The sequence below is a fragment of the Ovis aries genome, chromosome 12 (assembly GCF_016772045.2).
Source record: "Ovis aries strain OAR_USU_Benz2616 breed Rambouillet chromosome 12, ARS-UI_Ramb_v3.0, whole genome shotgun sequence".
Classification (NCBI taxonomy): Eukaryota; Metazoa; Chordata; class Mammalia; order Artiodactyla; family Bovidae; genus Ovis; species Ovis aries.
The window spans coordinates 10,334,188-10,406,276 of record NC_056065.1 but is presented as its reverse complement, the minus strand read 5'-3'; positions in this window follow the sequence as shown (position 1 = coordinate 10,406,276).

The window sequence follows — 72,089 nt, the reverse complement described above, 5'->3', positions numbered from 1 at the left end:
TACTCAATATTCTGTGATAATCTGTATGACAAAAAAATCTTAGAATGGATATATGTATATGTATAACTGAATTACTTTGCTGTACGCCTAAAACTAGACAACATTGTAAATCAACCACACTCCAGTAAAATTAACGTGTTTTTTAAAAAACAAGCAAATAAATAGCAGTTGGCTCCTGCACACATAAAAACGAAGCTGGTGAGAATTCAATCAATATGTTAGTAATGTTCTTCTTTCCTGTGAGATCTACCTGCTTTTCACTAATTCCTGCACACACAAACACAGTTTCTTTACAGAACAAGCTAGAGAAGTGACTGTTTATATGAACTTTTCTCTGCTTCATTCTCACCCCTTGGCATATTTATAAACTTGGCAGTTATTCAATATTTGTCTAAAAAGTTGTCAGCTACCAATCTAGCTGGTGTTGAAGGCATGCTTTCACGACGCACATGACTGTGGGTGATGTCTCCACCCCATAATATCAGGCTATTTTACCCTTAAACCCAGATTTCTCAGCTGCTCATTCCTTGTTTCAAAATTCCCTGGAAAGCCTCTAACGCTAGAATTCACAACAGTAGTCTGAGCCTTTTCACTGCGGTCATTTAAGATTGCTATTTATTTTCAGTTCAAGGAAATAAACAACGTGTGATCAAGGGAGAACTGGATTTAGGCCATTAAAGCAATTGCGCCTTAATTTTCCAACAACAGTATTGTGATCTTTTCACAAGGCTGGCACAGCTTTTGATGACACTTGGTTTCCCTGTGGTTTCTCCCCATCTCCCTCAAAACAATTTATCTCCTGACTCAGTTACATTTTGATGTCTTCAGCACAGTCACTAAGATACAGTGTTATATAATAGAGTCTAGTGTAATTGGAATGTGTGTATGCATATTGCTTGTTAAGATTATTCCTAAATATTTCTAACATTTTGTTTTATTGTATGAATGGAATTTCCTATCACAATTTTTCAATTAGTCATTGTTTGCTTAAGAAAATATTTCAATATATTCAAATTTCTAATTCAGTGAGTTCTCTTCTATTAATTGATTAAAATATATTTTTTCCAGTTTCTCTTCTTTTTTAGATGTTTACTTTAATTGAAATAGAGGTGACTAACAATGTTATTTTAGTTTCAGTATATAGCAAAAGTGATTCAGTTATGCTATACATGTTTCTATTCTTTTTCAAATTCTTTTCCCAGTTTGGTTGTTAACATATTATTATGTAATGCAGTTCCTTGTGCTATAAGTAGATCCTTGTTGATTTTCCATTTTAAATATAGCAGTGTGCACGTTATCAATCCCAAACTCCCTATCCCTCCTTTTCCTACCCGCTCCCACAACCTTAAATTCATTCTCTAAGTCTGTGAGTCTGTTCCTGTTTCTCTTGATGTTCTTGTGAAACAAGCCTATGTAGGTGCAAATAATTGCAAAAGTCTTCTTTAATTTCCAAGAATTCCCTTATTGCATTGGCCACTATTTCCAACAGCAATTTGCAGTCGACATCCTTATTTTGTTCATATATTTAATGTATTACATTTTATTTTAAAATTTAATTCATAAATCTTTTAGTTATCAATTTTATTTAATAATATTATTTTGAACAATACAGAAATAACACTTTGTAGCGATACCTTTATAAAAGTAGAATTCAGAGTGTAAAGTGAATACATAAAAATTGAACAACTAAATCTGAGGAAATTGTAATTGTATATGATATAAAAGCTTTCACATTTTATCTGCTTTAAAAAATCCACTGTATACTCCAGAATCAATCTCTCCTTATCAAAAGGTCTTACATAGTCATGGGGAATAGATTCCCCTTATTTTATACAACTGTTGATTCTTTTATGTCTGTATTAGCAGTTATTACGTACTTACTGTTTTAGTTATCTCTAAATATTTATGTGCCCTCACTGGATTGTGAAGTGTTCAGAACTATAAACAATGTTCTATGATTTGTATTCATCACGTAATCTATCTTTAGTGCCTTGTACACAGCAGGTATTCAATATGTGTTTATGATGGAGAATACTGTGTTGTTTATTTTGCAAAATTCAGAAAGTCATATAATTGTTATCAGCAGCAGTGTCTGTCTATCCAAATGTGTTGCCCAGTTAATCTTCTGTGAGTCTAAATGGTTCTGGCAAGTTCTGCAAAACCAGCATCATGAAAAATATAAAAAGAGTAGAAAGTATTTTGGGGGACTATTTTTTTTTATAAAATTATATTTTTAATGTGAGTTGAAATGAGCGTAGGTTATAGACTTTTTCCATTTTTCACAATATATTTAAAATAAATTGCTCTGAGCTAGCATTTCTTCCAAGCTATTTTTAAAATACCAGGGCAAATATTTTAAGTAAAACTGTACACTGTATTAATTATAATCTCAACAATAAATACAAGAAGTATCTTGCAGCAAAAAGATATATTTCTTTGTCCAGAGGCATTTATGTTTCTGGCAGAGGTGTTTTAGAGAATCAGGGACTTTCTGCTCAAGGGTGACTTCATTTTTGTCTTTTGACTTAGAGATTTTAGGCTCTGAAACTGACCTCCTGCTAATGCGTCTGGGAGTGAATGGGTATCAGAAGCACAGCCACTTAAGACTAAAGCAATGAAAGATGTGAATTATATTGCTCTTGGAAATGGCAACCCACTCCACTATTCTTGCCCAGAGAATCCCATGGACGGAGGAGCCTGGTGGGCTACAGTCCACAGGGTCGCAAAGAGTCGGACAGGACTGAGAGACTTCACTTTCACTTTCACTTTCCCTGTACAAGAGGCTCAGGGTAGAAAGAAGTGTAAAGCTTATTTCATTTTTTGAACTAGGAAAAAAAAAATATATATATATATATGTAAACAGCCTCTAACTGGACTTTATGACTAGAGTTCTTCCTGATAAACTTTATTTTGACTCAATTTATACATGAGAAATATGAGTTCCAATTAAAACAGCTTATCTAATTTTAGTATTGATAAGGGGCAAGATACCATTATTGATGTGGACCTCAACTCCCCTGATTGCCAATACAGAACACTTTGTGTTAAATGAAGTTCATGGAGTACTGCTTCAACTGTTAATCATATTTACCATTTGCTGAAAAAAAATCTCTGTAAGTAGTTACATAGATTATTTCATCAAATTTTCAGAACAAGTGTTAGCTTTCATACTGATATACTATAAATAGATAAAAAAATGTATTCCAAGAAATTATAGTTAAAGTTTTCCAAGGTCACATAGCTGTTAAGTAGGAAGGTTGAGATACAGTCATTCAGTTCAGTTCAGTTCAGTCACAAGAAAAGTAAATAGCTTATTTATGAAAAGTTTAAAATTTAAGTATATCTGAATTTGGAAATTAAATATTACATATTTAATTTGAAAATTTCTATTACCTGTATAAATAATGAAATAAGTTCCTAAAAATTTCATTATTTTGTGACAATACTGTGTTGTACACATATCTTTATCAGTCATGTGAGGTTTGCAGGAAGGGAAATTTGTTCTGAGTTAATTCTGTGGGAATACCATTTCTAAATTTATACATGCTGTAGCTGAGTGATTATAAGCGAGTAAGCTACAGAACGAGGCTTTCTTCCTCATCAAAAGAACCAGACAAACTTCTAGCATATGGAAGCATTTCTGCACTACAAGTTATTCTGAGAGGGATGCACATGATTTATAAATACTGTCAAATAAAATATGCACTTCCAAATGCGAGTAATATGGCAAAATATATAGCATGGATAAAATGCCCTTCCACACCTTCTTGTAATAACTTCCTGATGCACTTTGCAGTTGGGCCAATTCAAGTTCATATATGACTGCACCATTCGCAATCCATGTGGTCCGGGGTGAGTTACTTGACCTCGCCTGGTCCTCCTTTTTCTTATCTATAAAATGTAAGCAACAGTAACTTCTATATATGGTTGTTGTAAGATTCAAGCTAGATAATATTTGTAAGGCAACTAGCCCTGTGCCTGATATCTATCATTCAAAAATTGTTCATTCTCATCTGTCTTCTGTAAAGCTATTACATGTATTTCTCTTGCATATATATAGGAAAATCCAGGCTGAATTAGGTAACATCAGTGTTTCTAGTTTTCTTGGTAGGAATCTTTATGCCTCTACTTATGAGCAGGATTACCAACACACAAGATATAATCAACATTCATATCTCACCTATTAGGCTGGTGCAAATCCGAAAGGCATTTGATACCACCTCTGTTGGCGGATTGTGAGGACAGCCAAAGATCATAGAGTGTTGGTGTATGTAAAGTGTCAAACCCCTGTGGAGGGCAATTTGACACTTTCTGAAAAAAACTTAGAAATACATACATTCTTGGACTCAGTAATATCTGTATCTCTATATATAGATATATGGAAATTGGCTTACATGATTATGGAGGCTGAGAAGTCCCGTAATCTGCCATCTGTAAGCTGCAGGCCCAGGAAAGCCAGTGATATAATTCAGTTTGCATTCAAGGGCTGGAGAATTAGGGAAGTCAGCGGTGTCAGTTACAGAGTAAGGACTAGATAAAACCAGGTGGGGTGTCCCTGCTCACGCAGCAAGGTAGAAAAGGGATCAATTCCTTCTTCTTCTGCCTTCTGTTCTATTCGGGGCTTCCATATTGGAAGAGATGATCTATTCGACTGAGTCCCCTGATTCAAATGCCAATTTCAACTAGTAACAACTTTATGCAAACTCACCCAGAAATGTTTAATCTGGGAACCCGGCAGCTAGTCCAATTGATGGTTAACCATCACAATGTTTATCTGTGTAAAATACATATGTAAAAAGAAAAATATCTACTTATGTATATAGATATCTCTCAATCTCTTTTCTATCTACCTATATTTATTGGAAGGACTGATGCTGAAGCTGAGGCTCTAATACTTTGGCCACCTGATGCAAAAAGCTGACTTATTGGAAAAGACCCTAATGCTGGGAAAGACTGAGGGTAGGAGAAGAAGGGGGCAACAGAGAATGAGATGGTTGGCTGGCATCACCAAATCAATGGATATGAGTTTGAGCAAGCTCCGGGAGGTGGTAAAGGACGGGGAATCCTGGCATGCTGCAGTCCATGGGGTCACAAAGAGTCGGATATGACTTAGTGACTGAACAATCTATCTACTGTAGCCCTCCCAGGCTCTCTGTCCATGGAATTCTCCAGGCAAGAATACTGAAGTGGGTTGCATCTCCTTATCCAAGGTATCTTCCCGACTCAGGGATCAAACACATGTCTCTCGCATTGCAGGCAGATTCCTTACTGTCTGAGCCACCAGGGAAGCCCCAGCTATCTATCTATCTGACTCCAAATGGTAACAGTGAAATATATCATGGTATAAGTGGAATATATCACAGTTTGATTCTTTACCAGCTGAGCCAACAGAGAAGCGCATGAGTGGGTTGTTTAGGAGGAAAAAATATAACTCATTTAAATTTTCTTGTTAATACAGAAAAGAATTTTGGGGAGATCCACAGGAAATGAATGGGAGTTGAAATGCATAAAAAATATGTGGGAGATAAGTGTAAGAGAAAGGAAAGGGTATTTGATTATAGATGTATAGAATTTGGGCTTCACTGGTGGCTCAGAGGGTAAAGTGTCTGCCTGCAATGCGGGAGACCTGGGTTCGATCCCTGGGTTGGGAAAATCCCCTGGAGAAGGAAATGGCAACCCACTCCAGTATTCTTGCCTGGAGAATTCTATGGACCGAGGAGGTTGGTAGGCTACAGTCCACGGGGTCGCAAAGAGTCAGACACGACTGAACGACTTCACTTTCTTTTCTTTCTTCTTTCTTTCTATATAGAATTTGAAAATTAAAGAGAGGTAGAAAATCAGTAGGAGGCCTCTCAAGCAGCACGCTAGAAACCGGATACCTTACCAACGTGGCCACTCGGATAGTAAATACTTTGTTTAAAGCATGTGGATACAGCTTAAATCTTTTAGTTTTCCTTTTTAAAAAATGAATAGTTTGAACTTCATAGTGCGTTGCATATTATGTAAAACTTTAATTGTTTGAAAATGGGTTTCTTTTTGGCACATTTTACTTTTTTTGTTTTAAATGTTTTTTTATTGTGGTAAAAGTCACATAATATAAAACATACTTAACCGTACACTTCAGTGGCATTATATATATTCCCATTTTTGTGCAACTCTCATTATCCTTCTCCTGAACTCTTCACCCTCCCAAACTAAAACTCAGACTGAATTAAGCACTAACTCCCTCTTTCCCCTCCACAGTCCCCCTCCCAACGCCCCTGGCATTTACTCTTATACTTTCTGAATCTATGAATTTGACTAGTCTAGGTGTCTTGTATAAGTGGAATCAGACAGCCCTTGTCTGCACCCAGTAGATACTGGGATGCATTTTTAAGCTTAATATACATCCTACAGATTGCACCTTCTTCACTTTCCCCCCCTATGATATACAGTAGGTTCTCATTAGTTATCTCTTTCTGACACATGTAATGTTTATACAGAACCAAATGCAAGTATTCAACTCATGAAGATAAAGTGTACATCAAGTGAGGCAATGTGCTTTTGTTTATAAAACGAGATATATCTATAACTTGGTTAGTCCCTTCGGTGACTTTGTTGAATTAGCATTTGTTAAGTAGAGCCTAGCGGTGTTGGATGGTGAGCTTGGGTTTAGTAAAATGCCACAAACGAATAGGAATGCCTATGTGTTCAGTCGTGTCTGACTCTTTGCAGCACCCTGGATTTTGCCACCCCATGGACTGCAGCCCACCAGGCTCCTCCTTCCTTCCATAGAGTTCTCCAGGCAAGAATACTGGAGTGGGTGGCCATTTCCTACTCCAGGGGATCATCCTGACCCAGAGATTGAACCTGTGTCTCTTGCATCTCCTGCATGGGCAGGCAGATTCTTGATCACTGTGCCACTTAGGAAGCCCCTTATTAGTCAGAGGTCTTGGAAGAAGTACCAGTTAAACCTTGAGAAGGGTCACATGGGGAGACCAAGGCAGGGTGCAGGCAGAGAGAGAGAGGACCTGGGGAGAATGCCTCATTAGGATCCGAAGTTGGAGGACTTTGGACTTCCTGGGCCAAAGCTGGATTGATCAGTTCAAACCAAAAAGAGTGGGGCTCTGATAAGTACTGTGGGAGTCTTATCTAAAAACCACACAATGGAGGGATCTGGGAGGCAGCAAGACCATTCCTCACAAAGGCCTTTGGGCAGGGCAAGTCGTATCAGGAACTTGATTCCAAAGCCCACATCGTATCCTTAACCACTTCATAATGAATACTAAGCAGAATGTGTATGTTGATATTCAAGAGTCAAAAAATATTTAAAGACAAAACAAATCTCCAGACTTCCTTGGTGGCCCAGTGGTTAAGACTCCGGGCTCCCAATGCAGGAGGCATCCCTGGTCGGGTAGCAAGTTCTCACATGCTGTGCAGCATGGCCAAAAGGTTAAAAAAAAAAAAGTCTCTAAGACTCTGGCCATATTTCTTTCTGTTGTTGTTGTTGCTGGAATATTGTTGTAACTCCTGTTCCTTAAAATAAGGTGACCATTATCTGAGATTACAGACATTTGACCATGCTGTAAATCCTGTTCTCTGTAGTACTTGTGGGATCAACAGTGAAAGGAGGAAAATCAGTATTTAATAAGGGGCCACTCTGAGACTAACATGATACTAAATATTTTTCAAGTCATTTCACTTAATGTTCACAGTCATTTAGATAATATCTATTACCACTGTAATGCAAATTGTTACAGAAAGAGGATAAGTAAGCCTCTTTAGGGCCTGTAGACTGTGTTGATGGAGGAGGAATTCAAGTCTATTTTCTATTAAAGCCTTGTTTCCACCACACTTCATGATAGTCTCTATACATATGTAGTAATCTTTTTCTTAATTTTCTACTCAAATATAAAGACATATAAAGTATGTGTTTTAGATAAGACCCTTGAGAGTCCCTTGGACAGTAAGGAGATCAAACCAGTCAATCCTAAAGGAAATCAACCCTGAATATTCACTGAAGGACAGATGTTGAAGCTGAAGCTCCAGTACTTTGGCCACCTGATATGAAGAAACTCATTAGAAAAGACCTGTTACTGGGAAAGATTGAGGGCAGGAGAAGGGGGCAGCTGAAGACAAGATGGTTGGATGGCATCACCAACTCAATGGACATGAGTTTGAGCAAACTCTGGGGAGAGTGAAGGACAGGGAAGCCTGGTGTGTTGCAGTTTACGGGATCACAAAGAGTTGGACATGACTTCATGACTGAACAACAATTTAAAATATGTATTTACGTTTCACCAAATAAGGAGTTTTAGAGACCAAATAGAACACGTTCTCAACTTTTAAAACATCTTTTTTGGAAGTTGTTAGAAACTTGGATCAGCTTTTCTCAGAGGAGGAACATGACAAATCATAATTAAGATGTCTGGTTAGTCCACAAAAGCTGATAATGTAGCTGGCCAAATAGGCTCATAGGACCATACAACTTAACAGCTATTTTGGAAAAAGAAGAAAACAAAAATAAAAACTTCATATCCCCATTGTGATGTCTGGGGAAATGACTTTTTATCTCATCCCTAAGTTTGGGAACCCATCTCTTCCCATCTCCATAGTTTGTTCAGGGAACAAACTCCCTTCCAGGATAAGTATCTGTGAGAGCAGAGAGGGAACATGTATGTATCAGGGGAGAAGAAATAGAGGGCAAAGTGTCTCATGCTGATGCTCACGTGTTTAGGTCTGATGAGTGTTTCTAAAATGTTTCTGTGAAAAACTATGATTATAAAAATGTTTCTGTATCTCAAAGGTAAAAGTTAAAAATGTCAAATAAAAATATATATTCCAGCAGCAGTGGCTTTTATAAAGGGGCAGGCCCACTTAGAGGTGAAGTGTTCATAAAAAGAAGCCTGCTTGGGGTTATTTAATCTATTTTAAAACCTTCTATCTGTTTTATGATTACCCAGAGGTTGGGTCAAGTAAAGCAATCATATTATAGGTAACTGAATTTTCCTCCTTTCTACGAAAGGAACATATTGAGGCAATTAAATAGACAATATAAAATAGCTGAGAAACAGCTCAAAATGAAAAAAAAAATACACTGAAGAGTAGGAAAGACAGCACTCTTGGTTGCCAAATAGTTTTAAGTGTTACGGAATGAAGGCCATCGGAAACATTTCCTTTATAATGAACAGCTGCTAGCTGAAATCAAACTTTGTGTGTACACAAAAAGCTTTTGCCATGGTCTTTGTGTGGGTGGAATAATAGTCAAAATGATTCTAATAATCGAAATGAAGTAGGCTGTACAGTTCCCAACTGCCGCAACAAAAACATTTTGGGAAATTGGATCTTTCACACGGCTGAAACATGTAGCAATTTGTTTTTATGGAAATTACATTTATAAGCTCAGTGTTAAACTGAAAGCAAGGTCCTAGCCTAGACCTCTCTTCAAGATTTCACATATCCAAGTAAATTAACCTACTGAAATTCTTCATTTGTTTTAATTGGTTCACTTAAGAAGTTGCAAAAGCCTTTATTAAAGAACTTTCTGTAAGGTTCTTTGCATCTGTATATGGTCTGGGTAGACTCTATCATTCATTACCCTGTGGCCATGTTTCCAAATATAGTTAATAAGGAGCAGACCCTACTATCACCATTTGATATGTAAATATAACTGGGGGAAAGGGACGTGTTTGTGTGTGTGTGAAAGAGCTGCTGAAGTATTTTAGTTCATCAGAGAGACTAGAATTGTGAACCTGCTTGTTTTGCGTCCTCTAAGACCAACTTCTAAGGACAGAGTCAAGCAGGCTCACTATCCAGTGTTTTTGGTTAGGATCAACTACAGTCATTGCGAGGGGTCCAGAGGACAAGGCGGGCTTCAGGCGGGCACCTAACCCCCTTGTTTCTTCCTGCTGGGCTGGAGTTTGCCAGTGGCTGGCCCCGTTCCTCTGCCAGAGGGTTCTGTCATATGTCTCCAGCTATCTCTGGGTCTGGTGTCTGCACAGAGGACAGTGAGGACCCAGGGAGGGGACAGCCATCCACAGGCTGAGCAGAAGTTCCTGGAGCTGGTCTTTCCCTCACAGCCTTCAGAAGGAACTAACCTGCTTGACCTCTGACTTCTGGCTTCCAGGACTGTAGGAAAGTAAATGTGTCCATATCTGTAAGTTCCACATCAGCTGATTCAACCAACTGTGGGTCAAAAATATTTTTGGGGAAAAAAAAAATCCCAGAAATTTCCAAAGAGTAAAACTTGTATTTGCTGTGCACCAGCAACTATTTACATAGTATTTATATTGTATCAAATATTACAAGTCATCTAGAGAAGATTGAAAGTATATGGGAGGCTATGCATAGATTATATGCAAATATTGTGCCTTTATATATAAGATGCTTGAGCATCCCTAGATTTTGGTACCCGGATCCAAGGATACGAGAGATAACTGTGTGTGATTTAAGTCCCATAGTCTGTGGTATTTTGTTTTGGGAGCCTTTATAAACCACTACAGATTCTTCTCATTGCCCTTTCAGACCTAGGCATGGTAACAGCTTTCTGAGTCTGGATGTTGAAAATGAACTTGACATAGGCTGATATACCATGAAAGGTTGTTGAACATGAACCACAACATCCAGTATATTCATGTGCAAATGTTTTAGGAGAATGTAATAACCTAAGATTGCTTAAAGATTTAGGAGAAAGCCTCACGATGCCTGAGTGTATTCATAATAAGAAAAAATTTGAGCTATTAAACTTTGTTACTTTTCTAGAGAAAGCTTTCTGATATGTATGGTCCTCTCTTTTCAATTTTTGTATTATTCAAAAGAAGGAGTTTTAAATTTCTTACAGTGTTTCTTAAAGTAATTTCTGTGTTCTATTATTTTGCTGCAGTGAGATCTAGGGTTTGACTGAGTTAAATGCTCAATTTGGGTGACTAAATGACATTTTCAAAAACTGATTAAAAGTTGTGAATAACATTAAAAATGACCACATAGAAACCGCACTGTCGAAGTTTCTACCTTACTTCTAGATTTTGGAAGATTAAATCATTTCCCGATTGATTTACTTATTTGATTTTTTTTTTTTAACTATAGATGAAGTGAAAACATGCAGTCTGTGTTAGGTTTGTTTCTGATGTTGTCCATAAAAGTAGAGACCTCTGTGAATGTCTGTTGTAAACAGGATATTACAAACTAAAGTAAATGCAAATACAATTAAAGCAGACATTGTTAAAACATTTTAGGAATCAAAATTTTGCCCTGACATTTACTTTAGGTGGTGTAGGGACTTGATTACCTAAAGGGTTTTCCTATTCAAAAACAACAATAACAGCCTCTTGGGGAAATAAGAAAATAATATTCTTTATAGTATATTGATAGTCTTATGAAAATAAGTTAAAGAGAAAAAAAGAAAAACAACTAAGGTGTTGTTGTCTAGTCACTAAGTCCTGTCTGACTGCGCAGCCGCATGAACTGTAGCCTTCTAGTCCCTCTGTCCATGGGATTTCCCAGGCAAGATACTGGAGCCAGTTGCCATTTCCTCCCCCAGGGTATCTTCCCATCCCAGGGATAGAACCCACATCTCCTGCATCTCTTGAATTGGCAGGCAGATTCTTTACCACTGAGCCACCAGGGAAACCCACTATAAAAGCAAAAAATGAAAGTAACAGAGCAATGAGCACTAAGCATTTGTATCTGTATTCAGTGATGATGGAGCCTTTCGACAGAGCACCACAAGCCTAGGCGACACCTGCATTAGTCAAGAGAAGGCTCCACGTGCTGGAAACATTTCGTAGGAAGGCAGAATATCTAGCTTCTGGATGAAACAATTGCAAATTTCTGTGCATAAAAGAATCTTCCATTTAGATACTTAGCATTCATACAAACTAAGATTACAGAATAACCATACATAAACTGTTATTTTTTTAAAGAGAGAAAAATAAGGGGGAAAAACAGCTAGAATGAAAGATTTGCCTTTATTGGCGAGATATGAAAATAAAAGTAGTCAAACTCTTAGAAATACAAAATCAAGATGCATTGGACATGTGAATAAAATGATGGAAAGCAGGTTAGATTTAGCTAAAAAGAAAACAGTTTCATCAGAAGATGAATCAGAGGAAATACTCAGAGCAGAGCTAAAAGAAATAAGGATACGTAAAATGTGGAAAACAGATAAAGAGGTACATAAAAACTCAACAACTTCTATATAACTCTTACCAAAATTGAATCAAGAAGAAATAGAAAATCTGAATTACTCCTGTTAAAGGAATTAAATTTGTAACAATAAATAAAAATATTCCCAGGAAGAAATCTTCAGAATAAGGTGATTTCATTGGTGAAATCATTGGTGCATCTTCACAGACATTTAAGAAAGAAATAACATAAGCTTTGCAGAAAATCTTTAGAAAACAGAAGAACTTTTTCTAGCATATTTTATTAGGCTAACGTAACATCTATAAATAAATTTGACACATAATGAAAATAAAAGAAAAATTACAGATCAATATTCCTATTCACATAGAAGTAAATACATTCAACAAAATTTTAGCAAGTAAAATTCAGCAATATTAACAAGGATAGTAAGCCCTGATAAAAATAGAATTCATTACTAAATTTAGTTAAAGCACAGACTAGCGGTCAACAATGAAAAACAATGTTATTTCTAGATAGTAGCAAAAATAAATTAGGAAAAATACTGAGCTGTACCAATAAAATACCATTAACATCATAAATTACTTTGAAATATAATTGATAAAGAAGTCCAAGCCCTTTACCCAAGACAGAATAAAACAATGAAGAATAAAGATGTTGTTCAGTCACCCAGTCATGTCTAACTCTTTGCAAACCCATAGACTGCAGTACACCAGGCCTCCCTGTCCTTCATCATCTCCTAGAGTTTGCCCAAGTTCATGTCCGTTGCATCGGTGATGCTGTCCAGCCATCTCATCCTCTGATGCTCTCTTCTCCTTCTGCCCTCAATCTTTCCCAGGATCAGGGACTTTTCCAATGAGTTGGCTGTTAGCATCAGATAAGGAAAATACTGGAGCTTCAGCTTCAGCATCAGTCCTTCCAGTATTCAGGGCTGATTTCCCATAAGATTGACTGGTTTGATTTAGCTGTCCAAGGGTCTTTCAGAAGTGATCTCCAACATCAGAGTCCAAAGGCATCAATTCTTTAGCATTCTGCCCTCTTTAGGGTCCAGCTCTCACAACTGAACGTGACTGCTGGTAAGATCATAGCTTTGATTATATGTTCCTTTATCGGCAGAGTAATGTCTCTCCTTTTTAACACACTGTCTAGGTTTGTCACCATTTTCCTGCCAAAAAGCAATTTTCTTCTGATTTCATGGCTACAGTCACTCTCTGCAGTGATTTTAGAGTCTAAAAAGAGGAAATTTGTCACTACTTCCACACTTTTCTCTTCTATTTGCCACGAGGTAATGGGGTTGGAAACCATGATCTTAGTTGTTTTTTTTTTTTTTTTTTAATTTAGTTTTAAGCTGGCTCTTTCACTGTCTTCATTTTCTGCCATTAGAGTGGTATTATGCACATATCTAAGGTTATTGTTTCTCCTGACTGTCTTGATTCCAGCTTGTAACTCATCCAGCCTGGCATTTGTCATGACGTGCTCAGCATGTAGGTTAAACAAACAGGGTGATAGCAGACAGCCTTCTTGTACTCCTTCCCAAACTTGAACCAATCAGTTATTCTGTACAGAGTTCTAACTGTTACTGCTTGACCCGTATTCAGGTTTCTCAGGAGACGGGTAAGAGGGTCTGGTATTCCTATCTCTTTAAGAGCTTTCCATGGTTTCTTATGATCCACACAGTCAACGGCTTTAGTGTAGTCAATGAAATAGAGGTAGAAGTTCTTCTGGAAATCCATAGCTTTCTCTATGATCCAGCAGATGTTAGCAATTTTATCTCTGGTTCCTCTTCCTTTTCTAAACCCAGTTTGGACATCTGGAAGTTCTTGGTTCACATAATGTCAAAGCTTAGCATGCAAGATTTTAAGCATGACCCTACTAGAATGAGAGATGAGTGCAGTTGTCCAGTGGTTAGCACATTCTTTAGTAATACCTTTCTTGGGTATAAATAAAATAAAGAAGCCTAAATAAATGGATAACTACACCATATTTACTTTTTATTGTAATCAATAGCATTGAGTTCAGTATTCTCAAAATTGATCTATAGATTCAAAACTGTCTTTAGGCTTTCAAAAAAGGGCCAACACACTTTTTTCTTTTAAAGTTTGTTAAATGTATTCTAAAATTTGTATGAAATATCTTCAAGACTTTCCTAATAATTTTGAGAAGGAACAATTTTGAAAAGGAATAAGGTTGTAGAATATATAAAACCTCATCTGAAGCTGTATTTCTCAGGTGGTTCAGTGGTAAAAAATCTGCCTGTTAGTGTAGGAGACACGGGTTCAATTCCTGGGTCTGGAAGATCCCCTGGAAGAGGAAATGGCAAGCCACTCCAGTATTCTTGCCTGGACAATCTCACTGGACAGAGGAACCTGGCTGGCTATGGGGTCACAAAGAGTCTGATGTGACCGAGCAGTCATGCACACCCATCTGAAGCTGTGCCATAAAGCTATAACATGTGGCATTTGTATGAGGATAGTCAGTTAGGTAGATGAAACAGAATTAAGTCCAGAAATTAACTCACACTTAATATGGTCAAGAAAAAATACAATATTATCTATTTACTCAGAAAATGCAAATCAATATTACAATTAGATATCACTTCACATCCACTAGAATTGATACAGTTAAAATAATTGGCAGTATTAAGTGCTGACCAAAACATAGAGCTACTTAAACACTTGTATCACTGACCAGATTGTGAAATGATATAACTACTTTCGAAAATGCATTGGCAATGCCTTTGTAAATTTAAACTTATACTTACCACATATTTCAACACTTATACTTCTTGTAAATAACCAAAATAAATGCAAATGTGTGTCTACAAAAGGAGTTGCACTCGGTATTCACAGCATCTTAATTCGTAAGAGCCAAGTACTGGAAACAAGCCAAATGTACAGCACCAGGTGTATGCATAAGCAAATTGTGGTACATTCACACGATGGAATATAAATGGGCAGTAGAACAAGTGAATGTTTGATAAGACAGCAATAACTGGGCAATGGAAATCAGAATCGGATTTTGCATATTTCATTTGAAATTTTAGAATAGGTAAAGCTAATCTATTAAAAGCAAATATACCTGTGATTAATTGGGGCACAGGTTTGGTGGAACTGATTGTAAATGGACAGGAAAATTTTTTTACATAATAAAAATGTTCTATACATCTACTGAGCTAGTGGTTAGAAGGATTTAACCATTTGTCAAAAACTCATCAGACTATATACATAAAATGTGTTCTTTATATTATATGTTAACTAAACCTCAATAGTGGTGATAAAAGCAAACAGCTAAGGGAAGTAATGGAGAAGGCAATGGCACCCCACTCCAGTACTCTTGCCTGGAAAATCCCATGGACAGAGGGAGGCTGGTGGGCTGCAGTCCATGGGGTCACACAGAGTCGGACACGACTGAAGCGACTTAGCAGCAGCAGCAAGGGAAGTAAGATAGATTCTCTACAAAGAAAGGACAGTTGTACTCAGTGTCAAAGTTTTCAGTGTCAAAGAATGAAACTAGATAAAGTGGAAAATAGCCTTAAAATCTTCTGAAAAAATAACCATCAACTCAAATTGTGTATTCAGCAAAAGTATCTCTCAAGAACAAGGGCAATAAGGACATTTTCAGATAAACAAAAACTAAGACTACCCACAGAGCTTCACTAGAGGAACTTCCAAAGGATATACTTTAGTAAAAGAAAGAAAAAGAAACAATGAGCCCTGAAAATGAGTCTGAAATTCTAGAAGCATTTTTGATAAAGAAATTGGTAACCATATGGGTATCAGAACACATGTTATTTGTATGAAGTAATGTTGTAATGTTCAAATTGAGCTAGGCTAAAGAGACAAAGATGGCACCCCCTTATGGCAGAAAGCAAAGAAGAACTAAAGAGCCTCTTGATGAAAGTGAAAGAGGAGAGTTAAAAAGTTGGTTTAAAACTCAACATTCAGAAAACTGAGATCCTGGCACCTGGTCCCATCACTTGATGGCAGATAGATGGGGAAACAATGGAAACAGTGACAGACTTTATTTTGGGGGGCTCCAAAATCACTGCAGATGGTAACTGCAGCCATGAAATTAAAAGACACTTACTCCTTGGAAGGAAAGTTATGACCAACCTAGACAGCATATTAAAAAGCAGAGACATTACTTTGCCCACAAAGGTCCATCTAGTCAAAGCTGTGATTTTTCCAGTAGTCTTGTATGGATGTGAGAGTTGGACTCTGAAGAAAGCTGAGCTCCAAAGAATTGATGCTTTTGAACTGTGGTGTTGGAGAAGACTCTTGAGAAGCTCTTGGACTGCAAGGAGATCCAACCAGGCAATCCTAAAGGAAATCAGTACTGAATACTCATGACTGATGCTGAGGCTGAAACTCCAATACTTTGGTCACCGAATGTGAAGAACTTCACCTTCCAGTGAAGGTCTTTTCATTAGACCTTCATGCTGGGAAAGATTGAAGCTGGGAGGAGAAGGGAATGACAGAGGATGAGCTGTTGGATGACATCACTGACTCAATGGACATGAGTTTGAGTAAGCTCTGGGAGTTGTTGATGGACAGGGAAACCTGGCATTCTGCAGTCCATGGGGTCGCAAAGAGTCAGACACGACTGAGTGATGGAACCGAACCAATCTGAAAAATACAGGAAAATTTCAAGTAGAAATAATTATTTATCAACAATAATGGATAAAAGCACTTATCAAACAGAAGTGGATCCCAGTGAAAGCAGTTCAAAGACTTTTTTTTTTAACCAAGGACTATTTTCTATAATACAGAAAGGAGTGGTTGTAGAAAAAGTAATAAAGTTAAAATTTAGAAAACCTGTCATCCAAATTGAGAGTGGGAAAAGAGCCTTATAGTAATGAAATAAATAACAACTCATTATAACAAGAGAAGGAAAAGAAGCAAAATAGCTACAGAAGCTATTTTTCAAGTAGGAAATCAATAGAAACTCGAAAGAAGGATGAGCAAGATGTGGAAGGAGCCAAGGGTGAGCATGGCTCAAGAGGTCAGGAGAGACCCACAGTCAGATGGAAGAGGCAGAAAAAGAGGAGGGGAAAAGGGGGGGAGGTTTTCAGGAGGTGCAGACTCTGGGGGTGAGGGGCAGACAGGCGGAGAGATGGAATACAAAGGTATTAGCACTTTAAATGTTTGCATTCTTAAATTAGGAAGTCAGTAAGCAGCTATTCATTTTATTATTGCAATTCACATGTCTGTACTATGGTACATATAATGTTATTTGATTCTTTTCTTACACAATAAAAACATATTAAATGTAGGAAAACTTCCATGTCCTCACCACCCAGATCAATAAATATTGGATTTAGTCTTCCTTAGTAAATGGGCACAGAATGAAAATAGATGAGGAAATTTTGTTTTAAGACATTGGGTAACCCTTCTCACAGGGCTTAATGAGTGAGAAGGAAAACTCCACCCCTGAGTGTGCCTTGTAGTGGTCATGATTTTCTACCTCGGGGGACAGGGAGGTGGAGCCCAGAGATAAGTGATCTCATTGGGGGGAAAAAAAAAGAAGAAGAAGAAACTAGAACTTTCAGCACTTGAAAAGAAGGAGCCCAGAAGTCTGTACAGGGTTTCCTTGAGTTTTGACTAAGTATTAGGCTGGGTTTTTTCATTGAGAGGCTTTTGTATACATTTCTTTACAAATACATGTGTGTGCCAAAAAAAGGTTGAAAAAAGAAATGTAAAGTATTAACTGCAAAAAAAAATCTCATATTTGTAGAAAATATAATGATATAACTGAAGTAAACGTAACTGGAGAAGGCCATGGCTATGCACTCTGGTATTCTTGCCTGGAAAATCCCATGGATAGAGGAGCCTGGCAGGCTACAGTCCATGGGGCTGCAAAAGAGTTGGACATGATTGAAGGAACTGAGTGGAAGAAAATATTAAATTAGTGGAAGGAAAATTTCAATATTTGATGGTTCAATTCTGCTCCACATTAATCCATAAATCTAAAGTGAAAGTGAAAGTCACTCAGTGGTGTCCAGCTCTTTGTGACCCCATGGACTATACAGTCTGTGGAATTCTCTAGGCCAGAATGCTGGAGTGGGTAGCCTTTCCTTTCTCCAGGGGAGCTTCCCAACCCAGGTATCCCTCATTGCAGGCAGATTCTTTACCAACTGAGCTATCAGGGAAGACATAAGTCTAACTTAATCCTCATTAAAATGCAAAAGATTTTTTAAAAAGTTTGACAAAGTGATTCTTATTCAGAAGGGTAAATATACCCTTAATATCCAGAACATTTTTGGATAAAAATGTTGGAATGATTTATGCTATCAGCATATCAAAATTTACTATAAGGTTCCTTAACTGAAATATTGTACTGTCTGGTACAAGGACTCATGAACAGAATAATGAAACACAGACCATAAACTGAATCATCCCTATATGGAAATTTAATATTTCCATAAATGGTATTTCAAATCTCTGATAAAAGAACAGATTATTAAGCTTACTTATATATGTTGAATTGTGAGTATTTAATTCAATATATAGTGTATTAAAGAAAAAGTACCTGTCTCATAACCTCATACTATGGAAATATATCAAAATGTGTTTATAGTGGAAATTATTACATTAGAGTAAAACATACATAGAAAAATTAAAATGTACAATATTTGGCCACCCTACCTATATTTATAGTCCTAGTCTTATAAATTTATTATAAGGAAATTTCATTCTCAAAGTTATTTGTGTGGTTTTTGACAAGATATTGAAAAAGGCATGAAGTAAATATATGTATTGCCATGGAACTGAATTCAAGATATAATATGGAGTCAAATACAGAACTATGTATTATGAAAAGTATATTATATAGTACAAACATAAATTTTTATAATATTAAAGAGATTCTGTGTGGGTTTTTAAAATGTGTATAAAATGCCAAGAAAGGACACAAAATATTAATTGATGTTTCCTCTAAGGGTTATAAAATAAATGGTGTGGGGACCACAGTGGAGTTGAGAAAATGTGAGCTGAGATAGGATTTATATCAGGGAAGGTATATGTCACTATAAATCCTATAAAGTCTATATACACAGTTTTAAATTGTTTCTTTGTATATGATTTATAATTTTAGAACTAACTTTAAAAATAAGTAGTTATCACATATGCAAGCTATATCCAGATATAAAGCATTTTAAAAATAAAAGCACCCTTTTATATAACCGCACAGAGGAGATCATACAGAGAAAAGTGCAAGTGAAAGTTGCTCAGTCATGTCTGACTCTGCAACCCCATGCATTATACTGTCGATGGAATTCTCCAGGCCAGAATACTGGAGTGGGTAGCTGTTCCCTTCTCCAGGGGATCTTCCCAACCCAAGGACTGAACCCAGGTCTCCCGCATTGTAGGTGGATTCTTTACCAGGTGAGCCACCAAGGACGCCATACTAAAGCAAAATGGGAGCCATACCAGGAGCAAAATGCTGGAAAAAAAAAAAAAAAAGAAAAAGAAAAACAGCTGTGCAAAACTTTAGCAAAATGCTAACAAACAAACAAACAAACCAAACATACAAACAAACAAAAAAAAAAACTGCAAAACTTCCATGAGGAAATCTTAAAATATTCCTGGAGATCCCATATGTAGACCTGAATAGATAGATATGTTGGAAGACATCCTTTTATGAATCAGGGGTGCACATTTTCAGGTTTTGGAGCCCACTTTATCCTGATTACTAGGCACTTTCTGCAGTGTTCACTTGACTCACATAGAAACTAATATGTTCTTGCTCCATTTTTCAATAGAATATAGTATGTCAGCTGGGCACTCTTCTGCTTCATCATCCCTTTGCTGCCGGTTTCACCATGTTTTAGCAGGCTTACCAGCACAGATCTCTGAATGGCGAACCCACTGTCTCAAGGATTTTAATAATAGAAATTATCGTAGAGCAAAGATCTAGAGTCTGTGGAAAGGTGTGTAGGTGGTGAGTGTTATTGTGTTCAGTCAGTCAGTCAGTTCAGTCGCTCAGTGGTGTCCTACTCTTTGCGACCCCATGAATCGCAGCATGCCAGGCCTCCCCGTCCATCATCATCTCCCAGAGTTCACTCAGACTCAGGTCCATCCAGTTTAGCTCTGTTCAAATAATATGCCTCAACCAATGCCATGATTAGGAGCTGTGCCCAAGGCTGATAATTTACTTAGACATAGAATGCATTAAGGCCTTATGTTTTTAGCTGTGGATTTTAGTTAGGAGTTTTGGGAACAGAAAGGACATCACTTGTTGCTGTACATCATTATAGCACACACACACACACACACACACACACACACACACACACACACACACACACACACAGCCCTAACAATAGTTTATCCAAATTTTATATGTAGAAACTGAAGCTTGGATAAGATGTTAATTTTTTTAAATTGAAGCATAATTGCTTTACAGAATTATGTTGTTTTCTGTCAAACCTCAGCATGAATCAGCCATAGGTAGACATATATCCCCTCCCTTTTGAACCTCCCTCCCATCTTCCTCCCCATCCCACTCCTCTAGGTTGATACAGAGCCCCTATTTGAGTTTCCTGAGCCATACGGCAAATTCCTGTTGGCTATCTATTTTACATATGGTAATGCAAGTTTCCATGGTACTCTTTCCACACATCTCACCCTTTCCTCCCCTCTCCCCGTGTCCATAAGTCTATTCTCTATGGCTGTTTCTCCATCGCTGCCCTGTAAATAATTTCTTCAGGACCATTTTTCTAGATTCTGCATATATGTGTTAGAATACAATATTTCTCTTTCTCTTTCTGACTTACTTCACTCTGAATAACAGGTTCTAGGTTCATTCACCTCATCAGAACTGACTCTAAGACATTCCTTTTTATGTCTGAGTGATATTAATATTCCATTGTATATACCTACCACAACTTCTTTATCCATTCACCTGTCAACGGGCACTTAGGTTGCTTCCATGTTCTAGCTATTGTAAATAGTGCTGCAATGAGCAATAGGATACATGTGTATTTTTCAAGTTTGGTTTCCTCAGAGTATATGCCTAGGAGTGTGATTGCTGGGTCATATGGTGGTTTTATTCCTAGTTTTTTAAGGAATCTCCATACCATCTTCCATAGTGGCTGTATCAATATACATCCCCACCAACAGTGCAAGAGCATTCCCTTTTCTCCACAACCTCTCCAGCATTTATTGTTTGTGGACTTTTTGATGATGGCCATTCTGACTGGTGTGAGGATATCTCATTGTAGTTTTGATTTGTATTTCTCTAACATCACTGCAGATGGTGACTGCAGCCATGAAATTAAAAGACGCTTACTCCTTGGAAGAAAAGTTATGACCAACCTAGATAGTGTATTCAAAAGCAGAGATATTACTTTGCCGACTAAGGTCCGTCTAGTCAAGGCTATGGTTTTTCCTGTGGTCATGTGTGGATGTGAGAGTTGGACTGTGAAGAAGGCTGAGTGCCGAAGAATTGATGCTTTTGAACTGTGGTGTTGGAGAAGACTCTTGAGAGTCCCTTGGACTGCAAGGAGATCCAACCAGTGCATTCTGAAGGAGATCAGCCCTGGGATTTCTTTGGAAGGAATGATGCTAAAGCTGAAACTCCAGTACTTTGGCCACCTCATGCGAAGAGTTGACTCATTGGAAAAGACTCTGATGCTGGGAGGGATTGGGAGCAAGAGGAGAAGGGGACGACTGAGGATGAGATGGCTGGATGGCATCACGGACTTGATGGATGTGAGTCTGAGTGAACTCCGGGAGATGGTGATGGACAGGGAGGCCTGGCGTGCTGCAATTCATGGGGTCGCAAAGAGTCGGACACTACTGAGCGAATGAACTGAACTGAACTGAACTGAACTGAATAATGAGCCATGTTGAGCATCATTTCCTGTGTTTGTTAGTCATCTGTATGTCTTCTTTGGAGAAATGTCTGTTTAGGTCAATGTTAAGTTTCTTAAGATATAGTGGTTAATGAGTGACAGGATTAGAATTTAGCCCCAAGTCCGTCAGAGGAAAATGCTCATGTTATAACCTCCAAACCACAATGCCTCAATTTACTATGTTCTTTCCTAGCAATATCAACATGAAATATTAAAATATTTTAGCATTTTTTTTTGAAATATTATTTTCTAGAATATTTTTCTTAAAGAGAGCTCAAGAGATCATGCATCAGAAAGAGACTGAGAGAGAAAAAATGAAAAGAAGAAAAGAGAGGGAGGGAGGGAGAGAAACAACCCTTGTAAACAAAGATTCCAAGATTAGGAAACTTTTAATTTTAATGACTTAAGGAGATAAAATGGAATAAAAAAATGAATGGAACCTCAAAATAAATGAAAGTATAGCAAAAAAGTAGTGTTTTATGGAGCCAATAATAGCAACAGTGTCGCCAAGGTAAAGGAAATCAGTGCTGACCAAAGGAGCCTTAAGGTCAGACAGATTGAAAGCAAAAATGTATTTATAAGAACAATGTGAGTTACTTTTAGTCACCAACATTGTTTACATTATCTCAACAGCTTCCCAACTTGACTTTTCCAACCACCTTCCAAATATTTTATCTACTTTTGTCAGTAAGATTTCTTTCAAAAGCGCTTAAGGGCTTCTCTAGGGTGATCTTATCCTTAATTGTGTTTGTGATAGAGACACTAGAGGAAAGAACAGGTTAAGGTCTCATTATGAAGCTAAAGTATCACTAGTGATTAAGTTTGGTGGTGCTAATATTCCAAAATGGGCTTTCCAGGTAGCTTAGTGGTAAAGAATCCTGCCAATGCAGGCAATTCAGGTTCAATCCCTGAGTGAGGAAGATCCCCTGAAGAAGGAAATGGCAACCTACTTCAGTATACTTGCCTATGACATCCCATGGATAGAGGAGCCTGGCAGGCTACAGTTCATGAGATCACAAAAGAGTTGGACACAACTTAGCAACTAAAAGACAACAACAATATTCCAAAATATTTAAGCCACGATTTATGTTCATAATAATTTATCTACAGATGTATCAAATTATTAAAGAGTACCTCTTCATAGTTTTATGGAGAAATACATATGATACTTAAAAAACCATACTTCCTAAGCTTATGTAGTATCCTCCTGTGATTCGTGTTTTGAAGAAGAGATGGAGAGACTTATCACTGCATACTCTTTTGGGTATCCAAAGGTCATTATTTCTTCCAATGTAAAAGTACTACATTTTAAGTCTTAATGCATGAAAGATGTCTTCTGGGAGTGAGACTCTTCAGGAGAAAGTGATGAGACATGAATATATGAGTTGCTGAGTTGGTAAAGAGAGCAAGATAAAAATTCAAGTTCACTAAAATTTGTTAGAGCAGTGAAAGTGCTGGCTTTAGTGTAAAAAGTTCATTGTGACTTTTCTAGATAAACTGGTAAGCTGCCTTCCTTGTGTTTGTATAAGGCAGGTCTTTACTTGAATCAACTACCAACACTATACACTGGTTTTTTGCCAAAGTTGCAGACCAAAAGAGAACACATTGAGGAAGAATTTAAATTGGTAAATAAATGAGTATTTCTTTTGGTTTTTGTAAAATGATTGTTAAATAGAGAATTTTTTACTTTAGGGAAAACATATTTCTTTAAAAAAAAACTTTGAGATATATTTCAGATATCATAAAATCCACTCATTTAAATTGTACAGTTCAGTAGTTTTAATATATTCAGAGTTGTGCCACTACCACCCCTAAATTCACTATATTTTAATTACCCCCCAAAGAAACTGTGTCTATGGCAGTCACTCCTTATTACCCACGTATCCCCAGACATAAACAGTTATTAACCTACTTTCCTATCTATAGATTTGTCTATTCTCGATGTTTCGTATAAACAGAACCATGAAATGTGTGGTCTTTAGTGACTTGCTTTCCTTTTAGCAAAATGTTTTTAATATCTTTCATGGTGTATCCTGTGTCAGTATTTTATTACTTTATTTATCTTTTCTTCCCTGAGGTGTAATTTACATATAACATTATGTTAGTTTCAGGTCTACAGCATAATGACTCTATACTTGTATATATTGAGAAGTGATCACCACAACAAGTCTAGTTAACATCCATTGTTCCTTTTTATTACAATAATATTCCATTGTATGGGATACCACATCATGTTTATCTATTCATCAGGACAGTGGGTGGCTTTAACTTTTTTGACTATTAGGAATAACACGTTTAGTTGTGTACAAGTTTTTGTTGAATACATGTGTTCATTTCTCTTGGGTATATAACCAAGAGTGGAAATGCTGGGTCTTACGGTTACTCTATGCTTAACATTTTGAGTAACTGACAAACTGTTTCCAGTGTAGCTGCATGAAAAGAAGGCCCTTCTGGTAGTTTAAAAGTAATTCTTTGGTGTACAAAGGAAGTCAGCAGAGTTCAGTAGAAATTGAGCAGGGAATGTGAAAAATTTGGACCTAGTCCCAGCTCTACCACTAATTAGCTGCTTGACCTTAAGCACCTCATTTATATTCCCTAAACCCAAGTTTCTTCATTTGTAGAATAACTCTGTTTTCTCAAACAAGCACGACTTCTGAATATAATTATATAATTATAGCTAATTTACTTTTTTTGTTGTTGTCTCTTTAAATTTGCTTTGAGATCTGTTTCCTTGGCCCTAAAAAACAAACAACAACAACAAAAAAACAAAAAACAACTCAGTAGGGCCTGTGACATCTCTGAATATTATTAGGTATTATAAAGATTTCCAGTCACTTTCTATCAGAAAATATGACCTCAATTCAGTAACTGAATTGTCTATCCGTATATAATAACTGAAACTCTGAATTTGATGTCAGTTAGAGATTTCTTTCAGCCTCAAATAAACAAGGAGGGCAAGCAATCTTGATCCCTCAAGGGTTAGAATATCAAGAGGAGTAGGAAGAGAAGGGAGCAGATAGTTTTCTCTTTGTTGTGATCTCTAGTGATGATATGACTTGGGCACACTCTGTATTGGCAGATGTTTAAAACTGATATTTTCTCCTGGTGATTTGCGATAAATCAGGTTATTATTCCTGCATTAGTTTGCTAAGGCTGCTATAACAAAGTACCACAAACTTGGTAGCTTAGCAACAGAAATGAGTTATCGTGTTGCCAAAATCTTGGCCCTGTATCTGATGCCAAATAGAAATACAGAGACAGAGTCTGGAGGAGATGGAAAGATGGGTTTATTCCTCCGCCAGGCCCTGGGGGAAGACACAGCAGACTAGAGCGTCCTGGTCAATAGAAATTGATTAGAGGCCAGATAAGAATCTTAGACAAGGCTTTACTGGGGCCTCTGCAGCATGATGAAGGGGTGGGAACAAGCAATAGGTTCCCTTGCTCAATCTCTGAAGAGGGTAAATGGTTCCTTATATGGGGTGAGGGTAGGGGGCATGTCCAGCGGTTGGGCCGGAGGGGGGACTTAGGTGGTTTGCACACCTCTCTGGTGGTGTTGAGTGCTGGGGTGTGCACAGTACCCTGCTTGAGCTCACAGCTCTTCAGAAATGGCAATTGGACTTCTTTGGCCTTTCTGTATCTTTTGTCCATAATTTGCCCCAACTGTTCATGCATGCAGTTATTTTTAGTTCCTTATAATTTTGTATTTTGTTGTTCAAGGAGACGTTTGTCCAGATGCTAGCGCTGCAGCAAAGGGTCCTAGGTCCAGCCAGTCTCAGCAGGATTATTCTCCTGTGCCCTTTGCCATGTGACTTCATCTTCCTTCCGTATAGGCACTTCATCCTGGTGGCTGTGGTCTGGGCATACACTTTTCTATGTCCGTGCAAATGGGCAGGTGTGCCAGTGTCAACATGTCTGTACTGAGCATGTGTGTTCAGCTCCTCTTCTTGAGATTCTGTTGTCTGCCATGAGAACAGCAGGCCCTCCCTATTCCTCCATATTCAGGAAGAAGAAACCCAGATAGAAGAACTTCTGAGCTCTCACAGAAGTTAAGCTGCAGTGAAATTATAGACATCATGTAACAAGAATGAGAAATATGCTTTGTGATGATAAGCCCTTGTGGTTTGGGTATTACTTGTTGCCACAGCAGAATGTGGCTTACAGAGTTTTCATTTGTATTTGAAGATACCCTCCTCACTGAGACTTCTCACCTATGCATCCTTGATTCCAGTGATGCATCTCTGGGTTGTTGTTAATACCGTCTTCAGCCTGGGTTCACTGATGATGTTGCTAGTCTCTTATCTTAGGTCTTTCCTAGCAGTCATCTTTGACTGACAACATAAATCCTCCCACATTGATATCATCCCTTTCTGGCCCATCCTTACCTTGGAAAATGCATGCACATTCTTTGCCAGGACAGACTATGGAAATGAAGAACATCCAGAGCAGTCAGTTCCTTTTTGACTCCTCCATTTTAATAGCTAGCCAGTTTGTCTCCTGGCTTCTAGGTGCTTCAAAGGAGAGTCAGACATCAGCCCACAGGGTGTCTCCTATCTGTAGGAAATGCATATTAAGTGCTTCTAGCTTGTCTAGCAAGTCTGCAGCAGCCAGTGTAATTACCCTGCTCGTATCTCCTTCAGGATAATCTACGGTGAGGAGTGATGTTGACGGACAGTCACAGCTGCTACTTCTTTCATTCAGTTACAATGTTTGTATCAAAGGCCTTACGTTCTCTCCTTTTTCCCATACCATGAGTAAGCACAGTGGGGTGCTACTATGACTACTACTAAGTCGCTTCAGCCGTGTCTGACTCTGTGCGACCCCATAGATGGCAGCCCACCAGGCTCCGCTGTCCCTGGGATTCTCTAGGCAAGAATACTGGAGTGGGTTGCCATTTCCTTCTCTGATGCATGAAAATGAAAAGTCAGAGTGAAGTCTCTCAGTCATCTCCGACTCTTAGCGACCCCATGGACTGTAGCCCACCAGGCTCCTCCGTCCATGGGATTTTCCAAGCAAGAGTATTGGAGTGGGGTGCCATTGCCTAGCACCATTCTTTTCCTGCCTACAAGGAATTCCAAGTAAGCAAGGCTGCCAAATAAAATGCAAGACATCCAATTAAATTTGAATGTCAAATCAACAATTAGTAAGTTTTTAGTATAGATATGCACTCAGCGGGCTTCCCTGGTGACTCAGCAGTAAAGAATCTGCCTGCAATGCAGGAGACCCAGGTTTGATCCCTGGGTTGGGAAGATCCCCTGGAAGAGATTCTTACCTATAGAATCCCATGGACAGAGGAGCCTGGTGGGCTACAGTCCATAGTGTCACATAGAGTTGGACACGACTGAAGTGACTAAGCAGCAGCAGCACGCATGCATCATTTGGGTAATATGTACTCTAAAAACTATTTGCTGTTGTGCAGTTGTATTTTTATTTGCTAAAGGTACCTATAATGACAGTTGTTGTTTTTCCTTTTTTTTTTTTTTTTTTTCCCTTGGAAGAAAAGTTTTTTGTTTTTTTTTTTTTTTAAATTTTAAAATCTTTAATTCTTACATGCATTCCCAAACATGAACCCCCCTCCCACCTCCCTCCCCATAACATCTTTCTGGGTCATCCCCATGCACCATCCCCAAGCATGCTGCATCCTGCGTCAGACATAGACTGACGATTCAATTCACATGATAGTATACATGTTAGAACGTCATTCTCCCAAATCATCCCACCCTCTCCCTCTCCCTCTGAGTCCAAAAGTCCGTTATACACATCTGTGTCTCTTTCCCTGTCTTGCATACAGGGTCGTCATTGCCATCTTCCTAAATTCCATATATATGTGTTAGTATACTGTATTGGTGTTTTTCTTTCTGGCTTACTTCACTCTGTATAATCGGCTCCAGTTTCATCCATCTCATCAGAACTGATTCAAATGAATTCTTTTTAACGGCTGAGCAATACTCCATTGTGTATATGTACCACAGCTTTCTTATCCATTCATCTGCTGATGGACATCTAGGTTGTTTCCATGTCCTGGCTATTATAAACAGTGCTGCAATGAACATTGGGGTACATGTGTCTCTTTCAATTCTGGTTTCCTCGGTGTGTATGCCCAGCAGTGGGATTGCTGGGTCATAAGGTAGTTCTATTTGCAATTTTTAAGGAATCTCCACACTGTTCTCCATAGTGGCTGTACTAGTTTGCATTCCCACCAACAGTGTAGGAGGGTTCCCTTTTCTCCACACCCTCTCCAGCATCTCTGGAAGTTTTGGCCACAGCAATCAGAGCAGAAAAAGAAATAAAAGGAATCCAAATTGGAAAAGAAGAAGTAAAACTCTCACTGTTTGCAGATGACATGATCCTCTACATGGAAAACCCTAAAGACTCCACCAGAAAATTACTAGAGCTCATCAATGAATATAGTAAAGTTGCAGGATATAAAATCAACACACAGAAATCCCTTGCATTCCTATACACGAATAATGAGAAAGTAGAAAAAGAAATTAAGGAAACAATTCCATTCACCATTACAACGAAAAGAATAAAATACTTAGGAATATATCTACCTAAAGAAACTAAAGGCTTATATATAGAAAACTATAAAACACTGATGAAAGAAATCAAAGAGGACACTAATAGATGGAAAAATATACCATGTTCATGGATTGGAAGAATCAATATAGTGAAAATGAGTATACTACCCAAAGCAATTTACAAATTCAATGTTGTTTTTCCATATCAGGGGTAAGGATTGGTTCCAGGACCTGCCAAAGGTACCAGAATCTGGGGATGCTCAAGTTCCATGGTCAGCCTACAGCCTCATGAGTCATACTCATTGTTCTGTAGCTGCAAATTCAAACAATATTGGATTATATATTAAGTTTACTCTTCACTGTTCATTGAATCCTGGGATGAAGAACCAAGGGGTATGGAGGGTTGACTACAGATTCACTGAAAAAATCCTCATGTAAGTGGACTCTGGAATTCAAAAGCTTTGTTGTTCAAAATCATTTTCGTCTCTGCAAATGGCAGAATTATCTGTTGATGGGCATTTAGGTTGCTTCCATGTCCTGGCTATTGTAAATGGTACAGATACTACCCAAAGCAATTTACAAATTCAATGTTGTTTTTCCATATCAGGGGTAAGGATTGGTTCCAGGACCTGCCAAAGGTACCAGAATCTGGGGATGCTCAAGTTCCATGGTCAGCCTACAGCCTCATGAGTCATACTCATTGTTCTGTAGCTGCAAATTCAAACAATATTGGATTATATATTAAGTTTACTCTTCACTGTTCATTGAATCCTGGGATGAAGAACCAAGGGGTATGGAGGGTTGACTACAGATTCACTGAAAAAATCCTCATGTAAGTGGACTCTGGAATTCAAAAGCTTTGTTGTTCAAAATCATTTTCGTCTCTGCAAATGGCAGAATTTCATTTATTTTTATGGCTGAGTAATATTTATATATATATATATATATATATACATACACACACCACATCTTCTTTATCAATTTATCTGTTGATGGGCATTTAGGTTGCTTCCATGTCCTGGCTATTGTAAATGGTACAGATGAATCTCTTTGCAAAGCAGACATAGAGACACATGTACCGAATAAACATATGGCACTAAGTTGGGGAAGGAGGGTGGGGTGAATTGGGAGATTGGAATCGACATATATACGCTAATATGCCTAAAACAGATAACTAGTGAGAACCTATTTCATAGCACAGGAAAATCTACTCAGTGCTCTGAGGTGACGTTAATGGGAATAAAATCCTAAAAAGAGGGAATATATGTATCCATGTAGCTGATTCACTTTGCTGTACAGCAGAAACTAACATAGCATTGTAAAGCAACTATATTCCAATAAAATTTAAAGATTGAAAAAGAGGTCACCTTGAGGACATTCCAGGACCCTGGCTGAAAGTTCCTTATAAGTGTATAAAACTCATGTGCTATTCTTCTTTATTTCTCCCTTTTCACATGTGCCAGATTCACATCACAGTTTGAATGTTTGCCCTGCCTACTCCTGCATGTTTCCTTTTATCCTTGACAGCCATTTCTCCATAAAAGCTCTTGGAAGTTTAATCACATCTTGGCATTTTCTCAGAGGACCTGAACTGACACATGGAATTTGATGGAATTGGTATATTTACCTGCACTGAAAATTCCACTGTAATTCTGCCATGTGGATATTGGACCAGATGATTGCTGATGTCCTTCCAGCTCTGTCTCCTGATTCTGAGTTTCTCCCTCCTAGGCAGAAAGATCACACTGTAAAAAATTCCACTGTGACTGTATGAAAGTGAAAGTAAGACTTTACTCTATTGTAGATTGATTTCTTCCTCCTCTTGGTTGTTATTCAGTTGCTAAGTCGTGTCCGATTCAGTTGCTAAGTTGTGACTCCTTGGACTGCAGTACAGCAGGCATTCCTTTCCTTCAGTATCTCCCGGAGCTTGTTCAAACTCATGTCCTTTGAGTTGATGATGCAATCCGACTATCTCATCCTCTGTTGTCCCCTTCTCCTGCCTTCCATCTTTCCGAGCATCAAGGTCGTTTCTAATGAGTTGGCTTCTTGTATCAGATGGCCAAAGTATTGGAGCCTCTATAAGACTCTATGATTCAGCTTTCTCTAAGATTCTATGGAAATTGGCTATAGTGAAATGCTGTAAATGGTAGTTAAAAGAGCTGCAACCTATGTTTTGTGCTCAAGCTAGTGCCTCCCTCATTGTAAATGCTGAGCTTGTAGAACCAAGTCCGAGAGCAAGTTTCTGTTACACTGGACTGCTGAGTCTCCAGGCTTGAACTTCAGCCTGCTGACCAAGCTCGAGGAGGAGCCAGCTCTTCTACAATCACACAGCTAAAAATATCCCACTACTCAAGGGCCAGGCTGCTGTCTCAGAATCCGCATCTGGTCCTATTGAACTGAAGTGGACAATGAGAGAAAGATCCACTATTTTGGGGGGTGAGTTCATTGATTGTCTGTAGTAAAGGCTTTCCAGCAGAGAAAATGTATCCTCTCTGGTCATTGTCTTCGTGTGATTGAAATCAGCACTATGACCAGAAGATTTATCTTGGCCTCCAGTTTGGAAGGCTAGAAACAACCCAAGTGACTGAAAGTCAAAATCTATGCCAGGAGTGGGGAAAGCTGACCTTTGGTTGGTGTGGTATGCATGAGGTCTGAGGTGAGCTTCTGTTTCCACTTGCTACATAGGTTAGTAAAATGGGAATCATGAGAAGAGGACACTACATCCCATGACCCATGTGACCTCCACCATTCCCATCTGTAAATAAAGGAAACAACCCTCATGCAGACCAAATGAGTCAACAGAACTACCAAGTGGGCTTGGCACATTTATTTTTGAAAAATTTGATGAAAATGATATTTCCCCATGCTACTTAATTAGATTAACCACTTAGTACACAAGATAAAGAATATTAGAAAAAGATGCAAACAATCTGAAGGTTGGAGATACGGAGACCCCAAAACTGTCTTAATTGTATTAGAAGAGAAGGGGGATGCCTCTGAGAAGTGTTGGTTTTGAACAGTTCACACCTCTATCTTTCTGAGAATTGTCCCTAACTAAAGGGAATAATGGGCTTCCCAGGTGGTGCTAGTGGTAAAGAATCCGCCTGCCAATGCAGGAGGCATAAGAGATGCGGGTTTGATTCCTGGGTCAGGAAGATCTCCTGGAGGAGGACATGGCAACCCACCTCAGTATTCTTGCCTGGAAAATCCAATGGACAGAGGAACCTGGAGGGCTACAGTCCATGAAGTCACAAAGAGTGGGATGAGACAGAAGAGACCTAGCATGCACACCTATGTGGGAATAATGCATCCAGAAATGCCCAGGATGTTATTGTCTCCCTCAGAGGCAGCCTATAGCCGGTTACTAATAGACACTGGCCGCAAAGGTCATCTTGGTTGCCTCAACCTGGGGCGACTCTATCGTGTTATTCATGCTCCAGCATTGCCCCCATTAGAACCAGCTATGGTGAGACTTCTGCTGAACCCACCTTTTTCCCTAAAGTTCTCTTCCATTAAACCCAGTTACCTGCTCCTGTGGGGCTTCCCAGGTGGCTCAGTGGTAAATAATCTGCTTCCAGTACAGGAAATGTGAGTTCGATTCCTGGGTCAGGAAGATCCCTTGGGGAAGGAAATGGCAACCTATCCCAGTATTCTTGCCTAGGAAATCCCACGGACAGAGGAGCCTGGTGGGCTACAGTCCATGGGGTCGCAAAGAGTCAGACACGACTTACTGACTCAGCACAGCACACATGCTCCTGCTCCTGTACTACATTCAGCTGAGATCACTTTTTCCATCAATCATTTGCTCAAGAATCCTTGTCTCAGGTCTGCTTCTACAGAACCTGACCCAAGGCAGAAAGACTTACGTCCTCAGAGCTGATAAATGGTGAAATAGAGGAACACAGCAGAGGGTTGTTATTTCTCAAGACATGCTGCTGTTGGATCCCATCACTCTTATTACTGTGATGGAGCTTGGTATTTTCCCCACTGTAAAGCTTAGTCATCTCCATAACTTAAGGATCAGGATTGCTCCTCAGGAATCTGATGTCTGACAAGCCCTGCTAAATTTCTCTGTGTGAATTCAGAAAGTGATAGATAATGAAGGAACATGAGGGAACACACAGCTATGATTTATCCCTAATAAACATTAAACTAGAATTCTGCTGAGAATGTATTATATATTCTTTGATCAACAGAACATAGTCCCTCCAGACACCATGAAAAGGACAAGACTTTGGAGGAAAGTGACTGTGGAACTTTCAAACATTTTGCGTCCAAATTCTTTAAGAATGGATAGAAAGGTACTACAGATTAAATTATTCATGTTTCTATCACTTGCATTAGCTTAAACTTATTAATGTAATTTTTTTTCTTTCTGCATGATCAGCTTGTCACATGCTGCTTAGAAATAATATTCACGTGCTATTACTCTCAGCAAACAAATGAGAAAATTGAAGTGGAATTTAAATCATGATTTAATGATTTCCCCAGAGTGGAAAGCGTGGGTCTAGTTTTATATGCACAACTTTAGAAATAGAGTAGTTGCAATCTATAATTTCAGTCTGAGCTTTACTAATTAGGTTCTGTGGACCTCTGTGTGCGCAAATACTTTACTAAACTTTGTCAAAGGGCTACTTCTCATATTTCTATCAGATATCTCCCCAAATCTCTTAGGCTGTTATTACTTACTATTAATTTATTAATGAGAAAGGAAAGCAGAAAAAGAACTGACATTTAGAGACCCAGGATTACGATTAGAACATATCACCTTAGGATGAGAAGGAGAGAAACACTTCCACATTTTAAAGAAAAAAATTGAAGCTTACCAGTGTATTTCTAGGTCTATATCATTGCTATATTGGGTTACAGAGAATGATGTAATCTCTTCTAATTTGTGTTAAACTTGTCAATGAAAAAAAAGACCTCTTACAGTTGCTATATGCCTCTTCTCCTTAGGTTACACATTCATACACCGCCACTTACCAGTTTACAGCGAAACTGACTACATTTCTTTCTGTCAGATGTTTCCTCATCTGTAATATAGGAATGCCTTCCTCAGCGATCAACGCAAAGAAATAGAGGAAAACAACAGAATGGGAAAGACTAGAGATCTCTTCAAGAAAATTAGAGATACCAAAGGAACATTTCATGCAAAGATGGGCTCAATAAAGGACAGAAATGGTATGGATCTAACAGAAGCAGAAGATGTTAAGAAGAGGTTGCAAGAATACACAGAAAAACTGTACAAAAAAGATCTTCATGAACCAGATGATAGTGATCCTGTGATCACTCACTTAGAGCCAGACATCCTGGAATGTGAAGTCAAGTGGGCCTTAGAAAGCATCACTATGAACAAAGTTAGTGGAGGTGATGGAATTACAATTGAGCTGTTTCAAATCCTGAAAGATGATGCTGTGAAAGTGCTGCATTCAATATGCCAGCAAATTTGGAAAACTCAGCAGTGGCCACAGGACTGGAAAAGGTCAGTTTTCATTTCAATCCCAAAGAAAGGCAATGCCAAAGAATGCTCAAACTACCGCACAATTGCATTCATCTCACACACTAGCAAAGTAATGCTCAAAATTCTCCAAGCCATGCTTCAGCAACATGTGAACCATGAACTTCCAGATGTTCAAGCTGGTTTTAGAAAAGGCAGAGGAACCAGAGATCAAATTGCCAACATCCTCTGGATCATCAAAAAAGCAAGAGAGTTCCAGAAGAACATCTGTCTCTGCTTTATTGACTATGCCAAAGCCTTTGACTATGTGGATCACAATAAACTGTGCAAAATTCTGAAAGAGATAGGAATACCAGACCACCTGACCTGTCTCTTGAGAAATCTGTATGCAGGTAGGAAGCTACAGTTAGAACTGGACATGGAACAACAGACTGGTTTCAAATAGGAAAAGGAGTATGTCAAGGCTGTATATTGTCACCCTGTTTAATTAACTTATATGCAGAGTACATCATGAGAAACGCTGAACTGGAAGAAACACAAGCTGGAATCAAGATTGCAGGGAGAAATATCAATAACCTCAGATATGCAGGTGACACCACCCTTATGGCAGAAAGTGAAGAGGAGCTAAAAAGCCTCTTGATGAAAGTGAAAGAGGAGAGTGAAAAAGTTGGCTTAAAGCTTAACATTCAGAAAACTGAGATCATGGAATCTGGTCCCATCACTTCATGGCAGATAGATGGGGAAACAGTGTCAGACTTTATTTTTGGGGGCTCCAAAATCACTGCAGATGATGACTGCAGCCATAAAATTAAAAGACGCTTACTCCTTGGAAGGAAAGTTATGACCAACCTAGATAGCATATTGAAAAGCAGAGATATTACTTTGCCAACAAAAGTCCCTCTAGTCAAGGCTATGGATTTTCCAGTGGTCATGAATGGACGTGAGAGTTGGACTGTGAAGAAGGCTGAGTGCTGGAGAATTGATGTTTTCGAACTGTGGTGTTGGAGAAGACTCTTGAGAGTCCCTTGACCTGCAAGGAGATCCAACCAGTCCATCCTGGAAGAGATCAGTCCTGGGTGTTCATTGGAGGGACTGATGCTGAAGCTGAAAGTCCAATACTTTGGCCACCTCAAGCAAAGTGTTAATTCACTGGAAAAGACCCTGATGCTGGGAGGGATTGGGGGCAGGAGGAGAAGGGGACGACAGAGGATGAGATAGCTGGATGGCATCACTAACTCGATGGACATGAGTTTGAGTGAACTCTGATAGTTGGTGATGGACAGGGAGGCCTGGCGTGCTATTATTCATGGGGTCTCAAAGAGTTGGACGTGACTGAGCAACTGCACTGAACTGACCTGAATATAGGAATAATGATAATATTTTCCTTAAGATGTTACAGAAAAACCTAAACAAACTTTTTTGGCCAAACCAATAGAATAAAGCTATCAGCACATAGTAGTAGATCAATAGATTATACCTATCTTATGTTTCTGTTTGCTTTTTGTAGCTTTTGCTTGTGTGATCTTTCGACTTAGTTAAAAAGGGCAAAACCCACACGATCACTTCAAAATATTTGGTAAAATAATGTTTATTACTACTCTTTTTTCTTTCACATTCTTTTCAAATATTAAAAAAATTGTTATTTTGACCACATTAAATATTCCATTCTATCCAGTAAGTGTACACTGTTTAAATTTACTATGTAATTACTGACTCTTTTTCTGCTTGATCTGTCCCTCTACCCACTGTACATTTTACATGTGGCTCTGTAAGCACTCAGTGGGACTTCCCTGGTGGCTCAGACAGTAAAGCGTCTATCTACAATGCGGGAGACCAGGGTTTGAGCCCTGGGTTGGGAAGATCCCCTGGAGAAGGAAATGGCAATCCACTCCAGTACTATTGCCTGGAAAATCCCATGGACAGAGGAGCCTGGTAGGCTACAGTCTATGGAGTCGCAAGGAGTCAGACATGACTCAGTGACTTCACTTTCCCTTTCACTTTCTGTAAGCAGAATAGTTTTGTTGGTTTTGCTACCCAGCATTTTAACTGAAGGATTACATCTGTTTATCCTGTCTCTGTTTACTCACATATTTGGACCCATTTCTCTTCAGTTATTTTATACTGTCCTGCTGCTGCTGCTGCTGCTGCTAAGCTGCTTCAGTCGTGTCTGACTCTGTGCGACCCCATAGATGGCAGCCCACCAGGCTCCCCCATCCCTGGGATTCTCCAGGCAAGAACACTGGAGTGGGTTGCCATTTCCTTCTCCAATGCATGAAGGTGAAAAGAGAAAGTGAAGTCGCTCAGTCTTGTGTCTGACTCTTAGCGACCCCATGGACTGTAGCCTACCAGGCTCCTCCGTCCATGGGATTCTCCAGGCAAGAGCACTGGAGTGGGGTGCCATTGCCTTCTCCTATACTGTCCCTGGGACTTTCTTTTTCCTTCTCTTTCCCTTCCTTTTTTCCCCCTCAATCTTTCTTCTCTTTTCTTTTGCATTGATTGAGTTTCTCTTGCATGTAATTTTTTTTTTCTGCTACTAGTGTGAAAATGTACATTCAATTTCAAGTATTTTAAAGGTTACTCAAGTGATTTAAGTGTGTAGTATTTATATATCCTATATAAATTTAATTCATATTTTACCACTTCAAGAATAATTTTATTCACCAACTCACTTTCATCATTTATGACATGATTTTTCAGAATTTTTAAATTTAACTTGGTTTTGTCCTTCAAGTTAGACACTAAACATTCATGTTTCATTTTTTTTAAGGAAATCATCTATCTATTATTACCTTTTTCAAGTGATTTTCTTCTTTGTATGATTGGATTTTTATGTTCTTTTTGTTCTTGTTGTGTCATATTGCATGCCTAGTTGTGGAATTCTTGGGATTCAATGGGTTTATTAAATAGGAGAATGACATTTAAAATTAATTTTTAGAAATACTTAAGCTATTATATCTTCTCTTATTGCCTCTTTCTCATAATTTCTGTCATCTCCTTTGGAATTCTGATAAGTTTATTACAGGTCTTTTCTCTCTATCCTTGAAATATATCCACCTCTCAAACTCAAGAGGACAGTTGTCTATCTCTTAGTGATGTATCTTTCAATAGTACTGCCTGTATTTTCCAGCCCATCAACACTCTCTTTAGTTATGCCTTAATATTCTGTTAAACATGTACTTGAATTTATGTTTTTAATTATAATTTTTCATATATAGTTATTTTAAAAAGCAGCCTGATTAATTTAAAGAGAAGCTTTCTTTTGGAACCTGCTCAGTTGATTTTGTTACTGCAGCTTTGACTCTAAATCCACTGCTCTCCTTCTTGTGGAAACTTGTTCATGACATCTATTTTCCTCAGTTAATGTGGGATTGTGAACACATGCTTCTTGCACCTTATTTTTGTGGAATTCTTTGAGTCCTCAATTTAGGGTGAGTTTATTCAGCAAGGATATGCTTTTGCTAGGCTCCTTATTTTCTTCCCTGGTGGCTCAGATGGTAAAGAATCTGCCTGTAATGGGAGAGACACGGGTTTGATCACTGGGTTGGGAAGATCTCCTAGAGGAGGGCGTGGTAACCCATTCCAGTATTCTTGCCTGGAGAGTCCCCATGGACAGAGGATCCTGGCAGGCTACAGTCCATGGGGTCACAAAGAGTCAGACATAACTGAGTGACTAAGCACAGGCTCCTGATTAGCAACACCAACGCAAGGCCAATTTATGAAATATTTGCCTCAAGATTTTATAGGTCACATATGTAAGATGAATTCTAGTTACAACCCCTTGAATGGAGGGTTCCTCTTGGAAATTCTCAGGGAGACTTTTATTTCTATTTTTTCCTCTCTACTTAGAGCCCAGACTGAAAAAAGGGTATTCTTCTGCTCTCCTTTCACAGGAGAGATTTCTATTTGGTTTCTATTTAATAGGAAATTTTGATTAAATTTTCTACTACTGAAATCTACTGAAAAGTTTAGATTGTGCCCATTTTCCCCCATTTGCTTGCCCACATTCATCCTCCGACCTTCTCTAAGCAGCTGACCTCCAGAGACCACATTATCCAAGCTTTTTGCTCACTGGCTTCTTCTGGGATTCAGGCAGTGTATAGAGCAGAAATGGTTCAGAAGGTTGGAGAGAAGGATTCCTTCTCTTGTTTTCTCCTTGCCTGATGTAGATCTGGGAGTGGCGTTACATTCTCATTTAAAACTTGCCTTTTAAAATGTTTTTCTTTTTTTTTTAAACTGCCTTAAAAAAGAAGGGGAATGCAAACTAGTATAGCCACTATGGAGAACAGTGTGGAGATTCCTTAAAACACTGGAAATAGAACTCCCATATGACCCAGCAATCCCCTGCTGGGCATACACATGGAGGAAACCCAAAATGAAAGAGACACAGGTACCCTAATGTTCATCGCAACAGTGTTAATAATAGCCAGGACATGGAAGCAACCTAGATGTCCATCAGCAGAAAAATGGATAAGGAAGCTGTGGTACATATACACAATGGGATATTACTCAGCTATTAAAAAGAACTCAATTTATTTGAATTGGTTCTAATGAGATGGATGAAACTGGAGCCTATTATACAGAGCGAAGTAAGTCAGAAAGAAAAACACCAGTACAGTATATTAATGAATCTATATGGAATTTAGAAAGATGGTAATGATAACCTTATATGCAAGACAACAAAAGAGACAGAGATGTAAAGAACAGATTTTGGCCTCTGTGGGAGAAGATGAGGGTGGGATGATTTGAGAGAATAGCGCTGAAACATGTATATTACCATACGTGAAATAGAGCACCAGTCCAAGTTTGATGCCTGAAACAGGGCACTCAGAGCCGGTGCACTGGGACAACCCAAGGGGGATGGGATGGGGAGGGAGGTGGGGGGGTTCAGGATGGGGGACACGTGCACCCATGGCTGATTCATGTGAATGTATGGCAAAACCCACTACAATATTGTAAAGTAATTTGCCTCCAATTAAAATAAATAAATTAATTAAAAAGAGAAGAAGAAAAGGGGTAGTTCTTCTTCCACGGCCTGTGTGTCTCTGGCTTTCTCTAATACCATTCCCTACAGATCCTGGGATAAGTGTAGTGTATATCTGTTGGTCTCTGGGTTCTTCATGGTCCTTTTTTTTTCCCTGATGTGAATCACCCCTGTGGACCAATGAGCTGCTTCAGAGGCATTTTTGACTCCTTAAATCCCACCCAACTTTAGTAATTAGTTCTTCCATTAAATCCCTTACCTTTGAGAATTTCACCTGTTTCCTGCTGGGACCCTGCATGCTGTACTACTAATATTGCAGTTTTGTAGGTGAGGGAAGTGAGATATAGAAAAACAAAGTGCGCTTTTTTTTTTTTTTTAGACTACAGTTGCTTTACAATGTTGCATTACTTTCTACTGTACAACACTGTGAGTCAGCTACATGTATACATGTATAGTATATGTATACCTCTTAAGCCTCCCTCCCAAACCCTTCCCATTCTACCCTCTAGGTCATCACAGAGCACCAAGCTGAGCTCCTTGTGATATACCGTAACTCAAAAAGACACATGTACCTGAATGTTCACTGCAGCACTATTTACAATAGCCCAGGATATGGAAGTAGCCTAGATGTCCATCAACAGAGGGATGGATAAAGATGATGTGATCCATATATGCAGTGGAATATTACTCAGCCATAAAAAGGAAGTTTGTTTGTTTGTTTGTTTTTTTTTTAAAGAGAGAAGTATGGTTGTTATATTGTTTCAACCTGGGTAAACTGAGATCTATGTTTTCAAGAGACTCCTTGGAATGTTTCTAGATCAGAGTTGGCCAAGTGAAAACTTGCCCAGGACTTGGAAAGCATTAGTAGGGTGATGTCAGTCACTCCCTGAGGTTCCTGGTCCTAAGATGGAATGAGGGACAAACCATAGGTGCCTAGTGGTTCTTGTCTGATCCTCACACTCTTCTGTACTTTTTTCTGACTGCTGAGTCCTTCCACAAACAGGACCTTCAGACCAACCACCAGAGATTTCACTGCAAACTCACAGGGTAACTGCTACACAGGAGCAAAAACTTCTGTTTCTCACTGTGAAGATGTCTGGGATAAAAGACATCTCAGAAGAGAGAGGCCCAGAGATCACAGCCATTCCAGCCCTCCTAGGGTTGGCCTCAGACTTGTGAGTGAGGTCATTATGTACTCTCCAACCCCCAGCAAGTCATCCAGGTAACCAGCACCACATGAGTGACCCCAGGCAAGACCAGCAGAAGAAACACACTAGCAAACCTTGAGACAAAAAATACATCATTATTATTTCAAGCTGTTAGTTTGGGGATTTTTTATAATGCAGGCTCTAGACATTAATACATAGAAGTGCAGTATGGTTGTAATAGTAATTGACAAAAGACCTTAAGACATGTCACATTGACTTTGGGACTGGAGGATGGGAAAAAAAATCTAGGATCATTTCAAAGAGGCTGCTACCAGAGATGACAAAGTCCTAGGGAAAACAATCAGAGGCAGAGAAGAGGCAACCTGTGTTATTTAGTGGCAGAAAATTGGCCAAAATGTTGCCTGTGGTAATTTGGAAGCTAGTGAGAACTGTTGGATCTGCCTGCAGGCACTTTCAGGGAGAACATGGAAAAGCTAATTGGCTTCTTTTAGTATCATGTGGTCAGATATAGGAGGAAAGATGAGACCAACATGGAACTGTGAATTTTAAACAGAGCTGATAAAATAAGAACCAATATTTTTATGTTGGAAAATAAAACCATCTCACCCCTTATCTCCCCAGCCAGTAAAGCATCATCAAAGTAATATGAAACCTAGGGCTACACATGAAACAAAGGTGCATTTCAAAGACCTCTTGCTAATACTCACAAAAGATGTAAGGTGGTATCAAGTATACACTGTCAGCTAGAACAAGTGCATTACAAAAATAAGGATTATTGTCAAACAACCTCATCTGCGCCCCCAAAAGTGTGAGGTCATCTTGAACCTCCCAGCACCAGTTAAACTGTTAGATGCAATCCTAAGTGACAGGGGTAATCCCAAGTGATGCCAACAGAAGAGCTACTCAGAATTCCAGCAGTTCTCTGTCCTGTGATGTGTTATGTAGTCACAGGGAACTCTTGCAAGCTACTCTTCACAATTATTTGTAACCAGGGGTATGATTTAATGCTGAGTCAATTATCCTTTTTGTTTGTTTATTTGTTGTTCAGTCTCTAAGTCATTTCCAACACTTTGTGACCCCCATAGGCTGCAGCACGCCAAGCTCCTCTGTCCTCCACTGTCTCCCAAAGTTTGCTCAAATTCATCTCCTCTGAGTTGGTGATGAGCTATCTAACCATCTCATCCTCTGCCGCCCCCTTCTCCTTTCACTGTCAATCTTTCCCAGCATCAGGGTCGTTTTCAATGAGCTGGCTTTTCATTTGTTTGTTTATAAAATGCTAAAGAACAACTTAAATGATCAGCTGCTGCTGCTGCTTAGTATCTTCAGCTGTGTCCGACTATGTGGGACCCCCATGGACTGTAGCTCACCAGGCTCCTCTGTCTATGGGGCTTCTCCAGGCAAGAATACCAGAGTGGGTTGCTATGCCCTCCCCCAGGGGGTTTTCCCAACCCAGGGGTCAAACCCAGATCTCCCGCATTGCGGGTGGATTCTTTACCAGCTGTGCACATGATCAGCCTACCATAGCAAAAATATGCAACACCAAAGCATTTTGTATTCTCCTTTTAAAATTGACAGATGAAGAAATTCAACTAGGAAGAATTTAGAATTAAATAAGAAGATATGGTAGTATTCCATGTAGAATAAATATAGATAGAAAGGATTTAGCTAAACTTTCTTTTGCTTTGGGGTATTATTGTTTATCTTCATTTTGCCAGTTTATCCTTTTTCTAAATATATTTTAAAAAAGTTGTGTGTGTGTTCAATAATCTTGTAGAATAATAAGTAGCTTAGTCACTCAGTTATGTCTGACTCTTTGTGATCCTTTGAACTGTAACCCACCAGGCTTCTCTGTCCATGGGATTTTTCAGGGAAGAGTACTGGAGTGGGTTGCCATTTTCCTCCTCCAGGGGATCTTCCCAACCCAGGGATCAAACCTGTGTCTCTTGTGTCTCTGGCATTAGAGGCTGATTCTTTTTCAGCTGAGCAATTGGGGACGCCCATAATAAAATTAACCTGACCCCCAAACTCCATCTTAGAGCTAACAAATCATCTTCCTCTTATTCTTAAGCCTAGTCTTCCTGGGACAGTATTACTCTCCAAAGGACTTATGATGTCAGCACCCATCATTTTCCCTCAACACTGAGGCATAAACCCCTTTTGAGAGAGGGGGATTCACAATCATCATTTTTTTTTCAGCACGGTAGCATGAACCCCTCTTGAAAGAAGGAGATAATCACTACCTGATGTTAAAGATACAGAAGCATGCTAGTTGGCACTCGTGGTAAAGAATCCATCTGCAATGCAGGAGACCTGGGTTTGATCCCTGGGTCAGGAAGATCCCCTGGAGTAGGAAATGGCAATCTGCTCCAGCATTATTGCCTAAAAATTCCATGGACAGAGAAGCCTGGCAGGCTGCAGTCCATGGTGTTGCAAAGAGTCAGACACGAGTAAGCAGCCAAGCACACACAGACACATATTTTGGCTCTTAACAGTACATTCAGATTTTCCAGCTTTAACTACCAGCACCATCATTCTCACTGCTGTGAGAGAACCAAACACGTGGTCCCATGTCTTACACTGGGTCTCTCACCCCTACCCAGAATCAAGGTCTCCTTGCCCTGTGCTTGGTGCCTGCAGGATGCCAGCCTTTTGAGACTTGGAGCCACACACAGCTGGCAGGTCGTCTTGGAAATGCTTCCTGCTCAGCACTGCCAGTCTCTCTGCTCTCTCTGCCAAGGCACCGAAACCCACGGTTTCTGTTGAAGACAGACAGGCAGGCTGTTCCCTGTCGGCCCTAACCAGGCTGTGATGATGACATTTGTGGTTTAGCAGTGTGTCTCGAGGAGAAGGCAATGGCTCCCCACTCCAGTACTCTTGCCTGGAAAATCCCATGGATGGAGGAGCCTGGTGGGCTGCAGTCCATGGTGTCGTGAAGAGTCGGACACGACTGAGCGACTTCACTTTCACTTTTCACTTTCATGCATTGGAGAAGGAAACGGCAACCCACTCCAGTGTTCTTGCCTGGAGAATCCCAGGGATGGGGGAGCCTGGTGGGCTACCGTCAATGGGGTCACACAGAGTCGGACATGACTGAAGCGACTTAGCAGCAGTAGCAGCAGCAGTGTTTCTCGAGGTCCAGAAGGGAAATCTGAGTGGTCCCCACTCTGGTGTCTAACTTAGGGTGTGTTCCTTCCACAGAGCCATGCTTCTTAAAATCTGAATATCAGACTTATTTGTTTACCCTCGCAAACACAACTACTGTTTATGAGGTAGATTTGAAGTTATAGGTGTCTTAAGGCTACAGAAATGTCTAGACTCAGCAGGAAGCTGCTCCATGGACCCATCCTCTCTAACCAGCATTGAGCCCATATGGATTTCTCTAAGTGATGAGTCCCTGCTTACAAGCTCTTAGTATCTACTTCTGTTGCTTAACATAGGCTGCACTATGTCAGCCTGGCACAGGTGACCTAATACTATTGAACTTCAAAAGGGACAAAATCAGTCTTCCTTTTTGCTCAGCGGTACATTGGTTTATATGAAAATTTGTTCTTCCTAAGCAAATAGTGCTTTCCAATTGATACTTTGGAACTGTGGCGTTGGAAGACTCTTGAGACTCCCTTGGACAGAAAGGGGATCAAACCAGTCAATCATAAAGGAAATCAACCCTGAATATTCATTGGAAGGATGGATGCTGAAGCTGCATTACTTTGGCCACCTGATGCAGTGAGCTGACTGATTGGAAAAGAACCTGATGCTGGCAAAGACTGAGGGCAAGAGGAGAAGGGGGAGACAGGGTGAGATGGTTTGATGGCGTCACTGACTCAGCAGACGTGAGTTTGAGCAAACTCCAGGAGATAGTGAAGGGCAGGGAAGCCTGGCGTGCTTCAGTTCATGGGGTTGCAAAGAGTCAGACACGACTTAGTGATTGAACAACAACAGTAAAGCAAACAACACATGTCTTCTACCTCTAAAAGAAGAGAAGTAATACAGTCAGCTATAACAAAATAAAATGTGGCAGAAAATTATTCTAGTAGTTGGGCTGTCAGTATCAAAATTGATTCATTATTTCATTCACCGTGCCTGGAGAAAGAGTCAGAGCCCACTTAATCGTTTTATGCTGTAAGTGGGCTCACGACTTGCTGTGTCTGAAGTATGAGAGAAAGAGGTTCTTAGGAAATCTTTTAAAGGTGCAAAAGATGCTGTAAGGATTTCCTGTCATAAAACCTGGAGTATGTTTCTGTTTCTGAACTGTCAATCTAACTTTTGCTAAAATGTGTTGGCAGCCACTTCCCTCAGAGCTGTCAAAAGTGTCATTGATAAGAGTTTTGCATCACAGAGGGGAAAGGGGATATTAGGAACATAATTCTCGACACTTGTCAGCAGTGTCATCAGCAGCTTAAAACAAGAAGTAGTCTAATTGCTCTGAACATCTAATCCGAAATCTTGCAAAGTGATGGAGTGTGTGAAGGGGAGAAAGGAAGAGGTGCTTATTGAAGATCTATGACTTATTTTGGAAAAGGCAACGGCACCCCACTCCAGTACTCTTGCCTGGAAAATCTCATGGGCGGAGGAGCCTGGTAGGCTGCAGTCCATGGGGTTGCAAAGAGTCGGACACGACTGAACGACTTCACTTTCACTTTTCACTTTCATGCATCGGAGAAGGAAATGGCAACCCACTCCAGAGTTCTTGCCTGGAGAATCCCAGGGATGGGGGCGCCTGGTGAGCTGCAGTCTGTGGGGTCGCACAGAGTCGGACACGACTGAAGCGACTTAGCAGCTGCAGCATGACTTGTTTAGTGTCTCTGTATTTCAAATTCTGCACAACCCTATGGGACCAAATTAATTATCTTCCAGTTTCATAAGAAAGGGATGAGGCAGGTCCAATAGCTGTTGGGGTCTCTTGGGAGACCTCGGAGTGGACACCAGAGGCCAAACCATTCTCACTGAATCATGTTGCTGAGCACATGTTCAGCAACATGTGAAACGAGGGGCTGTTCATTTGCTGTCTCTCTTCATCAAAATAGGTAAACAACAAGTACGGTGATCAATGTTATAGAAAATGGAGATCCCTAGTAGTATTGTGTGTGTGTGTGTGTGTGTGTGTGTGTGTGTGTGTGTGTGTGTGTGTTAGTCACTAAGTTGTTTCCCACTCTTTTGCAACCCCATGGATTATATAACATGCCAGGCTCTTCTGTCCATGGGATTTCCCAGGCAAGAATACTGGAATAGGTTGCCATTTCCTTCTCCAGAGGATCTTCCTGACCCAGGGATCCAATCCATAGGTCTTGCCCTGTCTCCTGCTTTGTAGGCGGATTCTTTACTGTTGAAACACCAGGAAAGCCCGACTAAAAGTACTAAATGACAACATTACTATTTTATAAGCTATTCAGTGCTACAACAGTTTGGACTGTTGGAGGTAGAATCGCTGCCGCCCGTCAGACTATCATGTTTTCCTCAACAGAAAATTATTTTTAAAAATGTGGTATGTTTATTGTAAAGCCCCTGGGCATAGGTACAAGAATGCAAACATCATTTACATATCTATTATCTATTAACTGACACTGCATTTGCCAGGCATTTGACACAATTAAGCAAATGCTTGACTGAACAGATGGGTCTTATAAGGATCCCTAAGGGCATGTCTGCATTAACTATGCCAAGGGGGGTTAATGCTCTCATTTGGCATCTGCATGTATTTTCCCATAAGCTGACTTGTGTTGCTGCAAATGGGTCCATTTTTGTCTCAGAGGACTAAGTGTAAATGAATTGAACTATTTCCAGTTTATTCCATTTTTGTCTTCTGTTTCAAATGTATCCACAACAATAGTACGTTACATTGCATGCTTGTGCCTTGTATTCATTTATTTGAAAATAGCCTAATGTTTTTATTTAGTTTACTAGTGATGCCAAAGAAATAGATTTTTTTTTTCTTTTACTCAAAAGACCTAGCTTTTGAACTTTATGCCTTGCTTTGTATATTCTCTAATGCTAGGTTATAGTAGGTAGAGGAAGAAAAAAACACACACACAATTCAGCTCTTACTAGTAAAAATAAAGAATTTTATATTATGAAAGCTGATAAGCATTTGTCTTTCACCAAATTATATTGTAGGGCTTCCCAGGTGGTGCTAGTGGTAAAGAACCTGCCTGCCAATGCAAGAGGTGTAAGAGATATGGGTTTGATCTCTGCACTGGGAAAATCCCCTGCAGTACGAAATGGCACCCCACTCCAGTACTCTTGCCTGGGAAATCCCATGGACAGAGGAGCCTGAGGGCTACAGTCCATGGGACCACAGATAGCCAGACATGAGTGAGTGACTGAACATCCACAGAAACTATTTCATGATGTCTGAAATAAAAATGCAACCTCAGACGTACATACTGAAGTCAGTACCATAGACTCTCCTTGCTGTCTCCTGGAAATCTCCCTGGAAAATGATCACATCGTGTCAGGTAAACTTTCTAATTTTTGTTCTGGCTAAGTCTTCAAGGCCTCCTTTAAAAGCTCTCCTAAAAGAAGAACAGTTTAGGACCTACTCTGCGGGTAATGCATTTTGTTCATTGAGGGAATAATGCTGCTCCATGAAACAAAGCATGGATAGAATAAGTGTTCGGGTTAATTATATGTGAAGCTGTATAGACTATGGTGAAGTCGCTCAGTCGTGTCCGACTCTTTGCGACCCCGTGGACTGTAACCTGCTATGCTTCTCCGTCCATGGAATTCTCCAGGCAAGAATACTGGAGTGGATTGCCATTTCCTTCTCCAGGGGATCTTCCCGACCCAGGGATCGAACCCGGGTCCCCTGCATTGGTGTCAGATGCTTTAACCTCTGAGACACCAGGGAAGCCCAATAGTCTTTGAATTTCACATCGATCTATAGCTTTATCAGACATTTTTGGTCCAGTGGGCTTTGTGCCATCCTTGATACCTAGTAGAGTTTAGCATGAAAAGTAAAGGAGTCATGAAAATATGTTGCACACTGCAGATCACTGTGTGAGAGGATAAAATTAAGCAGAAAACAAAGTTAATGAAAATCTCAATATTAATTTAGCTTTGTGAGGCAAGTAAATGTACAGAATTACTAATTAAGTGACAGTCTTGTCAAATTAGGCATTAGAAATGCAATTTTTTCTTTGCTATGTTTAAAAAGAGTCAGCAGTGTTTTATCAAAATATATATTTGATTTACTAAATGGAAGATAATCTCACACAAGGAAGATCCTATATAACATGTTTTCCACATCCCATGTTTTTATTGCCTTATTTACTAAAAAGAAAAAGATTCCCCAAATCCACAAATATGACCAAAAGGATTTGCTTTTTTGCATTGCCTAAGTTCTCAGGTTTTTCTATAGAGAAAACTGAAAAAAGTATTTCATTTTTGTAAAGTGTATTCAGAAATTCTAGTGTGTGCATTTTGATAACTGTATTTTATTTAAATTAAAAATTATGCTTTATATAATCATATGTCAGTGCAACTTCAGCAACTATATACTGTACAGTGATCTCTAGACAATCATTAAAATAGTAGAAACTTTTGAAGTAGATACTGATGCATGTTCAAACATTTATAGAATCAATATTATTGGAATCTCTGGGGTAGTTCACAAATGCCAATAAAATTATGTGCAAAATTATATGTTAAAATTAACTCTCTTAAGAAACAGAATTTTAGTAAATAAGCATACACTTCCCTATATTTTAATTTATTGCTGCTCAAAGGGTTTGTTGCAAAATAAGAGTGCTACCCAACAATAAAATAAATTTTAAAATCTCAGTTTATCCATAGAACAATATATTACGAACAACAGAAAATATTTCTAACATTCTCACTGATTCCTCCTATAGATTACCAGATAACCTAGAGCTGTCCCTAGCAGATCACGTTCATTTTATCAGTGAATACCCTGAACAGAATGCTGCTAGTTATATTATTTTTTCAAATTAACTCCATTTAAAGTGAGAAATCGGTTCACTACAAATGCTTCTCAGATATAACCTTGCAAGGATTGAAAGTCTACTAAATTCATGCTGACAAATTTAAGCTGAGTAGGCTTTACTGAATTTCCTTTGAGTGGGATCTCTAGGTGAAAAGACTAGGAACAAATGCACGTGATCTATGTCACAGGAAGGAGACAACATCTTTTCGGGTCATCCCCATGCACCAGCCCCCAAGCATGCTGCATCCTGCATCAGACATAGACTGGCGATTCAATTCACATGATAGTATACATGTTAGAATGGCATTCTCCCAAATCATCCCATGTGTTAGTATACTGTACTTCACTCTGTATAATCGGCTCCAGTTTCATCCATCTCATCAGAACTGATTCAAATGAATTCTTTTAACGGCTGAGTAATACTCCATTGTGTATATGTACCACAGGTTTCTTATCCATTCATCTGCTGATGGACATCTAGGTTGTTTCCATGTCCTGGCTAGTGTGTGCATTTTGAAAGTGAAAGTGAATGTTACAGAGTTGTGTCTGACTGTTTGCAAGCCCATTGACTGTAGCCTGCCTGGCTCCTCTCTCAATGAAATTCTCCAGGCAAGAGTACTGGAGTGGGTTGCCATTTCCTTCTGCAGTGCGTTTTTAAAATTTCTGTTAATAGGCTAGCAATGGAAAAAGAAACAAGAGTTATCCAGGATTATTTTCATTGTTTGTATTTGTTACTGTCTTTGCTAGATATTTACTGTTGTTGATTGAACATTTGGAGTTGCTGATTCTGGAATGAAGAAACCTTTGTATTTTTCTACTATAGCACAATTATTGAGAAATTGAGACTTTTACAGCGTATGAGTCACTCAGTCAAATATGTAGCTAATGATATTCTAGTGTTAAAATTGACAGAATCAAACTCAACAGTTCTTTGAGCCAGTACAATGCTACCCAGAATCCTAGATGAATTTGGACTTTATTTTCTTTAGATTAGTTATTACCTAGAGCCTTGTTGTTCAGTTGCTAAGCCGTGTCTGACTTTTTATGACCCCCATGGATTACAGCATGCCAGTGCTGTCTTTCACTATCTCCCAGAGCTTGCTCAAACTCGTGTCCATTGAGTTGGTGATGTCATCCAACCATCTCATTCTCTGTTGCCCCCTTCTCCTCCTGCCCTTCGTCTTTCCCAGCAGCAGGGTCTCTTCCAATGAGTCAGCTCTTCGCATCAGGTAGCCAAAGTACTGGAGTTTCAGCATCAATCCTTCCAACGAGTATTCAGAGTTGATTTCCTTTAGGATTGACTGCTTTGACCTCATTGCTGTCCAAGGGACTTTCAAGGTTCTTCTCCAGCACCGCAGTTTGAAAGCATCACTTCTTTGGCACTCAGCCTCCTTTATGGTCCAACTCTCATATCCATACATTGTGCATAATACATGCAATAAAGAAGTATTATATGCTCATGTACATGCATGCGTGCTCAGTAACTTTAGTTATGTCCAATTCTGGGAGCCTATGGACTGTAGCCCGCCAGGCTCCTCTGTCCTTGGGATGCTCCAGGCAAGAATACTGGAGTGGGTTGCCATGCTCTCCTCCAGGGGATCTTCCCAACCTAGGGATTGAACCCACATCTACTGCATTGCAGGTGGATTCTTTACCACTGAGCCACCAGGGAAGTCCATTATATGCTCATATAAGCACCCAATTTAACAATTAGAATTTGAGCAATACTGTTAAATAAAACTTTATATTTATCCTCATAATAGTAATTAAAATTTAGTACAAATTGAGGCATATATCATTTCCCTAGAAATGTTATATCCACTGTTAACAATTTTATATACGTCCTGAAAGCCTCTGTGTATTAGTGTATGTTTAAATATTTAATTTTACAAAAATGGTATCATACAATATTTTTCCTTTTTCTTTTTCACTTAACAATACATTGTAGATATAATTGTCTGTGTATGTATCTATTTTGAAATAAGTATTGCAGTGCCCTTTCTTATCTATATTTCTGTACTTACTTGGGCTAAGTAATTTTATATGACAGATTTGTAGAAAAGATATAATGCTGATGTTACTACATTGGACCCTCATCACTTTTGAGTTAATTAGTCAAGAACAGACATATGAGTACATCTTAAAGATTAAATAAAATTCATCTTTTCCTGGTTTATGCTAACAGAATATGGCTATAGTTCTAATATTTTTGGCTCGGTTCTAATGTAGACCTTATATTAAAATCTAAGACCCATTCAACAAAATACTGAAAATGAAACTACCATATCTTAAAATATCCCACTTGATCCCTGGATGCTAAGGCCAGAACTTCATGATAATTAATCCGTGGAGCTTTGGCAGTGAATCTAGGGAGAGCTGTCAGCCCAAACGCCCAGCCTGCCTGGCACCATGGTCTAAAGACTCTGTGGAGAGCAGAGGCTTTTAGTTGTGTGACCTCCCTCCTGCCCTGGAAATACATCGGTGTCAGTCATGGCCTGGAGGTGAAGGCAGAGCATCTCAGAACTCAATCTAGCAAATCGCACTCAACAGAGTGCTGGCTTGCCTCTCAGGGCCTGGATTGGGGACTTGCATTCACTGCCTCCTTAAGTTTTTCCATTTTCCTATTTTCTCATTTACACAATACATTTTATATTTAATGAGCTCTTGGCAGAGATGATACACTTCAAAGCCAAAACCACACATTTCTCTCTTAGAGGCTCTATTAATATAAGTTAATAATGTAACATAATACCTGAACCGCATCTATTAACAGGCTTTCTTATTCCAGGAGCTTCATAGACCAAAGTGTGATAGCCCTACCTGCAGAATCAAGTTAGTTATAGTAGAATATCAGTGAATAGTGAATACATTTTCAAGATAAGTTCATCTATGATTTATCCTTTCTATTTGAACTATCACAAAGATACTAAGTGGTTACATTTGTTCAAGGAAAGATACTTAGTATGCATCATCAGAATATACTGCCTAGCAGGAAGGGCTTCCCAGGTGTCACTCGTGGTAAAGAATCTATTCGTCAATGCAGGAGACATATGTAAGAGACACGGGTTTGATCCCTGGGTTGGGAAGATCCCCTGGAGGAGGACAGAGGAAATCCCTCCAGTAGTCTTGCTTGGAGAATCCCATGCACAGAGGAACATAGAGGGTTACTTGGGGTCACAAAGAGTCAGACACAACTGAAGCGACTTAGGACATATGCAAGGATTCTCCTTCGTTATTTGTCATGGAAGGATAGATGTTACTTGATCATCTTGAGAGTACTTCTGGCAGAAATAGACCAGCTTCTCAGATAAATTTAGAGCTAATCCTGCAAAGTAAAACTATGGGCACAATTTCTTCAATGGTCAGCCACGTGATTGCTTTCTTTTTTTATTTTTCATCTTCTACACACACAGACACACACATATACACAAAGTATGCATTATTTAAGAGTTTTAAAAATATTCCTGATTAACTTATTAGGAGAGTTGTACCCTGAATCCCATATAAAAATAGTTCTTTGTTCTACTCTATTTTGGATAAAATTTTCACTCCTCAAGACTAGTTTTGGGGGAAATCACTATTCTACAGAAGCTACAAACATTGTTCTGTGTATACTCAAGTCTGTAATGGAAATGAATATCCAGTAAATGGAATCTGCAGTTTTGCAGAATCTTTCATTTTCGAGTCATTTCATAGTTCTCTGGTTAAGTTCTGGCAGGATAAGTAAGTGTTGTATAGAGTAGCTCAGAATTCATGGAGCACAGAGCACAACCATCATCTGCTCAGGTTTCCTGTAAGAATCTTGAAGGAGCCATATGCCAAGGCAAGGCAAGAATTTGGTTGTATGTTTCTACCTGCATCTCAATCCAAGATATATCTTAGATTTTATCACAAAGTGAGAAACTGCAGATTTTTCAGAACAATGCCACAACCATCTTATTTAAGTTCTGTCAGCTCAGTCCTTTCTTCATAAGTAATAATTTGACCATAGTATTTTACAAGCACATAGCACATTATTGAAATGAAATAAGAAAATCAAAGTGTTTCCTTTGCCACTTCATTTCTCTTTCAGTCAGTAGAATGAAGTAGAATTATGGTGAGCTAAATACAATTTACTTTTTCTTAAAATAAATCCTTGCTTTCAGAAAGAAAGTGCAGTGGTACAAAGTCTCTCCATAGTAATTTTTCTGCCCCATTTGAAACTTTAAGTCAAGTTTCAGTAAGAAATTCTGTTCAAATAAAACAGCAGGTGGAAGAGTTGGAGCATTGTTATAAGCTGCATAAGGATATGTGATTTGTTCTATTTTCAAAATATGGTAAAGGGAAATCTATAGTTCTCTTCCTGTGTAGGAAGAAACCCAACTGTTTCCTCCTGAGACTCTGTCACGTGTGTCCTTTGCTCATCACAGAGGACACTTGACTTCTGATGCTTCTGGCCACCACAAATGTGCGGGTCCATCTCCCCATGCCCCACCACACCAAAGCAATTCTCTGTCACACTGTCTGGGTGTTCCACAATTTAGCTCAGTTCTGACGCTATCTATCAAGAGATAGTGTCAGATTCCACAGATTCGGGGCTCAGTCCCAAGAGACTGCTCCCATCCTGCCTCTGTTGCCAGGTTCCCCACAACTGCTGTCCAGTTTGGCTGCAATCAGAGGTTCAGACCCTTTCCTTGGGTTTGACTATTTCACTAGAACAGCTCACTGAACTCAAGGAAACGTACTCTTGCTTGCCAGTTTATTAAAGGGTACGATAAAGGATACAGATGAACAGCCAGGTGAAGAGATCCAGTACCTATCTTGCTGTTCATAAGTATCCTTCATCTGGGAGGTCCTGGAGTATCACAGCAGGAGTGCTGTCCCTGTAAAGCTGGGGTGTATCACCATCCTGGTGTGGGTGTATTTTCCTACCTAGGTGCTCTCCAAACCCTATACAATTCGTGTCTTATGGATGCTTCCTCACATTGCAGTCATCAGCTCTGAACTTCTTTTCCAGCTCCTCTCCTCTCTCTGAGAGGTGAAGGGTGGAGCTGCAAATGTCAAGCCTCTAATCCTGGCTTGTTCCTTCTGCTGAATAGCCTCATCCAGGAGCCAGGCAGGAGCCCACCAGGATTACCTCATTAGAATAAAAAAAGCTCCTAATGCTCTGATCAGTTAGAAATTTATGAGGTTATGCCAGCCCTGCATCAGGAAAGAGGAGAAAGGCCAAATATTAGAATAAGAGATACTCTTATCACTTAGGAAATTGCAAGTGTTTTAGAGGCTCTATGCCAGGAACCTGGAACAGATACACACATATACATATATATGGGGGCTTCCCTGGTGCTCATCACACAGCACCACATCACACAGATGGTAAAGAATCCGCCTGCCAATGCAGGAGACCCAACTTAGAAATGTGGTTTGGTAAGAGCCCCTGGAGAAGGAAACGGTAACCCACTCCAGTATTCTTGCCTGGAAGATCCCATGGACAGAGGAGCCTGGCGGACTGCAGTCCATGAAAGGGTCAGACACAGCTGAGAGACTAACCCTTTCTCTTTTTCATACGTACAGGTTCTAATCTATAATTTATTTCTATTCCTTTTAAAAAATTCTCTATGCCTGAGCCTTGTGGAAAAAAATCAATCTGTTATCTTTTAAAAAAGATTGTTTTCTCCTTCAATATGTGACATTTAAATGACCATTAAATTGAATGTATTTTAATGTCACTTTGTCTAAAATGGATGTGTGCTATTTTCTTCTGCTCTATGCTTAATATTTATCTTTATTAGCATTATCCTGAATGTCAATGTTAAATTTCTGGAACAGACTAGGTTACTATTTACTTGAAGCAAATGAGCAAGTGTCTCAACTTCCGTTTGCCCAAATTCTTACCCCTGGAGTGGTGATATGAGAAGCGGATGTAGTCCCTTCCATGGGATGGGGGCCCTGTATGTGAGGAGCTCCAAAAGGAGCCCAGCGTTTATACAGGAAAGAGAGGGGGCTGATCTTGCTCTTCCATCACCTTGGAGACATAATGGAGACGATGTTGATTCTTCATTCTTGGGAATGCTAAGCAAGTTTCTCATGGAAGAAAGTAAGACTAGTTTCTCCAGCTTAACAAAGTAAGGGATGCCCTTTTGCTCCCAAGTCTTCTCCCTCTTGAGGTATAAACATGTACCTCCTGGGAGGTGCATCTCTCTGGAGTGCTCACGATTCATAGTTTAGGTCCTTCTAGCCCAGGTCTTAATAAAATTTTCTCAGAAAGCTCTAACTATGTAGAAATATATAAAAGAAAATATTTTCTCTGCAGCACCCTGTCTTCCAGCTAGACACTTTCCATTTGGCTTGTCCAGCAAATTTGCGGAGCAGCTTTTATTTTTCTTTTACATATATATATAATTAGGACAGATTAGATACCACTTTGCACATGACTGTGGAAAGTGACACTAAAATACATTAAAATTAGTGGTCATTTAAATGTCACATATTGAGGTAGAAAACAATCTTTTTTTTTTAAAAAAGATGATAGACCAAATTTTTAACAAGGCTCAAGAATAGATGATTTTTTAAAGAGTAGAAATAAATTATGGATTAGAAGCTATCTTTGTGATTATGTATATATGCTCTAGGTTCAGTAATTTCATGGTTAGCTAAAGTCAAGCAGGTTGAGGGACAACGCCCACAGGGCTCTGGTTGACGGTGGAGACCATCGAGTTTCAGAGCTTGGTCTCAGCATTTTTATCCTTCAAGAAGTGAATGGTTTGACCAGCAAGGCATCTTCAGAGTGATTGGTTTGAAGGGAAGTTGGAGAGCCAACTCCAACTAGTCAGCTAGAGTATAGAGTATAGAGTATAGTCCTAGCCTGAGAGATCATTTTGGATAATAATGGTAGATATTTTAAAGAGATTTCTATTCATTACACATCAGGTGTAAATGGGTGAGAGGAGGGTAAAAATTAGATTCTGTGGGAACATTTATCATATTGCCATGTGTAAGAATGTAAGGTCCATGAGGACAGGTGCTTGTTTTTTCAGTTGATGTATTTTCTTTACCCACAGAAATGCCTTGTTTATAGCAAGCACCTAATCTATATTACATAAATGAATGAATGAATAAACGCTGCTGCTGCTGTTGCTGCTGGAGTTAGCAAATGTGAAAAAGACACTAGTGTTATTTGAAGGATGCTGGTCTTTTGGTATCACCTTATTTTGATTACATTTAGCATTTAACACCTTTTTCCTTATTAAATTTATATTGGTCCTTTGTTTCCTTTGACAGAATTTTTAAAACATTCATTCCATCTCTGTGGACAACCTCTTACTTTAGTAAATTACAACCGCTGAGCTCAGTTCTTAGAATATGAGGTTACCCCAGACGCTGTCTTTATCACTCCTCTTTCTCTGCCTTTCCCCTGGATGATGTCATCCCAGCACTTGGCCTTGACTACTCACTATGTATCAGTTCAGTTCAGTCATTCGGTAGTGTCCGACTCTTTGTGACCCCATGAATTGCAGCACGCCAGGCCTCTCTGTCCATCACCAACTCCCGGAGTTCACTCAGACTTGCGTCCATCGAGTCGGTGATGCCATCCAGCCATCTCATCCTCTGTCGTCCCCTTCTCCTCCTGCCCCCAATCCCTCCCAGCATCAGAGCCTTTTCCAGTGAGTCAACTCTTCGCATGAGGTGGCCAGAGTACTGGAGTTTCAGCTTTAGCAATCCCAGGGCTGATCTCCTTCAGGATGGACTGGTTGGACCTCCTTGTAGTCCAAGGGACTCTCAAGAGTCTTCTCCAACACCACAGTTCAAAAGCATCAATTCATTGGTGCTCAGCCTTCTTTACAGCCCAACTCTCACATCCATACATGATCACAGGAAAAACCATAGCCTTGACTAGACGGACCTTAGTCGTCAAAATAATGTCTCTGCTTTTGAATATGCTATCTAGGTTGGTCATAACTTTTCTTCCAAACAGTACATACCTTCTAAACTCTCACTTTAACACAGACATCCCTGCTAAGCTGTTCCTTAATGTTTGGTACTCCAGTGTACACAGTTGAATTTATCATCTTTCCTGTCTAGTGCTTCTTGTCCTAAATGTCTTCCTTTTGTGTTTAGAACTAATATTTCACTTAGTGCACAAACCCGAAACAAACTTCCTTCATTTCTTCCCTTTCCCTTAGAGTCTATTATTCAAAATCACTGGCAGAGGAGGTCATAGAAGAGAGGATGCAACCCCTAGTTTATTCCAGAGCTGCCAGCAATCAAGGCTCCTTCCCCCGCCCTTGGAATGTAGTGCTGCCCACTCTCCCTGCAGTGGAAGCTGTTTTCCAGAATGCAGCATGGAGACAGCAGTGTTTTCCAGACCATCTGGATGAACCCGGTAAAGCCTCTCTCTAAACTTTCACATTCCTGGCAGGCACGTGGGGGAGATCTACTTAACCTGCAGCACCCAAGACAAGCTTTATAAGTTCCCTTGCTTATTAAACCTGCCATTAAACCTGTTCTGCTTCCTCCGTGTCTCCTTGCCTTCCATGTCGGAGGCCAGTTTGAGGTTCACTCAAGAAGTTCCAGGGTTTCTCACCAGCAATCACTCATTTCATATTCTTTCTCTTACCACTGGCGCTTTCTTCTCTCATCCACTTCAGGGATGTCCCTTTGTGTCTAGTTTTCCTTGCTTCCCTTCTGTCCTTTACGCTTCTGCCAAAGGGATCATCCAACAAAATAAATATGCTCACACAGCTAATTAAATTTTGATTAATAAAATCATCTTTCAAAGTATGGCTCAGATCTTCACTTTCTGTGCTCTACCTTCCTCGAAATCCTCAGATTTTACTCTACCTACAGTTTCTTTATTCCTATTAATAATTTATTTGTTATTTTATTCACAAGTTAAATGTTCATTTTTTTTCTCACTCAGCAATCATTGAATGAGAACCTGTGATGACCCAGGGGTTTTACTAGGAGCTGAGGATGCATCAGAGCACAACACAGTTAAAGTCTGTTTCTTTGGAGTATAGTACAAAGATTAGAGATTAAGAATCCAAGTAATGAAACATGTGAAGAAGAATTACAGAGTCCCCTTAACAGGGATGTCTGTGATGGAAACCGTAAATAATGAGGAACAGTGAACTAGATATGAGAGGGGAAGCATCGTTCCAGGAAGGGGAGGGAGTGCTGAGAAGAGCCTGAGACAGGAACAAGCATATATCTGGAGCAACTGGAAAGATAAGACGTCCCTAAAGGAGGGAACAAAGGGAAAGGGGGCCTCTGTTCACTGTAGCAAGCTATTCTATTCCTCCCTCCTTTACCGGGTAGCTAATATTTCAGTGCTTGTTAAAATAGCCCCACCTCCTTTATGAAATAGCCCCACTCCTCTTTATTGGAGTATAGTTTATTTATAATGTTATGTTACTTTCTGTTGTTCAGAAAAGTGAGTCAGTTGTGTATATATATATCTCCAGTCTTTTTTAGATTGTTTGCCCATATAGGAAGTAGAGTTCCTTGTGCTATACAATAGGTCCTTATTAGTTATCTGTTTTATTTATTTGTTGTTCAGTCCCTGAATCATGTCTGACTTTTTGTGACCCCATGGACTACAGCATGCAAATTCCTCTGTCCTCCACTATCTCCTGGACTTGCTCAAATTCATGTCCATTGAATTGCTGATGCTACCTAACCATCTCATCCTCTGTTGCCCCCTTCTTCTTCTGCCTTCAACCTTTCCCGCATCAGGGTCTTTTCCAATGAGCCCGTTCTTCACATCATGTGTCCAAAGTATTGGAGCATCAGCTTCAGCATCAGTCCTTCCAATGAATACTCAGGATTGATTTCCTTTAGGATTGACTGGTTTGATCTCATTGCTATCCAAGGGACTCTCAAGAGTCTTCTCCAACATCACAATTTGAAAGCATCAATTCTTTGGCACTTAGCCTTCTTTGTGGTCCAACTCTCACAATCTGTAGGCGACTACTCTATATAGTACGTATATAGAGTAGTGTGTATACGTCAGTCCCAGGCTTCCAATTTATCCCCCACCCTACCCTCTTGGAAACTATAAGTTTTTTTCTATATCTGGAACACTTTGATTTTTATCTGTTTTGTGTGTGTGTGTGTGTGTGTGTGTGTGTGTGTGTGTGTGTGTGTGTGCGTGCTCTTAAAGCACCCTGAGAAGACTTTGGTCATAAATTTACCATGCGTTTCTCCCCCACTATGATTATTATCTCCTCATTGGAAAGAACTATCTGCATCCTTGAGGCTCTGCAGATAGCCTGGTAGAAAGACTGACTGTTTGATATAAGAATGAGTGACAGTCCTTAGGTGAGCATGGACACTGTGGATGCTTGATAATGAAGTACCACACATAATAGCTCCTCCTATGACTCGATATGAGCGGATTTGTTACAATAATCAATTAATATTAGGATCACACATGTCTGTAGTTTAAACCATGTATCAATCTGGCAATCTCCCTGCTATATATATATATATATATGTATATATAAAGATTTAAGCTCCCCAAATGTTCCCCAAATGTTCAGCATCTCTCTGAGAATCAAATGGGGTGAAAGCACAATTTTCTTTCCTTCAAGAAGTTCTACAAAAACGGGAGAAGCTCTTCTCTACGGATCTGCAGGGAATACATTATTTTAAGCAAAGTTTTGCTCAGCACCTTAGGGACCGACTGCTGAGAAAGAAAGGGCCCTGTAGAAAGAAACCTGAGTTCTCATCAAATTGCTGCAGTTGCTATTATTAACTTGTCAGGGCAGATCTTATATGTATTAAAGCAAACATACTTCATCTACCCCAGCATTATACTCTGCATCTCACATTGGCTTATTCTACCTTTTGAACTCTTTAAATTTAAAATTTCCTTAGCATCTTTAGTGACATCTTTCATATAGAGTAATAAAGCCTCATTGGTAGTCTGCATGCATTGTTTACATGACTTTCTTATACATGAATAGGATTTTGATTTTGTGTTTAGGACTCACTGACCATGTACTCTATTTAAGCAGGGCTATGTATTGTAATCAATCATGGACCACTCTAAAAACATTTTCTAAAAGCTCTAGAAGGTCCTAGCATAGCAGAAACTCAGGACTGAAAAAAAAACCAACATACCACCACCATCATTACACAACAAGGTTTCAATTTATACCTTCTAGCCTTTACAAATGAAACTTTAAGGTGTTAATTAAAGATGCATATTTTAACTTGTAAGAGCATTTATCTCCTTTATACTATATGTGTGGTTTTTCAATATAAACAGTCATGTGTAATAGAATTCTTTTAGACTTGAGAGTTTGATTGAGTAGTTTATATCTCTAAGGAGAACACCAATTATTGATGAGGTCTCTAAGCTACAGCCAATTCATACTACAAATAAAAGTTTTATCGGTTACAATTTTGGATTATCCATTTACATGGGAATAGTGCTGGGATGGTGCCATGAATTCCCAGTTGGGAAGGACAGATTCAAAATAGGTTTAAACAGTACATTTACATCATGTGCATTGGATTTAATTCAGATTCTCTGTCCATGGGATTCTCCAGGCAAGAATATTGAGCAGGTTGTCATTTCCTCCTCCAGGGATCTTCCTGACCAGGAATTGAACCCATGTCCTGTGCATCCTGTATTGGCAGGCAGATTCTTTACCACTAGGACAATCTGGAAAGCCCTAACATGTTAAATTAAATGTGATCTTACAATGTTACTTATTCTTCTTGAGTCTCCCTCAAATAATATCATCTTATGGGGTTGTTAATTAAGATAAATTCTATATACATATACATAAATTATATATAAATAATTTATATATAAATATATATTTATATATAATAGTTATGTATAAATATATATTTATATATAATTTATATAGATACAGCAGCATATATAATATTTATATATATATAATTAAGTTATCTAATCAAGTTAATTAAATTAAGTAGTATACTTAGTGTGCTTAGCAAAATACATGACACTCTGTAAATGCTCAGTAAATGGTAGATCACATTGTTAGTATAAAAGAAATAATTTTAAAGGAATAGCCACATATATGATGCTATTTTTTGGTGAATTTACCATTACTGCTGACTAGGACCTATTTCACCTTGCAGATGTAGCCTCTGTATTTACTTACCTTAGGTTTGTATACTTTTGCTTGAGTTAGTTGCCCTGGTTAGGGAGGAGATTGGTTTTGCTTAACCTAGAATACAAAAAAACACGGAATCAAAGCAGTTATGAACAAGTTTTTTTTAGGCAGCTTTACTGAGATATAGAGTCTTTGGATTTGCCTTTTCTATACATTTCATATAAAAAGATTCATACAATATTTAATTCATGTGACTTGCTTTTTTCTACTTGTTCTTGTTGTTCAGTTGCTAAGTTGTGACCTCCTTGCAACCACATGGACTGCAGCTCTCCAGGCTTCCCTGTCCTTTTGCTATCTCCCGAAATTTGCTGAAATTCATGTCCATTGAGTCAGTGATACCATCCAACTACCTCATCCTCTGTCACCCCCTTCTCCTCCTGCCCTCAGTCTTTACCAGCATCAGGGTCTTTTCCAATGAACTGACTCTTTGCAATAGGTGGCCAAAGCACTGGAGAACCAAAGTATTGGAACTTCAGCTTCAGCTTCAACATCAGTCCTTCCAATGAATATTCAGGACTGATTTCCTTTAGGATGGACTGGATGGATCTCCTTGCAGTCCAAGGGACTCTCAAGAGTCTTTTCCAACACCACAGTTCAAAAGCATCAATTCTTTGGTGCTCAGCTTTCTTCACAGTCCAGCTCTCACATCCATACATGACCACTGGAAAAACCATAGCCTTGACTGCTGCTGCTGCTGCTGCTAAGTCGCTTCAATCGTGTCCGACTGTGCGACCCCAGAGACGGCAGCCCACCAGGCTCCCCCATCCCTGGGATTCTCCAGGCAAGAACACTGGAGTGGGTTGTCATTTCCTTCTCCAATGCAGGAAAGTGAATAGACGGACCTTTTGCAAAAACAGCGAAAGGAAAAACAACATGTAACTACATACTCAGTAGTTATTCACAAGTTTATTTGTATTAAATGTATTGTTCCCAGTTTTTGGTTATTATTATTAATGCTGCTGTAACATTTTTGTTAAAATTTGTATGGATATATGTTTTCATTTATCTTGAATATATACACAGAAGTGGAATTGCTATAATAAATCAAAGATAATTATTTGTTTAACTATTTGAGCAACTGCTGGGCTGTTTTCCAAAGTGGCTACGTCATTTTAATTTCCAAAAGCAATTATGAGAGTTCAAGTTTCTGCACATTCTCACCAAAACTTGTTACTTTCTATCTTTTTTTGTTGTTGTTATTGTTTTTTAAAATCAAGCCACCCTGGTGAGGATATAATTGCGGATCTGCTTTGCATTCACCTGATGACTAATGATGTTGAGCCTATTTCCATGTGCTCATTGGCCATTTGCAAATTTTCCTTGAAGCTATATCTATTCAGATTCTTTGTCTGTTTTTTAAATTGATATTCCCTTCTTTTTATTATTGAGTTGTACATGTCTTTTGTGTATTGTAGGATGGGTCTTTCAATTCAAAGCCAGAACTTTCCACACTCCAAGGAAATATAGATTGCCTGGAGAATCCCAGGGACAGAGAGTCAGACATGACTGAGTGACTAACATACGTATTTTGTAATGAGTAGACCCAATTGATATGCACAAATTATAAAAAAATCTCCCTTCCACAAAGTAATACGAGTTTGCTGCCTGATATCTCATTGCAATTTCACTTTCAGTCAGCATTTTCAGACCATTAATTTGTCAAATACTGTGAGAAGAATTTATTTCTTTTTAAATTCAGTTTTAAAGGCATTCTCCTAAATATTTAAACTTTCCAGGTCACTGGATATTTTCCTCACCTTCCTTCATTCAATTTGTTTGGACGTATATATGTATTTGTGTGTATGGAGACATTCACTCATATGCATGTATACATATGTATTCATTTATATACATATTTACATATTTAGTATCTTTAGTATTCCAAATAAGACCACTTGTACTGATCAATATGTATATATAGTATCCACTGCATATTTCTTTAAAAAAATTTTTTTTAATTGGAGGATAATTACTTTACAATATTGTGATGGTTTTAGCTGTAAATCAGCATGAATCGGCCACAGGTATACATGTGTCCTCCCCCATCCTGAACACCCACCCCACCACCTCCCTCCCCACCCTATCCCTCTGGCCTGTTTCTGGGATGCCCAGAATATAGCATGCTTCTTATCCTGATGGAATCCTTTCACTTGCCAGTCCTTTTGATCTTTGAAATTTATTTGGAAATATATAATAACATCGATTACTTCATTATTCTGAGATCTTCTCTTTCCTGCTCTCCATGTTGCACCGAGACCCTGGTTTCTCCTCCTAGATCCAAGTCATGATTTTTGATGTGCTTTTAGGGCAAACAAAGGACCATTTGAAAGGAATGACACCGTGATCATGTTTTCACACTTTTCTGCATTGTCATTCACATCAGCCTGTGCACTGTCTTTTCCCTTTCTTGATGGAATCTTTTACTCTGGTTATTTTAAAAAAGGATCAGTGACAGAAACTGAGAATTCATAATCCACTTTTAAGCCAGTCTAGTGTAACTCCGCAGTATTAATAGTTATTTTTGTTGTTGTTCACGATGCAGGAATGAAATGATGTGCATAAAAATGAAGTTGCATTTACAAAATACAGACATTTTGTAGGCACTGGAATAACTTTAGGACCTTCGTCCTTTCCTCCAGCTTCTGTAACTGGCTCTGGGAGGGTCACATGTATGTCACATAAGCCCAGGAAAAGACCCCCTCATGCCCTTTTTCCTTGGTCTCCTTGTCATTATGTAGCATCCAAAGTTCAATGGAGGGAGCACTGAATTCATCACTCACTGTTGCCAGTCAACTCTATGAAAAATACCTTCTCTACCTATAGTGAAAGTGAAAGTTGCTCGGTCGTGTCCGACTCTGTGCGACCCCATGGACTGTATAGTCCCTGGAATTCTCCAGGCCAGAATACAAGAGTGGGTAACCTTTCCCTTCTCCAGGGGGTCTTCCCAACCCAGGGATCGAACCCAGGTCTCCCCTCATTGCAGGCGGATTCTTTACCAGCTGAGCCACCAGGGAAGCCTGAGAATAGTGGAGTGGGTAGCCTATCCCTTCTTCAGCAGATCTTCCCGACCGAGGAATCGAACTGGGTCTCCTGCATTGCAGGCGGACTTTTTTACTGAGCTATGAGGGAGGCCCTATAGTACAGTCTCTAATTTCTTCTTTTCTGTTTAATACAGATATGAGGAAAGAGTCCATAATATCTTGGTCACTTGTGCCAAACTCAGTCTCAACTAGTGTCTCAAATAGCATGACAACTGCCACACTAAGTAAACTTTTATTCAAGGTAATTCAAGTAAAGAAAAATTATAGTGAGGCATTGCATTCTACATAGGAATATCACAGGAACTATCATTAACATTCATCTGGAGGGACTCTGCAGTCTGCCCTCCTCACACCATTGATCACAGTCTGAGAAGCTAGATCTTGCAAGTCACCACTGGTATGAATGTACTTGGGAAAGCATCAACACTGGATGTAATCCAGAGGTATCAATTTGGATTTGGCTTGTCACTAACTAGCTTTAGGAATGTATGATGCTGGCTTATGTGTGTGTCTCAGTTTGCCCATCTCTAAAGTAGTAATGATGATCTTTCTCATGGGCAGTGTCGATCATTGGCACAGTGTCCTGGAAAGCTGGAGGTTTGGACCATAAGATGACTTATTTTTGAAGGTAGGAGTAGCCTGCTCTATATGGATTAATTTCTCTCCAGTTCTCAGCTCAGTGTCTGAATGTGGACATGCCCTTCATGCTTAAGAGATGCTCTTGATATTACTGTTCCAAAGGCCTTGAATTAATGGCAGGTGCTTTTTAAGTCACACACAATTTTTTTATCTGAAATTTTGTATTACTCAAACTTGTTCAGAATGCAGCTCAGATTGAATCAATATAATTCTGCTCTAAGTCATTAAAGTACAATATAAACACCACATTAGTGAAAATGTAATCATACTATAACCATTAGCAATCAAACATCTATAACTTCTCTCCCTGCTTTCTGCTTTGTTCCACTCAAATGCATTCTCCACACCTTCTCTACTGTAATCTTTTTAGAAATATAAATTGAGTCATATCAGATTTTTAACAACATCCAACAATTTCCCATTGCCTAGTCAACAAAACTCTGGCTCCTCGACATGACATGCACATGTGTTTGAAATCTCGTGACCTTCTCTCTCTCCAGGATTTTTAATGCCTACTCTGGATCATGCACCTACCGCCCTAGTGACAGGAGACTGTGATCTAGGCATTTCCCCCCAATGCTGTTTGTTTGCGTATGCTACCTTTTTTCCCACGATATGCGTTCCATTTCTGCCCCACTGACTACTTATACTTTAAAACTCGACACACATCCTTTCCTCCGGACGCTTTTCTCTGAGTAGAACAGGCTCAGTTGATGCCCTGCTTTTATGTTCACATAATTACCTGTGTGTTTGCTGTCCAGTCGCTAAGTCATGTCTAACTCTTTGCAACCCCATGGACTGCAGCACGCCGGACTTCCCTATCCTTCACTATCTCCCTTCACTGTCTAACTTTGCATTTATGCTGTTTATTAACTGTATCTCTTAATGAGTCCTGCTTTATGCAAGTTCCTTGAAGGCAGAGGTAGTCTCTCTCATCTTTGAGTAAGACTCCAAGCATTGTATAGGAACCCTACACACAGGCTAGGTTCTTTGCTAAGCACTTTATATGCATTAGGTAATCAAATGTTCACAATCACATTATATGGCACTTCAGTTTTATTAACAAGGAAAGTGAGACTTGGAGAGAAATAAATACTTCCCCAAGCTCATGCAGCTGGGCTTTGCTGGTGGCGCAGTGCAGTGGTGTATAATCCGCCTGCAATGCATGAGGTGCAGGACATGCCGGTTCGATCCCTAGATCGAAAAGATCCTCTGGAGGAGGAAATGGCTATCCACTCCAGTATTTCTTACCTGGAAAATCCCATGGACAGAGGAGCCTGGTGGACTACAGTCCGTGGGATTGCAAAGAGTCCGATATTACTGAGTGAGTGAGCATGAACACAAGCAGACTCACGCCGCTACCACATGACTGAACCTGCTCTCTGCATTTCACTTTTGAGCCGAAGCACTTACTCTATATACCCTTGTACTGCTTCTGAAGTATCATTTTACATTAAACACTCAAAAAGCCTCTCATAAACTTCACTAGTTCTGCCTGCAAATATGTTCCTTCCCAATCATTAACTAAGTCTTTGATTGAGCCTATTTTAACTTACAACCTTCCAGGTGTCTCTTCATTCTTTTTTCATTTATTGTCAGACATCTTTGTGGAATCCCCCCACCCCGAGCTCTTGTCATCTAGGTCCTTCTCTGAATTGTCTAACTCATCAAGGACCCACATTGTCAAATCTAACAGCTTTTTTCAAGACAGCACTGAGCATACACAAGACATTCCTTCTGCCAGCAATACCATTTTCTTTCCATTCTGCTAGAAGAATCTTCACACAACTCAAATACTACTTTTTCTGTGAAACTCCCAGATTCCCTGGGCACTTAGTTGTCTGTGATATGTAGTCCTGTTAATATACTAGGAATGGCTGAACTATAGCCACTGCCACACAGCATCGAAGCTGTCTTTCTTCCTAAACTGGAAAATACTAATGGGGAAGACTCTGAGGTACAATATTCCCCCAATTTTTGAAATGCAAGAGATACCTAAAAGGGCTACAGAATAAAGAAATATAAATGTGATACTTAGTACTGGTATATATAAATATATTTAAAACTAACGCTGGGAGAATGGCATTGAAACATGTATACTATCATGTAAGAAACGAATCGCCAGTCTATGTTCGATGCAGGATACAGGATGCTTGGGGCTGGTGCATGGGGATGATCCAGAGAGACGGGGTGGGAGATGGGAGGGGGGTTCATGTTTGGGAACGCATGTACACCCATGGTGGATTCATGTCAATGTATGGCAAAACCAATACAGTATTGTAAAGTAAAATAAAGTAAAAATAAAAATTAAAAAAAATAAAATAAAACTAATGCTGCTATTGTATGTGTGTGTATGCTCAGTCATGTCTGACTCTGTGCAGCCTCATGGACTGTAGCCCGCCAAGCTCCACTGTCCATGAGATCTTCCAGGGAAGAATACTGGAGCGGATTGCCATTTCCTTCTCCAGGGCATCGTCCTGACTCAGAGATTGAACCCACTTGTCTTCCGTCTCCTGCACTGGCAGGTGGATTCTACACAACTGCACCACCTGGGTAGCCAGTGCTGTTATTAGTTTACTCTATATAATTTATGTAATGTGTGCTTAATCGCTCAGTTGTGTTTGACTCTTTGCAACCCCATGGGCTGTAGCCTGCTAGGGTCCTCTGTCCATGGGGTTCTCCAGGCAAAGAATACTGGAGTGGGTTGCCATGCTCTCCTCCAGGGGATCTTCGCAACCCAGGGATCGAACCCAGGTCTCCTGCATTGCAGGCAGATTCTTTACCATCTTAACCACCAGGGAAGCCCAAATTTATATAATATACAACCGTAAATTAATGGTTGTTTATATCTGTATATAACACTAGTTTATTCACTACCAATTTATTCACATAATCTTAGGCTTACATTTAGACTCAAGGTAAGTTCCTGTGTGCTAGTGAGGTTTACAATGGTATTATGTTGAAAATGTCATATGACTTTTGGATGATGAGATGGAAATTTGTTGACATTTGGATCTGTACTCCCTCTGCAAAGTTTAGGCTACTTCTTCCAAGCAAAACTCCACAGAGAGTTTTCTTAAATATCAAAGAGTACTTCAATTGTATTTTATTTAGTAAGAGTGAAATATTATAAAATTAAGTTAAATTGAATTCAGAATAATTGACTAGTTGACCATTGATGCATTTGAAACAAGATATTTCAAATATAAATGCCATTTTAAATAATAACTATGGGCAGGCTAAGCTAACTGTATGATCATAACTCTGCATAAAAATGTCACACTCTTTGATGTCTTGTGGACAGGTAGATTTTAGTTTATTTTCGCATGTTAGGTAGCAGCTATTATGCTAAGCAGTCCTAAATCTGACGGTATTCTTCAGTCTTAGAGAAAATGTAGTCATAAACCGGATCACTGTAGTATACATCACTTGCTCTAGTACACGGCTAATTTTGTTACAGCACAGATGGAGACAGACATTAGGGGTCTGGGACTCTTGTAGACTCTGCAGAAAGACTCTGGGATGTTTGAGAGGATCCAAGCAAATTGCACTGGTGAAAGCATAGACTCAACCATTTTTTACCTTGTTAAAACTTTCCAGTGAAGCTTCTTATCATGTGGAAGTTCAGATATTTCTCTCTTACTTCCACCTTTCCAGATCTTGTAATTTCCTATTCCAAGGTAAGTGATTTATAAATGAAATTTCAGAATAAGTATGTCCTTCAAGCGCATGACTATGAAATTTAAAAAAAATCTCATTTTTAATTTAACAAAATAGAATTTTATTTAGAAAGTGAGTTCTGATACTTACTGTTTTAGTTGTAACTGTAGATTAATATTGCTTATGAAATTATACTTATATGGGGACTCAGAAGTAATTACCTCTTATGAAAGGGATAACAAAAAAGTTCATGTCTGAGTTTTGTTTTTTTAAACACTTAATCAGTTTTTTTAAAGAAAGACTTTGATGTCAGAGAGAACCAAATTGAATGTCTAATATTCTGGGAAAGCCATTGTGAAGACCTAGAGCTTTTGTTTTTTCCAATCTCCATGTAGATAACAGTACTAAATCAGTAATATTTGTGTGTTGGTGATAGATCACATGTCACAGGGCTTCCTATGTGGTGGTAGTGGTAAAGAACTTGCCAGCTAACGCATGAGACACAAGGCACGTGGGTTCAATCCCTGGGTCATGAGGATCCCCTGGAGTAGGAAATGACAACCCACTACAGTATTCTTGCCTGGATAATCCCATGGACAGAGGAGCCCAGTGGGCAACAGTCCATAGGATTGCAAAGAGTTGGACACAACTGAAGTGACTTAGCACACACACACGCACAATAACATGTCAATATTATATTGATGCCTCATGTGAAAAATACGTTTATCTGATTTATTGTAGGAAAAGTTATATCAATATTTATGCCATAGAATCATTGCTAGGATTAAATTTTCAATAAATATGATTCAGGAAACACTTAACACTGTTTCAGTGAAATACTCACTGATTCTCTGGTTAGAAGGTGCTCTTCACCAAAAATCTTCCTATTCTACCTTCTCGATATGATGAGCTATGTTTCTGGGTCTGAAATGCAATTGAATTGTATACTCTGTTATCTTTGGCATGATAGTAACTTCCACAGAGAGTTGTTTTGGAAAGATAGTCAGAGATAGAAGTAAAGCACTTCCGACGTTGTTTGTCAGAAAATAATAAATATGTGGCAATTTCATAATTATGATTTACCTACACATCTAAATTCAGTTAACCAAACCATCAGACTTAGAAAAAATATGAACTTAGGAAAATGTCTTTGGAAAAGCTCTAGTTTAAATCACAGATGACTGAATATTAAATTAGACATATTCTTCTCATCGCTGTCCTAGTAATCAGGTGCAGATTGTCCCCAGGTTGTACCTTACTTTTGACATCTGATTACTTGCTCCACATTCCTGTCTTTCCCCTTGACCTTACAACTTTTCTTTCCCTGTTGCTCAGTGAGAGCATCCTACCCAGAACCCTAAATCCCCTACCTGAGGTCCTGCCACCTTGAACCACTGGGTAATTTTGTTGCCCAGTTTCCTGTTGCTTGGTTTAAACTGTCTGAGCAGGGCGGTTTTTCTGAATTGATGATTTTGATTCTGAGTACTTATTTTGCTGGCTAACCACATGTGCCATTTTTGCCTGACTGAACTGATTTCTGGTCAGCATTATCAGGGGTGAATTTAACTCCAGCCAATCTACCATCATGCTGATGCACGTGCATGCACATCTGTGAGTGTGCAAACACACACATGAGGCAAATTTTTCCTGTTTTTCCAGCTTACCCTGATCCCCAAAGTATATATATATATATATATATATATTTGCATAATAGTGGATGTCAGCACTTAAGATGACTAAATCTAGATCCTTGGTGTGCAATACAAGATTTTAAAAAATGAAAATGTAACTGTTAAAATCTTTATCTTTATTTATTGAAATTCTTTAATTCAGTTTGAAATAAGTACACAGAGTACTTAAGAGTCTGCACTCAGGGGTAAGTTTTCTCAAAGTCCCATCCCTGTTCTGCTGCTTACAAATTGTGATAACTTAGATGAACCACATAGTTTTTTTTCTGTGCTTTAGTTTTATAATCTCTATAATGAGGATATATTGCTGTCATGATTAAATGAGTTAATTCTTACACTGCTGGGAAAACTGTCTGATAGACAGTAAGCATTCAGTGAGTATAGATTAGCTTTATGTTGTTGTTATATTCATGGAAGTAATCCTGCTCAAAAATATTAATCTCTAAAGTAGAACCCAGATTTTTATACTAATATTTAATTTTTTAATTTGACATATTCACACATGGCAGAATAGATTTAGACTTATGACTATGAGGTCCTCAGCATCCAAGGGAAACAGTAATCAATCAGTAAAGTGGATTCAGTGAGTTTATGAAACATATTCACAAAAAGATGATTACATTTATTTCTGCTACTTAGGAAATATCTTTGAAAAATACATATAAACATATTAAGTCATTCTTTCTTCATGATGATACCATATACTATATTAAATGGTCATACAACTATAGTATATCTAGGAACATTTGCATTGATAGGAATTAAGTAAAATGTCAATAAAGATTAAGTAAAATATTATTAGTAATATTTACTGTGGTTATATTGGGCCAAGGTCAATTTGTAAAGTGTCTATGAAGAATAGTGTTGTTTCTATATCATTAGTTTTAACTTTCACCGTTAAACATGATGAGTTATAGAAACCACCATAAATCGTGTATAGAAAAATACTTACCAATGAAGTCATAATGCAAAAAGAAAATTAAGAGTGAAAAAAATGGATAAATTAAAACAAAACCAGAAGTAATCCACACTACATACTTTGGAGGATGTAGCTATTTGGATAGATAGGGAATTTATCAAACCATAAATGTATTTCACCACAATATAGATGTGGTTGGAAGCACCACTTAGAGTCAGAACTTTGGGAAAATCTCAGTGTTTGGAACAGTCAAGCTTGCTTGCAGCCTAGATTAAAGGAAGAAAAGGAAACACAGCTTCTGTAGAAGTAAAAAAAAAAAAAACTTCAATTTTATTATTATGAAGTAAGTTATAGAATTCTTGAATTCCCAATTAAGGGAATTTAAGAGAGAGGAATACCAGACCACCTTACCTGCCTCCTGAGAAACCTGTATGCAGGTCAAGAAGCAACAGTTAGAACCGGACATGGAACAACAGACTGGTTCAAGATTGGGAAAGGAGTATGTCAAGGCTGTATATTGTCACCCTGCTTATTTAACTTATATGCAGAGTACATCATGTGAAATGCTGGGCTGGATGAAGCACAAGCTGGAATCAAGATTGCCAGGAGATATATTAATAATCTCCAGTATACAGATGAGAGCACCCTTTTGGCAGAGAGTGAAGAGGAGCTAAAGAACCTCTTGATGAAGGTGAAAGAGGATAGTGAAAAAGCTAGCTTAAAACTCAAAAAGTGAAGATCACGGCATCTGGTCCCATCACTTCATGGCAAATATATCGGATAAAAATGGAAACAGTGACAGACTTCATTTTCTTGGGCTCCAAAATTGCTGTGGACAGTGACTCTAGCCATGAAATTAAAAGACACTAGCTCCTTGGAAGAAAAACTATCACTAAACTTGACAGCATATTAAAAAGTAGAGGCATCACTTTGCTGACAAAGATCCATATAGTCAAAGTTATGGTTTTTCCAATAGTCGTGTATGGATGTGAGAGGTGGACAATAAAGAAGGCTGAGCACCAAAGAAATGATGCTTTTGAGCTGTGGTGAGGAAGAATACTCTTGAGAGTCCTTTGGACAGGAAAGAGATCAAACCAGTCAATCCTAAAGGAAAACAACCCTGAATATTCATTGGAAAGACTGATGCTGAAGCTGAAGCTCCCAATACTTTGGCCACCTGATGGCAACCAACCCATTGAAAAAGACCCTGATGCTGGGAAGAATTGAAGGCAGGAGGAGAAGGAGACAACAGAGAAGGAGATAATTAGATGGCATTACTGACTCAATGGACATAAGTTTGAGAAAACTCCAGGAAATGGTGAAGGATAGGGAAGCCTGGCGTGCTGCAATCCACGGAGTTGCAAAGAGTCACACACGACTGAGCAACAGAACTGAAGTTATGAAAGAAATAGCAGATATATTATTTGCTTTCAAACTTTGGTTAGAAAATAGCGACAGCCTGTATCATATACTTTTCAACAATTAGGTGAATGTCGATGGTTTTCAAGATGTTTTAGTTTAAGTCTGAGCTACCAGAGAAACGCTCAGCTCAGATTAAATCTACTGTTGGAATCTTGAAGGCTGTTGATATTTTCAAAGTAGTGACAGGATTCTTGCTAAATAAATATAAATATTAAAAAGTCATGTGCTTTGTGATATGATAAACAGTTTTCAGTGCTTGGGAAATTTACTCTTTACCTGTAGCATCTCTAAATACCTATATATTTCTACATCTATATCTCTGTTTTTTCATCTCTCTGTTTATGGGGGGAGGGTCATTGCCAGCACCACTGTTGCTTAGAAATCCCTGCAGTTCTATATCTTCATGGATATTTGGTGACCTTTTTTATTTTTTCCCCAAAGTTGTTATTAAAAAATCCTAGTGTTTTAGCTAATATATATTTTTGCTTATCAGTAGCTTTTTTACATTATTAATATTTCTTGGATTGTTTGGCTTCTCATACTGATCT